Raw genomic sequence first — 60,569 nt, 5'->3', positions numbered from 1 at the left:
CGGCCCCAGGGGACAGCCCTGGGACACGGCTCCAGAGGACAGCCCTGGGACACGGCTCCAGGGGAGAGCCCCGGGACACGGCCCCAGGGGAGAGCCCCGGGACACGGCTCCAGGGGAGAGCCCTGGGACACGGCCCCAGGGGACAGCCCCGGGACACGGCCCCAGGGGAGAGCCCCGGGACACGGCCCCAGGGGAGAGCCCTGGGACACGGCTCCAGGGGACAGCCGGGCATTTGTGTCCTGCCACTTCTGCCCGAGGTGCCAGAGCAGGGACAGGTACTGTGAGTGGTTCCCACTCTGTGCTCGGCAGGAAACCAGAGAGAAGATAATCCCACCCCTGCCCAGCACCAGACACCCCAGCTTGCCCAGTCCCACACATCCCACACACCCTACACCCCTCACAGCAACAAACTGCTCGTGCTTCCAAGCAGAGTGAGACATGGCTGCTTCCAATTCCTGCCCTACCGGCGGTGCTCTGCTGGCTGTTAGTCACACATTAACTCAAGTGTGCACCTCCGCTGCAGAGTGCATCCAGAGTTCACTCTGGGGCAGGAGGAGGAGCGGGCTTGTGCCGGCAGAGCAGAACCCAGCAGCACCAGCCCTGGCAGAATGGGCACTCACCAGCACCAGGGGCAGAGGTTCCTGTGCCCAGGAAGCAGCCTTGGGAGCAAGGTCAGCTCGGGGCAGGTGACACCAGCTGTGAGCTCCCATGGCCACCAGCCCTCCCCAGGCATCACAGTGGCCTGGCAGTGGACAGCAATTCCTGTGGCCCTGATGCTCAGAGAGTGGGGCAGCCCATGGGACCCTTGCCCCCACTGACCCCTCCCTGCATCTGTGGGAACTCAGCCCAGTGCTGCCCACGAGGACCAAGGGGTCTGGGAAGAGGGAGAGGGTTTCATTTTCAGTGTCTCTTCTCAAATCTGAACAAGGAGAGCAGGACCCAGCCATGAGAGTGGCGCACTGACAGGGCAGCACTGTTCCTGTATGGACCTTCCTGGGGTGAGGAGGCCCTGCTGGCACAGGCTGTGCACTTGGCAAAGGCTCCCACCATGAACTGCACACCCCCAGCCCATACAGATCCATGGTGGAGTAGTACATGAATTGTTTCCATTAAAACCAGCTGTCCCAAGCTTTCTCTCAGCAAGGATTTGCTGCTTCTGCTCCAATATCCCTCCCCACCTTCCTTAAAGAAGGTGATGGAGGATGGGGCTCCCCCAGCCATGGCTGCATTGGGGACAGTGCTTCTGTAAAAGCAGCCATGTGCCCCAGAGCAGGACATACCAGCACATGGGGCTCCTCCTGGACTCTGCCCTTGCCATGCTTGGACCTTACCAACTCTGTCAGTGCCAAAAATGCCTTGGTAGGGCTGGAGACCCTCCCAGTGCCATGTCCTGACCTGCCTGAGCAGAGCACTGCCCACAGCTGGGGCCCCCTGACCAGGACCACCCCAAGTGCGGGGGGGGGCAGAGCTCCCAAACCCCAAGAGCCCACGGAGGTGTGGAGTCTCAGCCCCCTGTCCCTGACGGGTGGTCTCTGGTGTGTTGGGTGACCCTTAGGACACACGGGGAGGGCTGGGACATGCCCAGGTGGCACCACTGGCAAGACCCTGAGGCAGGGACCCCCAGGCAGGAGAGGGATGGCCAGTGCATGGGGCAAGGGACTTCCAGGGAATGTGGTGGTCACTGCTGTGTGCACGCTTCCACGTCCCAGAGCCACCAGGGCGATTTCAACACATCTGCTGTGCAGCAGCAAAGTTTTCAGCACATTTTCCCTTCAGACCCCATCTGTCAGGGATGCAGCTTCGGGAAGGGGATGCAATTCCCGGCAAACGCATCCCACCAGGACTGGCCAGGATGGGGACGCTGCCAGAGGAGGGAAAGAACTTTATAAGGAGAAAACGGTCCCGAGTCCTGGCGCTTCGCTGAAAGCCGCGCAGCCCCTCTCCGCCCCCTTGTTCTCCCTCCTCCCGATCGGCAGCGGGGCCATTTCCAACCCGAGGCCTGTGGGGTCCCGGGAGACTCCGCTGCTGCCAACCCGGGGGGCGCCGGGACCTGCTTTGCTTTTTTTTTTTATTTTTTTTTTTTTTCTTTTGGGTGGTTGCTCTCAATAGGTGGGACCTAAAGCCGCCCGTTTCCTGGAAACTTTGTTTTTCCTTTCTTCCCTCCGGCGGCCCGGCCGCGGGGAGAGGCGGGGGGTGCGCGGGGGGCGGGCGGGATAAATGGGGCGGGCGGTGGGGCCGGACAGCGGCTGGTGAGGGGCAGCTCCCCCGGCACCCGGACCGCGGCCAGGACCGACACCGACACCGACAGCGCTGCCCGCGGCACCGGGACAGGCACCGGGACAGGCACCGGGACAGCCGGACAGGCACCGGCAGCGCCCACCCGCACCGCCCGGCACCATGGCCGAAGGTAGGAGCGCGGCGCGAACCCCGCAGGTGCCGGGGCTCGGTCCCGTCCCGGGAAGTCCCGAGCGGCCGCATCCCCGCCCCAGCCCGCGCTCGGTGCCCCCGCAACGCTCCGGGCTCGCTGGGGCTGCAGCCGGTCCCTGACCAGCCAAGGCAAGGCGGTGGGGAGCGGACAGACTGCGGCGGGACGGCGATCACAGCCCAGCAGGGTCCGCGCACTCTGTGCCCTTCCTCCTCCGGCCCGGGCGTCGTTGGGAGCCGTCGGATGAAGTTTGGTGCTATTTAAAGCTTTCCCGGTAGAGCAGGGGGGACAGCTGGGCCGGGAGCGTGTGCCTGACAGGGTGAGGGGATTTCAGGGGGCTCAGGCAGGAACAGAGCTTCTGGGCTTCGGGAATGCTGCACGCTTGGCTCTTCAGGGCAGAGACACCCCCAGCTCCCACAGAGCTGCCCCCAAAGTCCCAGGAATGGGTCTGTGTGATTCCCGCGGGCACGCAGCCCTCTGGGTGAGACGGCATCACTCTGCTCTGCCGTGCCACAGTGCCTCAGGCTGCCCTGGCTCCCAGCTCTGCTGTAGCAATACCAACACAGGTCCCTCGGGTCGGACACTCACTCAGACACATAGCTGAGCAGCTACAGAATCACAGAATTAACTAGGTTGGAAAAGACCTTTAAGAGCCTCAAGTCCAACCTATGCCCTAACAGCACCTTATCAACCAGACCCTGGCACTAAGTGCCACATCCAGTCTTTTTTTAAATACCTCGAGGGACAGAGGCTCCACCATGTCCCAGGACAGCACATTCTAAAGCCCAATCACTCTGTGAAAAATTTTTTCCTAATGTCCAGCCTAAATTTCCCTTGGCACAGCTTAGCACTGTGTCCTCTTGTCCTGAACACACTGGGCAGCTCCTGCTCCTGAGTGCCCAGGGTGCTGCTACCACTTGCAGCACCACAGCCGCCTTCCCACTCATCTCTTGGCACCCATTGGTTTGATTGGAGGCACCTGTGCTTTGAGAAATCTACTTCTTTTGCTAAATCTGCTGAGGATGAAAACCCCAGGATGACTGTGACAAGGAGCCCTGATCCTGTTCTCTGAACACACTTTTTGTTTATTTTATTGTCAGCAAGCTTAACCATGTCAACCAAGCTCCATGTGAGATTCCACTTGTACAGCCCATGTTCCATAGCACAGGGCTGTGCTGCTCACAGAGGGGGAGGCAGGGAGGGAAGGGGCTTGTGTGGGCTCTGTCCCCACTTCACAGTTCCCATGGCCTGGCTGTGGGGACCTTGCCCTTAGTTAGGGACCGTTCAAGCAGCTCTCACATTGTGCTGGGGACAGTGACAAGCCCACTGCCCTCCCCTGGGCCCATACTGCAGAGTCCCCTTGCCCAGAGAGCCAGGAGCGGTGTTTTCATTTAGCTCTGGGGATGGTGAGCTCAGGGGCTGCTGTTTCCATTTGGCACTGTCCAGGGAGGGCTGGGTGACTTCCAGAGCTGGTACTGGGATGGGCATGGCCGAGGGGAGCCATGGCATGGGGCACTGAGCCTCAGCTTGCCCACTGGTTGCCCACTGATCTGCCCAGTCCCTCACTTGCTCTGTGCTCTCTGCACAGAGTGCTTTTGCTTATCCTGGTGATGAATACATCACTGCAGAGCAGTCAGGGGTCAGTGGCCTCAGGGGATGATGGATATCTCATTGCTCCAGCACAGTGCCCAGGATGGCAGGGACGTGGCTGCTGGTGGCTGGCACACAGCCCTGCCTGGGCTGCCAGCAGAGCAGAGCAGCCTGAATATGGCTGGGGCATCAGACACCCTCTGTCACCATATCTACACTTGCTCTCACCAATTTGTCAGCACAGTAAAGCTGCTGGAGGCCTGGCTGAGGCACAGGAACATCCTGGGCATTCCTGGGCTCACTCAGCAGCACATGCTTGGGCTGGGGGCACACAGACAGCAGCCCCAGTGAAGGCCCCCTGAGAGCAGAGCTGAGTGCTGGGCTTTGCCTGGTGCTGGGTGCTGTGAGACACAGGCCAGGCACAGCTCTGGCAGCACAGTGATACCACAGAGGCAGCTCCACGGCACAACACAGCATAGAGCTGGATCAGGAGGGCAAAAACTCGCTGTGAGCTTGGCTGCCAAAGCTGTGCCCCTGTCACAGCACACAACGGGAACCCAGCCCTCAGAGCACTGCTGGAAGGATGCTCAGAGTCTGGCACGGTCACAGCGCCCTCCCGGAAAGATGCTCTGCCCGGCACACCTGGGAGCACAGGGCGCTGCGGGTGGGGGAGGATCTGACCCCTCTCCAAGGTCCCAACGCGGGGCTCGGGATGGGCGCAGCCACCCCCCTTGCCAAGCCTCGGTGCTGTGAGACGTGTCCCAGCTCAGAGCTGTACCTGCCCCTGCCTTCGCAGACCTGGTGCTGGAGACGTGGGACCTGCACTGCGACCGCAACGGGCGGGAGCACCGCACGGCGGACATGGGCTGCAAGCAGCTGGTGCTGCGGCGGGGACAGCCCTTCAGCATCACCCTGCGCTTCTCGGGCCGCGCCTACGACGAGAGCGTGGACAAACTCTCCTTCAACGTCGAGACCGGTGAGTGCCGCCACGTCTGTGTCGCCAGGGAGGGCTGGGTGGGTGTCACCACCTCTGCCCCTGCCCCCAAAGCTCAGCTGTGCTCCCACGGGGGCTGTGCCACGGCACCTGCCCCATGTCACACAGTCCCTGCTCCTCACCTGGTGCTGTGCACAGCTTTTATATCATAACAAGAAAAAAGGTAGAAATTCATCCCCTTACTGAGAGAGGAAGTGATAAATAAAGCAAAGAAAACCCACCAGCATCATCACCTCCTCCTCGTCCTCCTCCTCTCAGCGCTGAGCCAGACTAAGAGCATGACAGGGCTGCCAGCTCACCAGCAAGTACCTTGGCTGAGGCCAGGATCCTGCCCAACCCTCCTGCTCCTCTCAGAAACATCAGCACAGTGAATCTTTTCAGCCAGAGGTACCACAGCATTTCTGCTGATGGGATTTACACCCAGCCCTGCTGTCCTCTCAGACATCCCAGAGCGGGGTTTGCTCAGGAAACACAAACACTGGAGAAAGGAAATGTTCCCACGGAGCCCCCCCAGCGCAGCCCCCCGGGCCGGGGCTGGGCTGGGCTGGGCTCTCACAGCCAGGGCTGGGTGCAGCCACCGGGCAGGGGCTCAGCCCGCCAGCTCAGAGCAAAGGGAGAGGAAACTATTCCTCAGGCAGGAGCTATTTTGGGGCTGAAGCACCATGCTGAGTCAACCCGGCCAGAATTCAAAGTAAAACTGCACCCAAGTTTCCTCGCAGAGTAAAACTCTCCTATTTCCATCCCAAAAGCTCTGGTGACAAAACAAAACCCAGCACGTCCCAGCTTCATCCTACACCTCGGTGCCCCAGCAGCCCCATGGCCATGCTACAGCCGGGCAGACCCGGGCTGGTTTCGCAGGGGGAGAAGCCACAGGCACAGCCCAGAGGAGCCTCCCAGGCCAGGCACAGGCTGGCAGAGGCTCCTCTGGGCTGGATCCCAGCCCCAGAGCTGCAGAAAGAGGGCAAAGGTGCTGTGGTGCTCACAGAGGCACGTGGCAGTGCCACCCCAGCAGCCCCAGCACATTACAAACTGGGGCCGGACCTGTCAAGGCAAGGACTGCCAGAGCTGTCCCTGCATTTGGGACAGCAAAGCCACCGAGGTCATGTCCTGCCTCTCACAAGAAAGAGGGAAGGAAGAGTAGAGTGAAAACAGAGCTGTATTTTTGCAGTAGCCGTGCTGGCAGAGCCCCGTTCGGGTGCCGGAGTCTAGGGGGACGTTGTGGGCTGTGGAGGCAGCAGGAGGAGGAGGAGGAGGAGGAGGAGGAGGAGGAGGAGGCAGGCTCCTGTGTCTGCCCAGCTCACGGCAGCGCTGGCTCTTGCCCAAAGGACGCCGTGAACTCAGCCCAGCCTCCCCGAGAGGAGAAACTGTGTCACTAGCATGAGTTCACGAGTATTTTTGGTGACCGGCCTGTGGGCGAGGGCTGGCAGGGGCCCAGCCGGGGCTGTGCTCCGGCGGGGAGGGGGGACAGCAGTGGCACCGCTGCCTCGGCTGCCGGCCAGGCTGCGCAGGGCCGGGCTGGGCGGCACCGCTCGGAGCGCGGCTCTGGAGCCGGCTCGGGGCAGGTGGCTTGGCCGTGGCTGCAGCTCGGAGGGGCCGGCAGGGATCACCCTGTCCCAGGCTCGGCGCTTTGGCCACTGAGGTCATCCCTAGCGCCGGGATGTTTGCAGCAACGCCTGAGGCTGCACACACCGACCGGGGCAGCCGGGGACGGGGGCCGGGGCTCATGGCCGGGCTCTGCCAGCCCCCGTGCGTGGCTGCAGGGACTCAGCAGCGCTGCTGGGAGCAGACAGGAGCGGGTGCGTCTGAGAACAGAGACCTGGCCCCGGGGTGAGCACCCCTGTGCTCTGCTGGCCCCCCCAGGGCGAGTCTGTCCCTTCCCAAACAGTGAGAGACACGCCTGGGCTACCCTGTGCCCTCAGTAAATATATATTATATTTTATATATATAATAATATATTTAATAATAAATAAACTACATGGGAATATTCCAGACTAGGACAGCCAAGATCCAGGCAGCTGCCACAGGGCAGGGGGCTTGGAGCAGGTGCCCTTGGTGCAGCCTCCACGGGGCTGTTGTGTTGTGAGGTCTCCAGGATGAGGTGAGAGGTGAGAATCTGACTTTAGGCTCTCAGAAGGCTGATTATTATATTATACTATATTATATTATATTATATTATATTATATTATATTATATTATATTATATTATATTATATTATATTATATTATATTATATTATCTCATATCATATCATATCATATCATATCAAAAGAAATTATATACTAAAACTATACTAAAGAAAGAGAAAGGATATAGACAAAAGGCTGGAAAAGAATTAATAATAAAAACCCACGATTGACCAGAGTCCTGACACAGCTGGACTGGGATTGGTCATTAACTAAAAACAATTCACATGGAATCAATCAAAGATGCACCTGTAGGTAAGCAACCTCCAGACTACATTCTAAGCAATCAGATAATTATTGCTTACATTTCTTTTCTGAGGGTTCTCAGGAGAAAATTCCTGGTGAAGGGATTTTTCAGAAAACATCACGGTGACACGGGGCTCCAGGGGCTCTGGAGCACTGGGAGAGCTGACCTACTCTTTCTCAACAGGGCCCTGCCCCAGTGAGACATCAGGAACCCAGTCCCACTTTGCCATGACTGACTGCCCCGAGGAGTCGTGCTGGAGTGCCGTGGTGCAGCAGCAGGACGGGGAGTCCCTGTCCGTGTCGCTCTGCTCCCCACCCGACGCCCGCATCGGCCGCTACAGCCTGACCCTGGAGACCTGCACCGACTACCAGGGCTCCAGCTACCAGATCGGGGACTTCATCCTGCTCTTCAACCCCTGGCACCCAGGTGAGGCTTTCACCTCTCTGAGTCCAGGGATTCCAAGGCTCAGGAAAGCACAAGATGCTCCCCAGGCACCCCTCACAGGTCTCATCCCAGCGCAGTTCCAGGTGTCCCAAGCCCTGGTCTGAAGGCAGGTTTAAGCAGAAAGCCTCATTTTGCTTCTATCTCCACACAATCCCTGCAGTGGGTCAGGGCCAGGAGTACCATCCCCACCCTGCAACACCCAGAGCCATTTGCCACCACCCCAAACACCCAATGGCCTGTCCAGGCTGCCCCCACCATGGTGGGAGCTCACCACTGTGCTGCTGGTGTGAAGCCCTGGGCAGTCCCTGGCAGGGGACAAGGGAAAAGCCTCTAAATGTCCCTAATTGCCCCCAGTTGTCCCTAATTACCCCCACCAGGGCCATTCTCACCCATCCTCACCCAGGCACCCAGCTGTGGACTCAGTGACATGAATATTACTGTCCTGGTGAAATTAGGGCAGCCAGACCCAGAGGAGAGGTTCGGTTCAGTGCTGTAAGGTTCGACAGCCCTGGGATTTTCCCCTCTCCATGTCCTTCCCCTGCCTCTGGACTGGCTGATTTCCTGGATCTCAAGTGTCCCACGCTGGATCTGCAGAGATAAGGGGCCATAGGAAGCTGTGCTCAGCGCAGGGCTGTGCTGAACATGTGGGGTTTCCTTCTGCAAACATTTCCAGTAAATGTTGATTTCCACAGCAGTAGCTGCTGTGAGTGAAATGGCTTTGGCTGTGCTGAACCAGCACACCCACTCCCACTGCTCACTGCACCCCTAGGGAGGTCTCCCCTGCTGAGAAGAGATCCATCTCCATTAAATAAAAGGGAGGAAAGACAGGGACATGAGAAAGAATACAAAGCAAACCACAAACCCGCTGAAATTTTCCCATCACTTTAAATGAACCTGGGCTGAAATTCCCCAGCAGCTGTTTAAGGCATGAGCAGTTCCAGCCCCTGGTGCCTCATTTCCCACTGGATCCATCCACAGGGAGGGGGTCAGGCAGCTGGTTGTGCAGGGCAGAGCCCTGTCCCCATCTCTTGCTGTCCCCGCAGAGGACACGGTTTTCATGCGCGATGAGAACGAGCGCCGTGAGTACGTCCTGTCCCAGGACGGGCTCATCTTCCAGGGCACCTCTGATTACATCTACTCCATCCCCTGGAACTTCGGCCAGGTGAGCAGGCAAGGCCCCCTGGGACCCCTGGGACCTCTGGCCATGCAGCTCTGGCGCTGCAGGACACAGGGACTGGTGCCACGTGTGTGCCCCTCACCAGCCTGCACCCCAAATGCTGTCAGCACCTCGGGGTCCAGCCATGGGTCAAAGAACCCGGAGTCTCATTTCCAAGAGGGAATGTGCTGACTTGAAAGCATGGCAAGGCAAGGGGAGTGTTTCCCCCTGGCTCCTGGGGGCCCCATGGCCATGTGTCCCTAATCTGGGTGGCCCTGCTGTGCTGGGAGCTGGTGCCTGATAATGAATTCCTGGGCACTGTGCCAGGGCTGTCGATAAGGCAGTGCTCACACCCTGAGCTGCACCCCCGGGGCACAGGGCTTGCTCAGCCACCCTCCCTGAGCAAAGGGCTAAGGGCCCACAGCAGTGGGGGTGCCCATGGCCTCCACAGGATCCACACCTCAATTCAAGGAAGGGCTGTGACTCAGCTCTGATGGGAAATAGATTTTCCAGGAGGTCAGGTCCCTGCCCTGACCCCTGTGCAGTCACAGGAAACCAGATCCAGCCCCAGGACGTAGGCAGGAGATCACCTACAGGCTTCACAGGCTGAGTGGGGACAGTGGGGACATCACTCAGGGGATACTGGCCGGGGAGGGGACCCTGAGGAGGTGTGACCCCTGCACCCAGCAGCTCTGCTGGCAGGGGCATCACACTGAGCCAGAGAGGGAGGATAGGTGGCAGAGCCCCTGTGGGGACCTCGCACAACCTTTTCTCCCTGCTCCCCACCAGTTTGAGGATGAAGTCTTGGCCATCTGCCTCAAGATGCTGGACATAAACCCCAAACACCTGAGGGACCAGAACCGGGACTGCTCCCGCCGCAATGACCCCGTGTACATTGGCAGGGTGGTGAGCGCCATGGTGAGTCTGGGGTGCACCCTGTCCCCAGCACCCCTCATTCCCTGGGCTGCAAACACCCCCCAGCTACAGCAGTGGCAGACAGCATTTGCCACCCCCCCACCCCGTTTCACACCGTTTTCCTTCTCTGGGGTGTTTCCTCTCTCTTTTACATCCTTTCTCTGTTACTGCTCCTATATGTGTAAGGGCTTTTTTAGAGGAAACAAAAAGCAGGGATGGGCACAGATCATTTCAGGGATAATCACTCCCAAATTCCCAGGCAGGAGGATGTGTTTCTAAAATTCATCCCTAATTAGCACCCTGTCCACCTGCATCCCAGTGAGCTCTTGCATGGATTATTATGGGTATTAATGTGGGTGCCAGTGCATGTGAATGGGGCAAAGGCTTTTTCCCTCCCTCCTCCCTCCCCAGGCTGTTCCTGCCCCTCCATCGTCCCCCTTTTCTCCTGCCACAGGTGAACTGCAATGACGAGGACCGAGGGGTGCTCTTTGGGCGGTGGGACAACCGCTACGAGGATGGGATGAGCCCCATGGCCTGGATTGGGAGCGTGGACATTCTCAAGAGGTGGAAGAATTTTGGGTGCCAGCCAGTCAAGTATGGCCAGTGCTGGGTCTTTGCTGCTGTGGCTTGCACTGGTGAGAGCAGATTCCTCTGGTGTCTCCTTCTCCACAGGACAGGGTCACCCATCTCCCCACATCTCCCACCCCATCCACTCCTGGTGCTGCATCCTGAGGGAAGAGCTGCAATCAGCCTGCAATGATTCCTTTGCAATTAGCTCTCTATTACTCTAGTTTGTCAGGAAATAGAGGGAAAAAATTATACAAAAGGGCTCTGGTTTTTCAATCAGCACTGCCTCCCAGGCCAGGCAGCGAGGGAGGAACTGAGGCAGGCCAGGGTGAGGGAAGTGGCTTTAAGGCCAAGTTTGCAATAAAGTCACGAATCCACTAAGATCAAAATAATGTCATGGCCACCAGGACAATCAGACTGGGGAAAAACAAGAGAAAAATTCCAAACTTGCTGCCGCTGGGAAACACTCACATATGCTCGTGCAACTTTGCCCCAAGAAAAACGCTGCCTGTGAGAGCACTGATGTGTCACAGACAGACAAGATCCTTTTTAGAGGAGAGAAATAGCAAAAAACTAAAGTGGATTTTCAGTGACTCGCAGAGGTTTATAGCCTTCCTTTGAAGCACTGTAACTGCCTCCCTGCTCCCTGGGGAGCTCCCTGAGCAGTGAAAGACAGCTGGGAGATGAAATCCGGGGTTCAGCACGGCTGCCCACACTCTACCTCCAAAGCTCTCACAGACACTTTTTGTGCCTTTTTTTGCTGCAATGTCAAACCTGTCAGGCAGTCAGAGCAGGTGCCACCCAGCCAGCTTGCCTGTGCACTGTGGCTGTGGGAGCTGGCTTCACCTGGGGATCAGTCCCCAGGCAGCTCTTTCGCAGGCAAAGGGAAGGGCAGGAGTTGTTCAAACCTGGGGCTCCACAGCACATGAGCTGTGCAAACCTGGGGCTCTGTGGGATGGGAGTGGAGCAAACCTGGCCCTGTCTCACCCTGCCCTGCTCCCCACAGTCATGAGGTGCCTGGGGATCCCCAGCCGAGTGGTGACCAACTTCAACTCAGCCCACGACACCAACGCCAACCTGACCATCGACCGCTACATCAACGAGCGGGGGGAGCAGGAGAGGCAATCCTGGGACAAGATCTGGTGAGCAGCACAGCAGGACCTCAGCCTGCCCACCCTGGGCTACTTCTGCCCCTTCCCCAGGGCCTGGCAGGTGCTGGGGGAGGCTGAGACTCCTACACACTGGTTTTCCTCGCAGGAACTTCCACTGCTGGGTGGAGTCGTGGATGACCCGTCCAGACCTGGGAGCTGTCTATGATGGGTGGCAGGTGCTGGACCCGACCCCTCAGGAGAAGAGTGAAGGTACAACGTGCTCCACACAGAAGCTCCATCCTCCTCACACCCCAGCACAGCTGGGTCACCCCACCACAGCCACCCCTTGTGGCTGAGCCCTGGAGTGGTGACAGTGGCTCTGCTCCGTGCAGGAGTTTACTGCTGCGGGCCAGCCCCTGTCAAGGCCATCAAAGAGGGTGACATGCTGCTCAAGTACGACATCCCCTTCATCTTCGCCGAGGTGAACGCTGACGTGGTGTACTGGGTGGTGCAGGGTGATGGGATGCAGAAGCAGAGCATCCGCTCCTCAGACGTGGGCAAGTTCATCAGCACCAAGAGCATCGGCAGGGACAGCCGGGAGGACATCACCCACAACTACAAATACCCAGAGGGTATGGGGGATTTCAGGGGCAGACTCCAGAGAGGGATGTTGCTGCTGGGAAACAACAGGAGCAGGAGGGCTGCAGGGCTCAGGGCAGAGCAGCCCAGGCCAGGCCCTCCCCGTACTCCAGGGAATCACAGGGATTTTGTGCACTGCAGGGTCTGAGGAGGAGCGGGCAGTGTTTGAGAAGGCAGAGCATCAGAAGAAGTCCATCGGCGAGGAGGATGAGGGGCTGCACCTCAGGATCAAGGTGTCAGAGGGTGCAAACAAGGGCAGCGACTTCGATGTCTTTGCTGTGGTCAACAACAACACGGATGAGGAGCGTGTCTGCAGGGTGACACTGTGTGCCCGTGCCAGCAGCCACAACGGCACCCTGGGGCCCCAGTGCGGCCTCACCGACCCGGTGGAGATTGACATTGAGCCCAGGGCAGGTAAGGGACCCACTGATGGTGAAAGAGATGCTTCACCAGGGCTGGAGTCAGCTCAGCCCGTGTTCAGCTGCTCAGTAGGCAATGCCACTTTGGGGCATCCTCCTTAGCTAACTACCACTGTGGGTTTTTAATCTTTGTGAGAGGATTTTTAATCTCTGTGTGAGGAAATTGCTCAGGCAGAGGCTGGAAATGCACTTGGAGCTGGACAAGCCACTGCTGCTGTAGCTGCTATGCCAAGGGAGCAGGCTGGGCACACCCAGCTGCCATCCCTAGGCACTCTGTGGCACTTGTCTGCATCCCTCCTGCTTTCCCCCAGACTTTGGGCTAGGCTGGGCTCTCTGGTGGGACCTTCCCACACCAGTGAGAGAGGAACTCACCCAGCTCAGCCCTGAGTGCGTGGTCCCAGGCTGGAGGAAGTGAGCAGCACTGGGTTTCCTGGCCAGCAGCTGAAGCTCTCGATGTCTCTGTGGGTGGGCGTTGGGCTGCAGAGCTGTCCTGGCACGGCCCCTGACCCTCCCTCGCCCTCGTCACACACGTGAACATCACCATCTGGTCCTTAAACACGAGTTTGGGCTTACGTGAGCTTGCAGAGACCCTTCAGGGCTTGGAAAGGCCACACATCTGCTGTCCTGGAACAGGCAAATGTTTACCCTGCGCCGAGCCCGGCTCCTCACCAGCCCTCTTGCAATCGCAGTGCTCGGCACTCTGCCAGGTGTTGAGCTGCTTTACAGGAATGAGGAATGTGCTGGCCCTTGCCACCATGGAGGGGAGAGGGATGTGCCTCTGCTCATGCTGGCAGAAGCACCAGCTGGTACTTGGAGCCTTTTGCAGGGCTGGATGGGGGAGTGGGGAGATGTGCTGTGGCCTTTGGGGCCCTTAACATTCCTGTGAAAAAGTTAACCCAACACCATTTCTTCTGAAACATTAATTATGAGCTCCTGAAACTTCTACCCTCAGCTCCTGCTTCAGAATACAGACTCTAGGACTTCCCAGGCTGCATTCTTTAGGGCACCCCAGCACTTTGTGCCAGTATAGGAAGCCAGGCTTGTTCCCTTCCCCACAGTCTCAGCTGATGCTATGGCACTTCAAATCTTGCCTCATGAATGTCAGGCTCCATTTCTCATGGTCATAGCCATTCTGGGCTCCTTGTTCCAGGCAGTTCTGCAGCTGGTTGCTTTCAGCCTCCTTCCCTGTCCTTCCCCTGGACAGCCCCATCCCTGAAGGACTTTCAGATGAACAAGGCTGAGGGCTGAGTGAGGGCAGCTGCCCAGGACCAGGCTGCCTCCCAGTGCCCCACTGGCTGCCAAGGGCTGGCACTCTGGACCCCTGGTGCAGGCATCATCCAAACCATGCCAGCAGCAGCTGGGTGCCAGCACAGGACTGTGGGTTCTGGACTGGAAATGCCGTGGGTGCTGACCCCTCTCTGCTGCCCTTCCAGAGAAGAGGGTGCCCCTGCGCATCCTGTACGAAGAGTACAGGGACAAACTGACCCAGGACAACCTCATCAAGGTGGTAGCTCTCCTGAACGATCACCAGACTGGCGACATCCTCGTGGCTGTCAGGGACATTTATGTTGAGAATCCACCAATCAAGATCAGGGTAAGGGTCCAATGTCCCATCCCAGGCGGGTTTGAGGGGAATGAGTTGCTGTGATCTCTGGGGGCTACCCCAGCGCTTGGGCAGCAGGTCCTGCTTCACTGAGCAGGGCTGCATCCCCTGGGACCTGCTTCCCTAAGGTCCTGCCTCAGCCCTGGGGCAAGGGGAGCACCATGGCCCTCATGATCGGTGGTGCTTGGGGTCCAACCTCTCCTACTTGCAGATTTTAGGAGAGCCGATGCAGAATCGGAAGCTGGTGGCCGAGATCAGCCTGGTGAACCCTCTCGCCGTGCCCCTGAACGGCTGCGTGTTCGTGGTGGAGGGCACCGGCCTCACCGAGGGGCAGCTGGTCAAGGAGCTGTAAGAGCTTTTCCCCCTTCACCTGGCTGGGATGTTGGGAGTGGTGTGGGGATGGATTTCTGTGTGTGGAGCCCCCAGGGAGGGCAGCCATGGGGCACAGGAGGAGCCAGGGCTCTGCTGGTCCCCATGGACTCAGAGTATCCCGACCCTACACCTCGCTGGGGAAGGGGTTCGGCCTCCCTAGAGAGGTCATTGCTTGCCAAAGTCCCAGCACTGTCCTGCGGGCCCTGGGAGGGTGACAAGGGGCTCTGAGGGTGACAGGCCACAGTAACTCCCTGCCCTCCCACAGTGAGGAGCCGGTGGAGCCGCAGGCAGAGGCCAAACTCCGAATGGATCTGATGCCGCGGCTGTCGGGGCTGCAGAAGCTGATGGTGGACTTTGAGAGCGACCAACTGACGGGGGTCAAGGGCTACCGCAACGTCATCATCGCCCCCCAGCCCCTGTGAGCTGCTGCCCTGGCCCCCAGCTGCAGGAACCCTGCCTCGCTGGCCCCCACCTGCTTCAGCCCAACATGTCCCAGGAGGGCGACTGCCAGAGCCCAGCCTGACCCCGACACGTGGCACCGACGCCACTCACGCTCCTCCCCAGGAGCACAGGCAGGATAAAGGGCTGGGGAGGTCTGGGGGCTGCTGTGGCAGTCGCTCACTTCACTGCTGTTCTCTCAGTCTGTGGGGTGGGAACATCCCTGTGCTGTCTGTGCCCCAGCACTGGGCACACCCGGACCCCCTGTGCCAGCCCCTCCTCTGTGCAGTGCTGGCAGCCCCAGAGCCATTTCCATAGAGGCAGCAGCAGAACGACCCCTCCAGGCCCTGCCATCATCATCCTCTGACTGCAGCTCCATAGAGAGAGATTTTATACTGTGAGCACAAAGCTGTTTATGCACCATATACCTATAAAACAAATTTATAAATACTTACTGCAAAATAACCTGCTTGGGTACAGCCGGGCATTGGCTTTGATAACCATCCTGCCACTGCAGACACTGCAGGGAGGGATGGGACATTACCTTGATATAAATCAACTATGCAAACACTGAATAAAAATTTTATTTTTCACTTTCAAAGCCAGACCTGGCTCTTCTTGCCCTTCCTCTCCCCACAGCAGGACCCAGCAACTCCTTGCCCACCATCCATGTGGGTAGGGGGGTGAGTTCTCCCAGCCCAGCACTTGGGGTGGTGGGGGGGTCATTGCCATGGCTGGCACTGCAGCCACAATGGCCTCATATTGGCCACCCCCTCTGCCCCAAATCAGCCTGGTCTGGTGTTCTCAGGGTGCTCTACACAGCCCCCAAGACACCTTCCCAGGTAATTTCTCCTCTCTCAGCAATGGTTCCATACTGTGCTCAGAGAACTGGAGAGAGAACACTACAAGTAATCAAACCAACAGCTCTTGCACACTGTGCAGGGCTCTGGGCAGGGCTGTCCACCCGGGCTGGGGCAGGTGAAGGGCAGCTGGATCCTGCACAGGGATTTGGGAGGAGAGTGGGGATTTGTCTCACACCTGGAACCGGGGTCAAGGCCCTGCTGAAGATAAACACTTTCCATGCCAGAATGGCCCACCCACATACTCCCCACAAACAGGGTGGGAGCCTCCCTGCTCCTATAAACAAACACCATGGAAACCATTATAGAGCTGGTGGTGTCTGACTGAGTGTCCCACAGTCACCACAGCCCCAGCAGAGGGGACAGTGTGTGGGACAGGAGACTGGTCCCAGTCACCCTGACATTGTGGGCTCTCCCATCCCAGCTGTGACTCAGGCTGGTTGGACAGCTGGGAGTGTTTCCCATCAAGGATTGCCCATTCTCCAGCTTTCCTTTGTTTATCTTTAGGATGAGATAAAATCTCCATGTGCAGTGCTCCACACACAGCTGCTGCTTCCCCAAGCCAGGGGAAGTGGGGTTCATGGCCAGAACTCCCCAAACCTGGCTCTGCTTCCCGCATGGGAGGCCAAGGACCCATCTCAGCTCCAGCCCCTGCTCCCAGCACAGAACTTGAGTGGGCACAGCAGAGCTCAGTCCCCAGTGCAGCAGCAGATTGTTTGTCAACAAAAAAGCCTTTCAAGAATGCCCCCCAGGAGAAGAACCACACAACCCATCTCCCCTTACTCTGTGGAACTTTAACCACCACACCTCCCTGTCCTGCTTTGCTCAAACACAACCCAAAAAGGCAGCTGGAAGCTGGGACCCCCGTGGGGTAGAGGGGGGACAGAGGTGGGGCCTGGCACAGGGAGGGATAAGGATTTGCACAAGGAGCTTTCCCAAGGGACAGAGCGCCCACTCCATGGCATTGGGGACAGGGCAAGAGCTCCAGGAGGGAGAGGGATGGGGGTTCTCACCCCCTGCATTCAAGGCAGGGTGCCAGGGGCCATGCCAACCCCAGCTCTGCAGCACCAACCCCCCAGACACCACCAGTGCCAAGAGCACATGAAGCCCCAAAGAATCCTGAAGGAGTTAACAGCATGAACGAGCGCTGCCTTCCCTGTCAGGAACATTCCTCAGCCCAGCAATGATGCACGGCCCCTCTTTAGAGCATTTGTTACTGGGCCCTGCTGAGCCAGGCCTCCAGCTGCTCAGAGCCTGGGTTAAAAATAACCAGCAGCTCTGCTGCTTCAGAGCTGGGTCCTGATAAAATAAACATTAGAACAGCTCTTGCTGAAGGTCACTCCCATCCATCTGAGCCTCGCAGAGCAAGGCTGCTCCGAGAAGGGAAGGCTGTTCTGAGAAGGGAGCAGACTCCAAACGCTGCAGGTACGGTTTAGCGGCAGGGGTTGGCTCTCAGGCCTGGATTTTCTTCCATCATCCACAAAGCTGAGGTTGACTTCCCTGCATCCAATACAGATCACCAACATGGTACCAACACTGCATCCATCTCCCTGTGCCCATCCTGGATCACTGGTGTGGTACCACACTGCCTCCATCTCCCTGTGCCCATCCTGGATCACCAGCACAGTTCTGGACTGCATCCATCAGACTCTTGGCACTCTGACCATGCAAGCAATAAATTCTAAATCAAATATTTCCAGTATCCATTGTGTGGGAGGGTTTGTAATTCAGTGCTAGTCCAAGTGCTAAAGCCAGGCAGGAGCATTCTTGGAGAGGTTCTGGATGTATCTCGGCTCGCTGGAGATGCTGACTTGCCAAGAATTGATTGTAAACTCATTTTAGACTTGATGACCTTTAACTTACCTTCATTGATGGATCGAAACTAGAACAAACTCCCATAAATCAGAGCTTTCACAAGAACAAATCTGTAGGATTTCCAAATGGTACTGCCTCTCCAAAGGTGTCCCTCTTCCTCCACAAACATTTTTACTCTCTTTGGTGCAACAAGATAACTGAGGCACCATCAAACAGCAAGAGAGACAAAAAAACCCCAGTGCAGGAGGTCCCTCATGGGAAACCATCCCCTTTTCCACAGCCATAGAAGGTACAGGAGACACTATGGAGGGGTGCCTCTTCCAGCATGGCCAACTCCAACAGCCTCTCTGTGCCTGCCTGATCCCTGATGCAGCTTCCCCTGTCCATGCCCTGTGAAGCCCCTGTCCTGCTCCTCATGGTGGGCTGTGCTGGCACACAAACCACTAAGGACTGGTCAGCTGGGCACTGGAAGCAGAGGGATGTGCTGAGTGTCAGCTCCTTGTCCCTTCCCAGAACAAGATAAGCCTTGTCTTTTCCCAGAAACACAAAGCAAGACTTGTCTTTTCCCAGAAAGACGAAATGAGATTTGTGTCTTCCCAGAAAGAAGTGACAAGACCCTAAATCTGTGAATGATTTACTACTATCAGTTGTCACACAGATTTGCTCCGTCAGCAGCAGTGCAATTCTTGGCCACCATGCCCCAGCCAAGCTGCAAACCATCACATCCTTGTGCCAAGGGAAAACACTGGGACATAGATTTGCAACTCCTGTCCAGAATCCAGCCTTGATGGGCTCTAGAACACTCGTCCCTCAGGCTGCTCTGCATCCAGGGGACATTTCTGTACTCAAAGTGTTCGTTTTCCTTAAACATCCCCTCCCACCCTGGCTGGTCCTGTGGTTTCCTGGGTTTTGCCTCAAAACCTGCACGTGACCAGCATGACCATGATTCCTTCTGCTCCAGCACACATGAACGCCTGTGAGGCCCTTGGCCTTTATTTTAAACTTCTTCCTAAATGTCATTACACGAAACCATTACTGAAAATAAAAATAAAGAACACGTTTTCTACCTACTGTTGCCTTCCAGAAAGTGAGAGGCAAAGGATGCCCGTGGCACATCCCTAAAGCCAGTGACATCACTGCCAAATGTGTGTTCCAGCTCACTCCAACAGACTGGCGCCAAGTCTGCTGTGAAATTTCATCCAAGTGTTTTACCAGGTCATTTTTTTTCAGAGCATTAGGGACAGCTTATACTTTTTCTAACTAATCCTAGAGATAAATATACAGAAAGTTTGGAACTGAACAGGGAACATATCAAAACTTGGTCCAAAAAACCAAAGCCCACAGCAGCCTGCCCTGGGTCAAAACTCTGGCAGCACAACTTCCCACCCTCCCCCCACAGAATGCCTCCACCACTTGAAGGCTCTGCCCTTGGACATCACCATTACAACCTGGGATCCCACAGTTAACCTGTCTGTTAGTCAGGAGTGAGTTCCTCACCTTGTACAGGTGCATAAGCCCCCATTCCTTGGTTACACGGTAGGGAATGCACACCAGTGCACTGAGGTACTGAACTGCACAGGCAGCTGCCTAACAGTCAAGTATTTTTGGAGGCATTTGTTCCAGCTCTTAAAAAAACAACAAAAACCTGATTTGCAAAGGCAAGGAAGGACAGCCAGTACCTTGTCACATTTCTTTCTTTGAAAACCCCACCTTAGTTTCTGCAACACCACACAAAGGTGATTTTCACCAGGAGGACCCACACCAGCTCCCTCCTGCTCCCACAACACCACCCAGCCTCTGCAAGGCTTTGTGAAAGCAGTGCTAAATATAGTCCCTTTAAGGGAAGATTTGTAAATCAGTATAAAACATAATCCGCTTTGCAGATCCTCTCCAGGGCATATGAAACAATCACTGTTTGCCCACAGAGGCTGTTGCAGACTGGTTAATTGAAGAACCCCTAAACCTCCCCAAAATCTCCAGAATTAACTCCCAAGGCAACGTGAAGACCCCAAAGCTGAGAGGCTTCGATCACATTGACCCTCTGGAACAGCAGCTCCTGGTGCTCATGCAGGGAGGCACCTTCCTCCCATTCCAGGTTTGCCTTTTATTTGTATTTTTCCCAGAGTAACAACTGACACGTCCTACAGAAATCCCCCATTTCCACTCTGCACAGAAAACTGACACAAGGATCTCCCCAAGTCACTGCCTGGGCTTTAGAAAGGTAAAAAACCCAAACAAAACCCACAAGGTGCTGGAGCATTGAGGAAAGGACACTACTGTTCAATGACACCCTCTTTATTCAAAAATAGATATCTATGAGACATTTCAGAATATACTGCTGTCAAATGGCAGCCTATATGTCTAAATTAATTCCTAAGTCAATTAATATACAGATTTAAGCTTTTGTTAAAAAAGACACACTGTGGATAAATCTGTTTAACCTTCAGAAAATGTCACCCAGTTCACCAGATGCCCTTTGCCCAAAAAGTAAAACAAATAAAATTAAAAACTACAAGACTTCATTTAAATTAAGCAAAATAAAACACACGCATATATTCAGAAAAAAAATCAAAACATTTCAATTAAAAAATAAAAAAAACAGACAGACAACTCTCTCACAGATCTGCCCAAAACACAAACGTGAGATGCCAACACATTTGTCTACATCAGTTTTTGACAGTTTTTGTCCTATAATGGATACACATTCAATCAATGCTCAAAATAACTTGGTTTAACAGCCTCGGGGTAACTCTGTGAGCTGAATCAGGATGGAAAAGTCTTTTGGTTTGGGTTCTTGAAGTTTGGTGTTGGGTTTTTTTTTTGTTTGTTTTTCATTTTTGGCAAAAGCAGAGAGAATGTACAGTGTTTAATCTAAAGTATGGACCATAAAAGGCTGCACAGTCAAAGCGACTCAGGGAACACAGAGTTCTGCCACTGGAAAAATTCCTGTAAACTAAAGAGAAAAAAACATCTGTAGGCTGGGCAGTGAGGGTGCAAGGAGCATTAAAAAAGGACAAAAGGAAGTGTCAGTAGGAAAAGGACGTGAGCTTCTGAACAACTGAATGATCAAAAGATGCTGTGGTGGTGTTTGCTGTAACTGAATGCTGACCGGGCTACTGAACTGCCTGAAAAATAAATTAATGCGGAGCAGAACGAGCTTTGCATTTCTGCATTTTCTTCTCCTGGCTTTGACACCAGCTCAAAACCACAGGGAGGCAGAGAGAGAGCATCTCAGCTCACTTCATCCTCTGTCTTACAAAACCTGTGTTACCAGATCAAGTGTCTCCAGAAACAGAACCTGCTTTATAGTGAGAGGTGCTAAATTTAAACAGAATTGTATCCAGATTGGAATGGTTCAGTGATCAGAGTCCAGCTTGTCACACCTAACACACAAACTGAAATGTAACTACACCCCTGGCAGCTAAAACACTAGCCAGCAACATAATGGAATTAAGAGCTTTTTAAATTTACCTTTTTTGTTTTTTACACTTTTCCTGATTATAAAAATCAACTTACAATCTGTGACACAAAATTAAGTACATCCTTCTAATATCTACATGCATGGACAGGGTACATGTGCATACAGGATATATGCATATATATGGGTCTATTTTCTATATAAATAAATATTTATACCACATTTAACATCTGTGCATCAGACAACTTCACTAAAGCTATGGAGAGAGTTTATATCATTGGATTTTCAGTGTAACCACCCTGAGAGCAGACCTAGCAGCGCCTGTCACAGGGACACCAGCAGCTGCCACACACCATTCCAGCCTCTCAGGTCATTAAATCAAAGCTTCCATTACCATCTGATTTCATATAATGAAGAGGAAAAATGTGGTATAAATCTAAGGTAGCTAGAACAAAATTTACTTCCACTCCCACTTAGGTAACATCCAGTTCTGCTTTGCTCAGCACAGTGTAACTTATGAGTCTATCTCTAATTTCACAAAGAAAAGCTGCTTATTTTTATTGCCTGTGACTTCAATTTACATCCATGCCAAATGAGAACTACCTTCACATCAGGCCACAGCATTAAGAGGAACTGCAGGTTTAGGAACAAATCTTTCCCTGTACCATTGCTGAGCAGATGCTTCCCCTGACATGGCACAGGACTGGCATGCACACACATCCCTATGAGGCCCATGAGCCATTCCACGGCTCCCAGAGATGGGGCTCAGAAACCCAACTAAAACAGATGAGACTGATTCAGAAATAATACAATATTTGTACAGAGGGAAGATGCTGCACAGTCAACCTTCCTCTGGAAGCTTCCCAGGTATGTGTGTACATGATTCGTGATCTTTGTGGGGGTAACAAGTGCTAAGGGCAAACAGTAACTAAAGAGTACAGGAAAAGATGAGAGAAGTTTGCCTAAACAGACCACCCCCACTCCCTTTAGAGCTCACAAAACTCACTCCTCGTCCTCCCCTCCCGTGAGCCAGTGCACACAGAGAGGGTGAGTATGAGCAGCCAAGAGGTTCAAAGCAGGGTCTGCGAGGTCCTTCCTACTGCAGATCTTGGAAGACTGGACTTCCAGCCAACACCAGTCTTCTTTCTTCTGCTGGTAATAATGAAAACTGGGGCACATGGTTTGTTCTAGTCTGTTGAAAACAGGTCCCCAGCAGATGGCAGAGGTGCCAGACCTCCTGTGACATTGGGCAGCAGTGACAGGTCTGGAAGGCTCTGGATGTGAGATTTCAGCTCCTTGCGCACTTGGGTTACCCGAGCAAGCTTCTGTTTATATTCCTGAGGGAAAGAGACAAGGGAACAAAGATTAAGCACAGGTTAATTAACAGTGCTGTTAGTTAAGCCAGGAGTCTCTTCCAGGTGAGGACTCAAGGAAAGCAGCCAGGCCCTGCTGCTCTGAGCAACTGCTGGCATGACTGCGGACCCTGCCATCTGCCCCAAATTCACAGCCTGCCCACAGGCTCTGGCATCCCTAACTAATAACCCTGCCCTGCCTTACTAATTGTACATGTAAAATGTCCCCAAACCAGCACACACTAGGGCCTGATAGAGCATTTGAGAGAAGTGTCAGTGCAGAGTTGCTTTATCCTTGTGTTCTTCCCCAAATACTGACTCCCATCTGCTGCCAGAATGTTCCTGATACTCTTCCACTGCCAGAAGCCACAGGCTGAGGCACACCACAGGTATGCTGCCAAAATACTCATTGCTTTCAAATGTGATCAATTCTCAACACTTAATTAATCCAATTTCCCCCTTTCAAGCTATTAAATCAAACCCAAGTTTTGGTTGTCAAACAGGGCCTCCTTTATGAGCTCACATTACAACCCTGGCATGGCAGGGACACCATGGAAACTTGTGTAGGACCACGGAATGTAAACCAGGGAAAGGCACATCCACACCAGCTACAGACATTAACATCTTCAGGATTTTATTACAGAGGAAAAAAGAGCAAGCTAAAAATCTCCAAAGAGGGAAACTTGAAAGTGGTTTTTCCACAAATGAGGTCTGGATTCAGTAGTAAAAGTGCAGTAAGGAATCCCTATCCATGTGCAGAAATTCCCCCAGATCTCAGAAACACCAGTGACTTGTGTTCCTAATGAGGAGAGAGAGGAGTTTGGACCCTGAAAATGGAAGAAAGAAAGAACTGTACCTTGGTCTATTCTGGTGAGAAGCCACTTATGAGCAGCCCAGTACACATCCAAATTATCCAATACAGAAGATTTTAATTAAAGAGTGTTTATGCAATTTTCAAAGTTTTGTGATTCTTTATATTCATGTAACAGTCAGAGAAGACAGCAACTGAAGGACTAAAACTCCAATAGCAGATAATTATTTTTAATGTGCCAGTCTTTACTCAACTACATGTGGCCTACTTTTCATGGCACCTCCAGAATGCAGGAAACAATGAGCTTAAGAAAAAAAAAATACACAGAACAGACTGCCACACAGCCAGCTAGAATATCAATTCACTTTTCATTTCTTAATTACTTGGCAAAAGAACAGAAGTTTATATCTCTGAAGATCAAATGAAACTAGGCACATGTTTAATCAAAACATCTTTCTGAAGAGTTTACAACTTTAATCCAGACTTTCTAACCTTCTCAGTGATGGAAATTCTCTTCACCTTCTCCAAACATCAAAGCACAGCAGTTCCTGTGGGGTTACAAGCAAGGAGTTTACACTCTCTGTGTTTCATTATTTTGAATTAGAACAGTGAGAGCAGCCGTCAATCGCAACAACTCCCGATACCCCTGCAATGGCTGTGTAAGTGCATCCCATAAATTTCCTGCCAGCACCAAACAGAAATGCCTTTTAACAGCCTATTTCAAACTTAAATCCTTTATGAGGCTCAGTGAGTTAATATAACCAAACGCTTCTGTGAACATACGCAGGATACACAGTGAAATAATCAAGTCCAAACAAAGCCCTCCCAGCTCCATGAACTGCAAGGTGCTGTTCTCATGCCTAGAGAACAGCAACAAAAAAAACCACCTCAAGGTGCACACATTAATTTTGTGAGGATTTGTCTTGCTTTAATGAAAGAGAATCAGGAAAAAAGAATGTACCCACAGCCCTAATCACACTCTTTTGGGAATTCTTAAAGAGTGAAACAAGTCGAGAAACTCACGAGATGAAGACAGAGAATAAAAACAAACCCCCAGATTCCTTGGCATGAATAGAGAGCAGCAGCAGATAAAGAGGGATGCCATGGAGGCACAGCATTCCAACACTTGGGATTCTCCTCCAAAAGCATGTGAGAGCCAACGCTGGGGATAGGGAGAGAGTGCCCAGAGTGCCCAGCTCAGGGCTGGCACACCCCCAGCGCTGGAGATGGAGACAGCAGCACCCCAGCTCCTGCACACACAGCAGAGACTGCAGGAACATCCACTGAGCTCCAAATGCTGGCACAGAGAAGGTGGAAGAGGCTGGACTTAGAGATCCACAGAAAACCATCTTAAAAATATTTTAAAATCCATAATTCACACCATTGTCAGGGAGCGATGGATATCAAGCCAGGAAAGAATGAGCAGCACTTCCTCCTCAAGAATGCCAAACTGTCAAGAGCAAGTATCAGCAGGTGTTTCTTTCTTCTGTAGTAATTCCCACTAAAGATAGGAACAAAAAAAAAAAAGAAGGGCAAGGCAGTTGGCAAGTCCTCCAGGTCTGATAAATGGGCAGTGAAGATGAAAAGAAGTTGCAAATTCCAGGCATATGCCAAGAAAATACCTCAAATATGGCTTGAATTGCCAAGATCCACACAAAACAATTATGGATTTATGGATCCAATTATAGATCCAGAAAAAACAATTATGTAAAACCAGGTACAACCTCCAAAGAAAGACTAATGTCCTGCCATTTTCAGGCCAAAACTGACCAGGATCCATCACTTCTTATAGACAGTCAGGGCTGGAATGTGATGGCCTTTGAGCTGAAGATGATTTGCATGACCATTAGAGTTACATTAGATGCAAAGAACATTCCTCTCCCAAGAGAGCCACTTAGGGGAGGGAGAATCTTGCCAATGACTTCCTTGCCTGACAGCTCAGTTCCTATAAAACACACTGACAAATTAAGAACCACCAAGATGTGTCCAAACCACACTGCTGCTAGCAAACACACAGACCTAGGAGCAATTCTTCTGCATATTAACAACACCAACCTGCTTCCAAATTCACAGTTAACAGCTTCAAGTGTTTAGGAAAATATTGCTCTTAGCATGTCCTTATTTTCAGGGATACTCTACATTGAGGGCTACATGGAACACTAAGTTTTCAGAAACATCCTCCCAGTTTGAACAGAGACTTTTGTATGCACATGATGACAAAAAATAAACATCAAGTCACCTTGAGAACGACATTCCTTTCAATTCTAAGTAATTCCACCTTACTAATAAGTAAATGTAAGTATTATCTAGTCAACACCAAAGGCCTAAATCCTACTTGCTAAAAACCAAACTGAAAAAATAAGACAGAAAAAATTCTCATAAGGAAGAGGCAGCAACAGCCCCCAAACCAAAACTGGCTCAGAAAAACATCAATAAATTCAGGAATGGAAACTAAGGGAGTAATCCAGAAACCAAGATTTCCTAGAATAGATGAATACTTACTGGGTAGATTGGATACACATCACAGAGCATGGCAGGAAACTGCTCTATGCTTAACCCTCTCCATCCCTCTGGGCCTGAGATGCTGTGCTGATTCCTGGCAGAGCTGTCAAGGAGTGGAGAGACCACGAGCCAGAGCTGGGACAGGGAATGCTGGCTGCTCCCCTCAAGAATACACAGCAGCAGAGCCACTGAACCCCCTTCCAGCTTGAGGGCTTTGCTTTTTCCACAAGTTCTGGACATATTCTGCAACACAGGACTCTGGAAGCAGGTTTTATAGGCAACCATGTTTTTCACATAGCCCATGACATGCCTGGAAACTTCACCTTGCAGATTTTTCTACAAGGTCCTCCCACTCCATGAAACTGAACAACACAAAGTCCAGTTAAGAAGCTGCTGCTTTCCGAGGCCTTCGTTTGTACTCTGTGTTGAGCTGATTGTCTCACTGCTCAGTAGGTTTATATTAAGATTAATAGTATTTGGATGCTATTTGCTTTTTTTAGACAAAATAATGAGACCTCTGCTGGAAGCAGGAGTTTCAGGATGATAGAGGAAGAAACTGGCTCTGTGCCACACGGATGCTTTTGCTAATCAACATTTCCTTTCAGTGCATGGCGTTCTACATCCTCAGTGGCCAAGAGAATTAGATACTCAGTCCTTGAAACAAATGCAAAATCAGAATTAGCCACTGCTGAATGAAGCTGACACAGTGTTTCATTCCAAAGCAGCCATGCTTGAACATTATAGAACTGGCTGTAATCAACATGACAGGAAATTCATCCTGAGCACTGCTGCGTGGCCTGGTTCACCTTGTCACGTTCCACAGCAGAGATTTCAGCTTATTTTGGCTCAGAGTGTGTACTGGACACGTCCTCTCCTGCGCAGGGTCGAGCAGGAACATGCTGTAAGTCATCACAGCAATTGCATCTGCTGAAAAAACATCTAGCTAAGCATTAATGAGAATTTGGAAAGTGAATAAGAAGAGCAGCCGGTCAGGCGCAGTTTTGATATGATGCAGCTTGAGCCAGCTGTAGGAAAGCAGAAGACCACAAACAAGCCAGGGGAAAAATGCATCAGAGGTTCAGCAGGAATTTGGAGAGTATGTAGTGAAGTGAGAAGTCTGACAGCCATGTGATTGTATGTCCAAGTAAAACCTCTCTTTAAAAACATTAAATATACCACAGTACTGCAGCAGGCTGATTAGGTATTCCTTACCTTCTGCTCCTTGCCACTTAACCTCTGCACAGTACTTTTAAAACATATTCACTAGAAAAAGAACAGAAAGGAAAACTTCTGCCATTCCACAAGCTCATTGGAGCAGAACCCTCCTCAAAAGCAAAGTGAAACCAAATGCCAGGGTGAAACCAGGTTTCCTCATTCTGCAGCAGCACTAAACCAGAAAATCTGAGGTTTTATCTGAAAGATGCAGTCCAGGAATCAGAGCTTGAATGATGTATTTCCTTACAGAGTCTTCAGTTCATTTTCAACCTTAAATTTGTTCAGTCTTGCTCTTTTAAATTTGACAAGGCTTTTTTCTTCATCATTCATCACACTTCAGCAGAGATGGTGTTTTTGCTTGTGGCAGAATTACGTGCTCTCAAACCAGAACTCGTTTCCTTGCTCTCCTCTTTGTTTAGGACAACAGAAGAGGCAGCAGTAGAGGAGCAGCATTTCTCCAGCTGCTGGGAATGCCTCAACCTCTGCAATGCTCAAAAGCTCTCAGAAAAAGCCCAGCCTGCTGCCACTGTATGATGGACAAAGTCACCATTGCATTTGCCAAATAACCTTCCAGAAATAAACATTGAGAGGGGTACAATTGATGTTCACCATAAAAATCAACATCCAGGGCACAAGCCAACAGCTACATTCACCTCTCCAAGCATCTTAATGCTTTTCTAGCTAAGCAAGAGAGTGGTCAACACTCATTCACTTCACTAAAATGCATAAAAACATGGTATGTTAATATTGTATTATTTTTATTATATGTAATACTTTTATTGTTTAGTATTATTCTATTTGCAGCACAACTGTAATTATAAATATCTACAAGCACCTACAAAATGAAGGAACTGTATCTTTCCATTGTGCAAAGAAACACAGCTGTTGCCTCGAGCCATACATGGCCCAACAAACCCACATTCCCTGCAGTTGTGAGCTCACATCCCTACAGAGCAGCCTGAGCTCTTGCCCCACATGCAGAGGCACCAGTGGCTCACAGCTGGCAGGACTGGTGCACAGCCCAGCATTTCTTGCCCCATTAGTCACCAGTTCGGTCCTACAGACCCAGGTCTGGCACTGTCTGGGTGCTCCAAGCTCACGATCTCCCTGCCAGGGTGGCAGAGCTGACCCCACTCTGCTGCTGACCCACAGCCACTCCTGCTACTTCACACGTGTGAAATAATGACAATTTTGTTTCCTGGCAGGAGCCCTAAAATTTCATCTCCTATTTCACTGTCTAAACCACTGAAACGAATATACCACAGAACCCAAGAATTCCTGTCTGAAGGAAGGCAGCCACAAAGCCGTGCCAACAGGGACACACTACAGAGACCAAGGCAGTGGAAGCAGCACAGCAATAAACTGCCTATTAACCCACTGAACTAAATTGTATTTCAAGAAAATGTATAGTGCTGGGCAGTCCAGAAAACCTCAAGTGAGAATGCACTTCATCCCTCAGAGATGCATTATCAAAGAGGGTTTGCAAATTTGTGTGGGCACGGCATTAACACCTTATTAAAGGTGCCTTGAAGCCATGAATATTAAAACTCACGAACACCTAAAAAACCCCAGAGCCCTCAGCAGGACTCTAAGTGACAATTTTTCAGCTGCAGCCAAGAATCAGAATATTTCCCCTAAGCTGGATCTTAAATACAGTATGTTCTTTAGATTTATAGCTGCAGACATGTAAGCACACTTCTTTGAGTACATACACTGCTCCACCCACGCTGCCTGTGTTACACTGTTCCTCATGTCACCTTCCACCAACACAGATACAGAAGGTATGTGGAAGAATTACCCTCACTGACTGCACATCAAACCAAAAATTCTGACTGCACAATCTTCTATTTTTTCTGCCTCTTCTCCCCATCAGATCAAAAAAACCCTCCCTCCACTCACTCTAGGTTTCCTACTGACAGTAGTTATTTCAGGTTCCTATGAAGCTTCTACACAATTTGCCATTTCCTGGGTTCTTCCAGTCTCCTCTGTTTACCTGACTTTACTTTACACCTGCCTGGTACACCAACAGGGGATGTTCTCTCCCCACTGCATTTCCATTTTACACAAACTAATTCCCTGAATTTTTTCTCCTTGCCTGCCATGCATTCCAGAAGAGTGCTCTGACTTCAAAAGACAATTCTCCTTGAAGTTCTGCAGGCTCAGGTGCTTGAGGACAAAAAACCTCCCCAGCTGATTGTGCTCAGTAATTGTAATGGTGCAGCAATGGCCAAAAATAACACAAATCAGGAAACTTCCATTGGAAGTTCAATACTACTGTGAGATACAAGGACACATCTCATTCTTATAGAAACAACAGCTCCTGCTTCTACGCCCATCTGAAAGTGGATTTTATTTCCTGTCATCTGCTATTGTGAATGTCCAGGCCACCTCTGATCTATCCCTGGCAAGGAAGCTCAAACTGCAGCTGCAGTATCGAGCCCACAACTGCTGAGCAAGATGAAGCACTATTTTAAAAGAAATTCAGTGTTCAGCGGTTGAATGACAGTATCCCCCACACCCTTCAGGAAGTTAACATGAGGAATACTTACCTTTGAAGATATATGCCTTGTTATAGGCTCTTTAGTATCAATTTGGGGCCAGCTGATTTTAGTGACTGATAGAATTAAAGAAAATCTACCTTCTTAAGTGCTCTTAGACTGCAGTCAAAATATCACAATACCACTCCCAGGATAAGGGAATCCTAATTATTACACTTTGATTTATTCCATTGCTACCCTAAAACCAGAGTTTGTCCATATGTTATGATCTTCAGGCTCTGTTACAGCTTTCTCCCTTCAAATCACCAGTGCTGCTTTGCCTCTCACTGTTTCAATCCCTACTCATGCCAGCTGTGTCCATGCTGATGTGTAATTCCTTTCCAAAGCCTCAGCATGCTCCTCAGCAGTGTCCCTCAGTTAAACAGCCTTACTGCAACTGATGGCAAGAGCTGTGTCACAGGGGTTTGACATGCAGAGTATTCTGAGTATTAGCCCACAAGACACAAACATACTGAGTTTATGTATGTTTTGACAATTAGCTGTTTCATGAGGGACAGGATTAACAGGATTAGTAAACAACTGCAGCTCTTTAGACCATAAAAGCTGCTTTTCAAAAAGACACAGATTAGCTGCTTTCATTGCTATCTCAGTGAAAGACTTTGCAAGTAAATAAAATACAAAAACATCCAGAGTAATTTCCAAATTAGGTATTTCCATCTCTTAAAATATATCCCTGACTTTTATTTGTCAGAAGCCCCTCTACCCAACCAACAGCCTTGGCTGGATGAGGATGGTGAAGTAAACAATCCATCTTCCATCCAAACACATCCTCTCATCTAAGTCAGGAAACTTAGAGGAAACTTCCTTAGCACAAGAGGAAAATCTCAAAGTACCAAAGATTCTGGAAAAGATACTTCAAGAGAGCAAAGCCTACAATTAGTAGATATTTAAAATTAGATTGTTTTAAGTTATTTTCTCATTTCAGACCTTGCCTGAGTAAATGTTTTGGTTTTTAATACATTTTTAATTGTTACAAGTTTCAGATCCTTCTAGTAAAATGCTTATTAGCACTACAAAGAAAAATACAGGCTTATCAATACTGTGAGAACATCAAAGACTCAAATAAAACTGATAAGCAGATCTGGCCTGCCTTATCTGTAACCAGCATCTTCCACTGTTTATTAACCCTCTACAAGGGCAGAACAATGGAATGCTGTAATCAGGCAAGATCCCTCACTGAGGTTTGAGAGCTGACAGGAATATCAATCGTGCCTCATGTTCACTGCTGGAGAGGCATTTCCTGCAACTCTGTTTACACTGCTACAGCACTGAGGCCCTCTTGTCTGGCAGAATGACAAAGATGCCAACCTAAACTGATACTTAATAAAATCCTAATATTTAAATAGGATCATTCTTTATTTTCTAATGTAGTGAAGAATGGCGTTTACACCTAATAGTGTGCAAGCAGCCCGTCCCATTGCCATCAGCAGGATTACAAGCATTAACAAAGCAACTCAACCAGCAAAACACTTAATTTTCAGGGTTACATTTCTGCCTCTGCCAGAGTTACAATTTTCAAGTAACATTCTTTAGCAAAAGGATATTTTCCAAACAAAAAACCTCCACGATTGTCACAACATTTCAGCTAATGCATTAGAAATTTTAATTTCATGTTGTCATTATCGATTTCTCTGTTTCAAAGTCTCAAGCTGACTCAAAATTATTAATTGTTCTGGGCCTTTTAAAATATTGTTGTGCAGCATTTTGCTACCTATAGCAGTATGTATCATTTAGGTATTTTTTTTTACATACACAAAGGTGTCCTTAAAGCAAGAAAAAAACCTCAAAATCTGACCCAAGACTTCCACAGAAAATAAATCAGTTACCAAAAGACATTTGGTTTCATGGCATCATCTGTATCCACATCTAAAAGTGTTTTTCTGACTCAGTCATAAGACTGATGCTATGCTTGAAGAAATTCAGTCACAAGGCATTGAGAAACTCCAATATAAACACAGGCAGAGAAAACACTCAAAATGAATTTTATCTGGGAACAATGTTGCCGAGCTGTCAGAGGAGGAGGTTTGCCATGAGAGTAAACAGAGACTGCAATTGCTGCAGCTCAGTCTCCTTCCAGGAGATTTTGTCCTCCACATCCCCTCCCATCCCACCCCGCAGCAGCTGCTCATCACCAGCACGGCGGTGCAGAGAAGCCCTTAATGTGCCGCCAAGGGGCAGTTTAGCAGATGGCAGAGTGACATACAACCACAGCCATTAATTAAACTCCTCGCTAGTCCCACAACGTGCTGCTGAAAGAACTTCCACGGAGAAGGCACATTTCGGATAAACAGTTGTAAACAGCTGGCTGCACAGCCTGAGCAAGGGGGCTCAGCTCAGCCCCAGGCTGTTTTAGGGTCCTGCCCTCCCTGTTCAAAGGAGCTGTACAGGAAACACAAGTCATTGTCTTTCACTACCAGCCCCATTTACACTGCACCACAGAAGCTGTGGGTAAGTGGCTGTTAAAGGATGCAGAGCAGAAGATCTGGCTTGAACTGCTTCCCCTAAACAAGCAGGGGTTCAAGAAGCAGATGAAGGATACCTAATCATCAGGAAAATAACAAAAAACCCAAGCAGTATAAAAAAAAACTCAACTAATTATGGCAAAGGGAGGTTAATTTTTTGAAAAAGGTTAATTTTTTGAAATTTTGTCATAACAAAATAAGCTATGTGTTAGGCAAGTCTATTTTTCTTTAAGAAGTAGAGAACTCTGGGCTTTCCAGGTGCATTTAGACATCTAGACTAAACATCAGGACAGATTTGCACTCTGCAGATCTGACACCACTTTCTTACCCGTTTTTCTCCAAGTGTAAAGACAACTAGAACCTAGAGAACCTAGAACCAAAAGTAAAGGCAGGACCTGGAATCGAATGTGAAGGCAGGACCTGGAACTACGTAAAGGTAACACCCGGAATCATCTCCCCTCTGGAGAAACCCATAGATTAGGAGTCCAGGGCGAGCGTTTGGTGAGCCAATTGTTCTGCCAGCTCCAGTAACAAGCACTCACCTCCAGTTTCTTCTCCTTCTCCGTGAGCACATCCTTCTGGTTCTGGGTGTACTCGATGAGCATCCGTGCCAGCTGGCGCCGGTCCTCCAGCTCGGCCGCCAGCCGCCCGTTGTACTCGGCCAGCAGCAGGCACGCCTCGTCCACCGTCTTCGAGAGCCGCTCCGCAGCCTCTTTGTCTGCGTGCAAAAGTGTTGGGTGATTTAGAGGACAAAGTTTAAAACTTCCAATCGTTGACAGAAGGGCTGCGATTCACGAGCCGCAGGCACAATAACATCTTGTTCGTAAATATACTTCTGGCTTGACAGGAAAATAAGGGCTGTTATCACAGGGGTAACAGGAAATAGGATGTACACCCTTTGTGGGCTGTATTTTAGACACTGACATAACTGACTGCATTTAATCTTTGCAGAGATGTCAGTGAAAGCAGGGAGATAAATCTATGAATAGTAAGCCTCTATGAACAGGTTAATTAAAATGTTAGAAGTACCTTCAGGTAAACAAATCAGGTGGTTTCTACATTTAAACACTGTGTGCACTTGGTAATTCCTCTTATATAGGAGCAATTTCAAATGTATTGACAAAATCTAAGAATTTAACACAGTCCAGTTGGACACTGTAAGAATATATTATGAACGGCCAAATAAGTGATAATTCATAATGAGTTCTAAATTAAAACTACCTCCAGGAACAAGAGTCAAATCAGTTCAACCTCTAAATGCTTCTATTAAAATTACTTTTCAAATGCAATTGCAGAAGTTAATTTAAACAAAGACTGACAGATTAACGGGGGTAGAAATTTGCCTTTTCTATAGCAATCAAGGACTATGTGTGTACTCAGCAGTCTGGTAAAACTTGAAAATATATCAATCAAGGACTATGTGTGTGCTCAGCACAGTCTGATAAAACTTCAAGATATCTTAACAGCTGAGGTGTTTAAGAGCAAACACATCCACTTGAGAACTCTGGCTCGATTTCCTTTATATTCTTGTAAAATGCTGATGATTCTCTCAAAGTACAAAAGCCTCAGTCCAAGCCAAAAAAAGGAAGCAACTATGTAAGTTTTATCTTCAGTGTTAGTCACAGGATTGCTATCTGTTAATTACCCCAGAACTACAAAGCAAGGACACAAAAGCAGGAATTCACTCCACCATACATTGTGATTATTAGAAATCAAAGCGTGGGTTTTTTTTTTTAAGTTATTCTTTGGACCCATGTTCATTCATCTTCCAGTCTCATACCTGTAATTTTCTCCAGTAATGAAACATCTTGAACTTCCTGAGGCAGGGAAGCAATTTTTTGCCGCACTGTTGCATCTCCTGATGCTGCATTTTCCAGGTCTTGTAGGGCTTTGATCAAATCCTCAGTCTACAAGTGAACCAACAGTAAAACCAGGTAACCTTAACCACATCCACTTCCCAGGGATGTGGTCACTGCAGAGGAGCTCACCCACCTCTGAAAGGCACCATTTGAGGAATATTTTCTTCAAGTAATTTTTAAACCTCACACAAGGAGTATTCATTGAGTTTACACTATCCCAGTGTTTAGCTCCTCCTGCATAATTACAGCAGGGCCATCCTTTTCAAGGCTCTGCAGTGGGAAACTTCTCAGTCCAATTAAGAAAAGTGATCATTTAAGACATAGCTGAGAAGGACCTGACCACACCAGTCTGAGAGAACCACCAGCCCTGTGTGCTGCCCCAAGCTGGGACTGAATCTTCCACCCAAGCATCCCTGACAGTCTCTGCCTCTCTGGAGTGTACAGGCACCATTTTGTTCTGTTCTAAAGCTGCATTCTGACAGAGCAAAAACACCTAACACCAAATTTCCATCAGCCCAAACAAAACTATACTAAATTTCCATCATGACAAGGTTTAGAATTCTGTAACTTGCTACTGACTATAAACTCCAATGATGACAAAAGCTTCTCCCACAAATCAAACTTTGTAATCTCCTGATTTTGCAAAGCCATGGCTGTCCTCACCCAGCTTCCTGCAAGCACACAGCTTTCTGCAACTCAAATGGGCCTCTTGATGTGCCCTCAGCTCATCTCTCAGCTGGCTTTAGTGCACTGAGGAAAAACGTGTCAGTTTGAATTAATTCACTCAAAATGCAGCCAAACTTTAAAAGGACGTGGATGAGGAGAGCTCTAGGAGGACCATCCCTGACACATTGTATTTCCTCCTTGCTCAAAAAAAATTTAAACAGAGAAACTGCCTGAACAGGAAGAACAAAGTGTTGCTTTTTTGTTTAAAAAATTCTGAAGTAGGGGAGGTTTTTGAAACAGAACACTAGGACTATAAACACAAGCACTGATTTTTAAACTACAGTTCAATAGTTTGTAAGCTATTGAAAACACTAACAGATTTTAAATAAATATTTTCTTAATCTGAAAAACAAAGAGGTCCATTACCTAATATTTACTACTTCCTTGCAAACTGCAAATGATTTCCAGCAGTGACAATGTTTATAATCAAGAGAAACCATAAACTGCAAGGCATCTGGAGGTAAAACAACAACAAAATTTTCGCTTATTTCCTTGACAACTGTTATTTATTTTTATTTTTCAATGTTTACAGTTTACCAGATGGATGGTGTAATTTTTTATCCCCTTCAAATAGGCTCTGGGTTAACATATGTTCATTCTGTAGCCTCAAATGGCTGCAATGATTTTCTATTTCATTCCAAATATTTCCACACCAGTAACACGGAGCCTCTAAAGTCTTCAGTGCTGGTTTTCCTACCAGTTCCATACAAATATAACAAATGTTATGCTGTATAATAACTTACAGAAAGATATGGCCTATGAAAGAAAATTGTGTATTAACTGTTCACAGCTTTAGGTTTTAGAAGCTACACATTGATTTTGAGAAGAATTTAAAATATGGCCTGTTCTTCTAGCAGTCCTTTGGGATTCTCTCCTGGCAGCACTACTCAGACCTTGGGTTAGATTACTGGGAATTGCTCAGAAGTGACACACTATTGCAGTAGGGAAAAGGAATCTCTTGCATTTCACATGGACTTCTCAACCCCAAACTGCATCTCGCCACTAAACCCATTTCACTTGTTGTCAGCTCCACCTTGTGGCTGTGACACAGGGGAGGTGGCTGTGACACATGGGTGGTGGCCCTATGGCTTCCAGAGCTCCTCCCAGGCTCAACCCATCCCACATACCAGCAGTGGCCCAGCACTGGGGTCTGGGGGTGAGTAGCTCCCAGGGTAATCATCATCTTCCTCCTCTTGTATTTGCTGGAAAGTTCGCTTTAAAGATTTCTTCTCCTCTGCAACTGAAGACATAGAAACAACTCATTTGGATGCCAGATCTGCCCACATTAGCTATCTCTACTTCAAAGAATTACACCAGATGGATGCTCTGATGATTAAGCCCTCTAGGGGATGACCACAGCTGGACTTTAATGTTGGAATCATATTCCAAACACTCAAATGCAAAACAGTAATAAAAGATTGATTTCTTCCTCCCGTGTATCTCTGTACATGCCAGCCTGAGGAAACACGAGCAGTGTGCTCTTCATGTGTTTGTGCCTCTCACAATGAAAGTAGGAAAGACAAATAAATGTGCTATTTGTCAATAAATTACAGACTTCAACCCTCAGATGCTCTGGCTAACACTGAGTGTACAGGTGAGGATTTCTACCAGTAGAAATGAAGCACTGAGGTGTACACAAGGTACTGAAGGTACACAAGGACAGAAGAATTTCAAGTTATCTTTCTGCATTAATTATATGCTCCCTGTGGTCCCACAATCAACACAGCAATTGCTCATTATTCAACCTTCCACTCTTTCATCAAAATGAGGGCTTCAGGACAGTTCTGTGAAACTACAACTCCAAGATGTGACAGCAGCAACACCAAAGCATGAACTAATCTCCAAGCAGGTAACCTGCAACACTTCAGAAACAGGGATGTCATAAAGCAAGACAGCATTAGTTAAATGAACCTCAGCATGGCAAACATTAGCTTGAAAGGGAAGAGACAGTTTATTTAAATGAGTCAGAAGTCTTAATGAAGCTTTTGATCCAGTCACAGAACCTTCAAAAGAAGGTAGATAATTTTTCAGACTTGCCACCAAAGATAATAAGATATGGGGTAATTTGTAAGAAATCTTTGGACAGTCTTAAGAACATCCATTCAATGAAATCCAGTCTTGCCAAAATAATCTGTATATACTTTGATACACAGGAAGAACCAAGATCACTCCATTTAAAACAAAACCAGACTGTCCCATTCTAATGGGGAACCAAACAGAAAGGTCTGTCCTTAAATGCAGAGTTCTGCCTGCCTTGTCAGGTAGGACATATGAATAAACATCATTCTAATGGAGAGAAATGAGAGGAGCTGTTACATCCTGCTCATTGGGGAAAGAGCTGAACAACCTTCCCAAGGCAGACACAAACACATCTGTCAGAGGACAGACTCACTCAATGGAAGGCAAAGCAGCACTCAGAAGTTACCCCAAACCAAAGGAATTGTTAATGTTTGATAGAACAAAGCTACCTAGGCTAGGAAAAGGACAGCCAATTATTGCATGTATCCAACTGATGTATGAGTGCTTGACAATCTGACTGACAACCAGTGATGCACCAGACCAAGGAAAACAGCTGCTGCCCACTGAGGTCTGTGAGAAACACGAGTTGGGTTGAACAGGAGATGAGCAGATGAGAAAGTGGGCAAAGAGAGCATTTAAAACTACCCAGCCCAACACAAGAGGTCATCAGTATTTATCACTTGTGTGTACTTATCATAAAATAATTAACCAACAGAGGATAAACCTGAGCCAACAACAGAAGAATGCATGACCACAGCGATCACACAAGTGAAATTAAATTGAGAGCTGGGATTCAAATTGCTGAAGAGTTATTCCTGCTGTGTTGCCAACTGGTCTATCACAAGACACAGCATTACACTTGCTCACCACTCTGACACAGAGGATTCAGAATTCATTGAGTATTCCATCTGAACAAGGCCACATGAGTCTGACTGCAAGCACTCTGAAATCAGTGATGCTGAGCACCTGCAAACCTAGACAAAAGTCACTGGAGAATTCTAGAAACTCTTTCTCAATTTCATCAAACTAGAAAAAAACCCCTTTGCTTATTTGCAAACCCAGGAGCATATGGAGCAAAAAGATCTCTGAAAGAGAACAGAAGCACAGCACAGATACACCCTGCCTGGGTAACTTAACAAAACCTGCCAGCCAGGGGTAATTTAACCACCACAGTCTACACTAGCAGAAAAATGTGTCAAATCCAGCCAGAGAAGGGGAAAACAAGCACTGAGAACATGCAGAACTGATCAGAATGTAATACATAACCAAAACAATCAAGATATCCTTGTAGAATACAGACTGCTTCTTCCATGAAAATCAAGAGCCCACCTCAACATGGACATAAAGAAGCCAGAGAAACCCCAATGAAGTCAGCTCTCCCCCTCTGCTGTGCTCTTCACGGAAATTGAACTCCTCCCAAAAATCCTCCAAAGGGCAAAGCACTCTCCATTTCTCCAAAACAACAGACAAGTGCTCTCCTCACAGCTGTGAAGTGACACTTCAGGCTGCTGTTACCTTGCTGTTGCAGAGTCCACAGACACCAGCAAAAACATCTCTGCACCAACTTTTATGCTGCAAACCATCTCAGCTGGCTTGAGGAAGGTTACAGTGTCCAAGGCCTTGCTGACAACTATGAGCTTTTCCTGTCAGCTAGACACCTGAGGCATCTTCCCAGCTCAGGTGCTCACTTTCCTGTTCTCAGTTCTTGATGCCTGTTCAGAGGCAAACAGGCTTATAATGAGCCAGCAACCCCTGCAACCACTCCAAACCCTTCTCTCTTTGGGGTAGATTATTTATGGTTGCTGAAGCTCTCATTACAATATATATTTGTTGGCAGCCTCTCCTAGGGTAAGCCCAACTGGAGCTGAGCTGCTCCAAAACCATACCCAGCCCTGTGTCCAGGTGCCTTCATTTCAGCTACCCTCAGAAGCCTCCCTGCCTGCTCTCCTCTCTGTTCTTCTCCATATTTTAAAACAAGTCTGACTTTCTGCACCAGAATTTGCAACATAAACACAATGAAAGCAGTTGGGGAGCATCTCAGTTCTGTGTTAAGAGTGACACACTCCTACATCACAGCACATTCAAGGACCTTCTTCAACTGCTTGTTACAAAGACAACAAAAAGAAAACACATCAGCTATATCGGTTGTATTGCCTGAAGGGTTTCACATCAAACCTTTAAGACCTACTTTTTCCAATCTTTGAGAGAAATGGGGGCTTTTCTCTTCCCTATTGCTTGTGAAAATAAACATTCTAATAAAAATGAGATTAATGAGAAAGCAAATACAAGTTTAATGAATACATTTAGAGATAAAACAATGTATCAATATTCAAAAGCTCATTTCCATGCATATGCATATCTCCTTAAGGAACCCAAAAGACTAAAATCTGGTAGTCAGCTGCACCACTGAGCAGTCAAACCAGGGAATACAGTGCTTAGAAAGGGTTGGTTGTCTTACCCCTCTGTCTCTCTGAAGGGAAATCAGCTCTGCTCCACAGCAGGAGCTCAGCATGTGCAGACAACTGAATTGCTGTGCATTACCCAAGGCCTTGCTACTGACAAAACAAGAAACAAACTGTACCACTGAAACACTGACTGATGAGCATTAAGAATGTATTTCCTCACTGATACAGGACTCCACTGCACTTTGGCAAGTCACACAACTCTAAGTGATGCTCTCAAGACAAGCAGAGTTATCCTTCTCAGAGAGAAGCACCCATCAGCCCAGGAATTTAAGACACTGCAGTATGAAAAATAACAGAGAACTACCTGCACTGACCTGTTGCCGTACCTCAGGCTGAAGAAAAGAATAGTTGTTATCACAGCACCAGGTGTTATCAACAGCACCAGATGCCCTTAAGGACCTCCAACATTCTAACAGCACAGCTTGTACCAATCTACAGACACTAACATTGCCTATTTCTCAGCTGTGTCTACCTTGGGAGTCCACAAACCCAGCAAGCCAGAAAGGCTTTGGAGGAGCACTGGACTATGATTTTCCACATTTACAACGATTGTTCTATCTGTAAACCAGGACACCTTAATCTACATCTTGCCTCTGTTCACCTGTTTGAAAATGGAATACAGTAACCACAAAAAAAGCCTTCTGCAACTCACCAGAAACTCAAGCACCAATTTATGTCAGAAATCCATAAAGCCCCCAAGTGAATCTAGCTCTTACCATCAAGAGCTAATTTGCACACATGCCAGTCAAAGCAAGGAAAAAACCCACAGGATAATTCTGCTGAATCCTTCAAATTTCTTTTTGACCATGAATTGACAGGGCAGTAACATTCACACTCATGCAAAAGCCTGAACCTTCCTTCAAATAAAAGATACTACATTAATATCTCTAATTACCCAGGCAAATCTAAGTTTCTTGCCAAGTGAAGCTGTGCACACAGCAGCTCTTCAAGGGTTTGTATTACTCCACTCTGCTTCCCACAGACAAAGATCTGTTACTCTTAGGAAGTTTAATTCTGTACAAATGTTTTTAAGTTGAGAAGACAACAGCAGCAGAAGTGGTGGACACCATCAGCCAAAGGGAAAGGACAGTGAGGGACAGCTGGTTGCCAAATGACCAGGAACTAACACATGGTATCAATTATCAATGCCTTTAGATTCAAAGTTAAACACTTGTGAAACACCTACCCAGGCACACTAAATTAAAGTTTCAAATCCTCAGTTAATCAGGTCAGGGTTATCAGGAGTGTAAATTCTGGCTTTTGATAACACACAGGTGCCTCATTCACTGCACCCAGACAAGAGGAACCCCAACATGAGCCAGTTAATGCAGAGACTGTTCACCTTCACCCCCCAGAGCAGACTCCCTCTGGCTCCATAGAGATGGGATAACCCCTTTAGTCAGGGCAGTTGGCTCACAATATTTGGGGGAAAAACTGCAAAACTCATCTTCCAAAGGGGATACCTCAATCAGGGGCAGGTGGAAGGGCACTGGTGTGAGCTGCTAAAGCATCCATCCAGCAGTTCTGCACAAAGCACGTGTGACAAAGCACAAAGCTATAGCCAGAGATGTCTTCACATGCAGATCTCATCTATGCTCATATCTTATAAATTCTACATTAAATACCAACTCAATCAGGCCTTGTTTTCAGCACCTAAGAATGGCATAAGAGCTTTTTACTAATGACCAAGCCAACTCTCTCACATCATCAGAACTCTGTGGGCAATAGAAAAAATATGACTAGAGCAGCAATGTCATTCCAGCTCATTTGAAGAGACTGACACTTCATAGAATCATAGAATGGCTTAAGGGAAGGGACCTTAAAGGCCACCTCATTCCAACTCCCCTGCCATGGGCAGGAACGCCTGCTACAAGCTTGCTCAGGGCCCCATCCAACCTGGACTTGAGCACTTCCAGGAATGGAGCATCCACCTCCTTCAGCAGTAAGGTGGACAAATATTCCTTTAACCAGAACACTCTTGATTTTTAATGACCCTCACCTTCCATAGTTGAGGCATCCCACTGCTCCCCTCTATCCACTGGAGCACTACCAGTGAAACACCTCCAAGTGCTACAGAAGAGGCAAGATCTGCCAAAGCAGTAAATCAAAGCACAGTAAACACAAGCTTATGCTCAGTTTCTCACAGGTTTCATGCAGTAATAAGGTTATACCTGTGATGTCCTAATGATATTAAATTATGCAAAGTTAGAGTTTTCTCCAAATGACATCAGCTGGTGGAAGAAAATAAGAGACCAGACAAGCTTCTGGGGCATATATTCCAGACTTCAATTATTCAAAACTCCTTTCTGCATCATAGTAAAATAGAGTAACTATGGAAAACAAAACAATTAATATGAGAATGAAAGCACTAACAGTATTGAATAAGACACTCTAATAACCCAGCTGAGCAGTCTCAGAGATGCAGAGTAGGACACTTGATTTGAGGTGGACACACCAGTTCCCTGCATCACTGACTTGCTTTCACCCCAAAAGGCAGCCCTGGAGCACTGAACCTGCACAAGCAGCCCCAGACATCACACCCAGTTAAGCTCACTGCCAGCCCCAAGACAGCACACCTGCAAACCAGAACTGAGGGTTTAATGAAAATCACACTTCTCAACACAGTCCTGAAGAATCTCCTCAACCAGCTCTGGCAACAGCTCAACTCCTCACAGTAATTGCAGTGAAACATGCACCAATTTAAGAACAAAACACACATGAGAAGCAATATGCATTTACCTTTTGTTTGGGGGCTGTTGGAGTCTTCCATAGACAGTTTGAGCTGCTGGATGAACTCACTGCCATACACACTCCTCTCCTGCCAGATGTTCAGCAATCGTTCCAAGGGCTTCTTGCAGCCCTCGTCTGCCTCTCTGTTCAAAGATTGGGAAATCATTACACTTCAGCTGATCAACACTCCTTATGTTTTCAGAGAGCATCTTCCAAACTGGCAGCTGCACCCATTGCAATATGTGAACATTTGGAGAGAATCTTGTTCATGTTGTCTGAAACAAACTGTGCAAAACATACTTGTGGCCAATTTTCCCCTTTATTTGACCTAAAGATTGCCTGGAAGTCTCCCACCATTCCCACCTCAAAGTAAGGGCAGGAAAGCTGTGAAAGAAGAAATCTGCTATCATTCAGAATTTGCAACAAGAGTTTATAAAAAACCCTGAGGCTGACAAGTTTACAACTCTGAGTATTAACTTTAAACAGCTGTTTCAGCCAATAACACCCCAATTAAAATCAGGTTGATTGGATCATTAGGCACTTAAATGCACTCAGAGCATGCTCTGACAGTCAGACAGCCCTCCAGAACAAATATCCAGAGCATTAATGTTGTTTAGCTGAGGTAACAGGATTTATTAAGCCATTTAGACACAATCTTAAATAAACAGCAGTGCATTTTTTGTAAGGTGGTGCCTGCATCACTTCTCCCCTTTTAACTATGAAATTCTTCGTTCCTCCAGCAAGGATATTACTGATCAGGTATGCACAAAGAAACTGCTCAAACCAGGAGGCTGGTGAGAGCCCAGTGACCCAAAACATCAGCTCTTTTAAAGTCTTTTGACAATGGGGCAGAGCCATTCATTATGTGGCTTTAACAAACACACCCAACTGCTCAATTCCACTGCTCATAAACAGATCTGCCAGATCTTTAGGTAACAATTGAAATAAAGTCTGTAGGAGCTTCACAAACATGTAAAGCTGAGAAGGACTGGGTCGCACACACAGTTACCCATTTACACTAAACAGTCCCCAACCACAAAGCAGTCAGGATCCAATCTCTACTACAGAGACAATACAAGCATGCCCTAGACTTAAAAAAAAAACAATAAAATCCTATTGAATTAAGCTTTGAATTACAAGAATGCAAATTCCTAGAGAGGAAAGCTGAAGAAATACAGCAACATACCTGGCAACGTGAGAAAATGCATCCACGAGAACAGATTCAAATTCCCTGGTAAATTCAGGGCCTTTCCTCTTACTGTTCTGGATGACATCGTTTGCTAAATATAGGAAAGTAAGTTTCCTACTTGATTTTGCTGAGAAAGGAAAAAAAAAGAAAAAAGGAAAAAACAAAAGGAGAGTTTGTATTTATTTCTTGTTTCTTTCACCTGGAATCATTAACAGGGCTTTCAAAGTTGTTGATAGTTGTTTAGCTTTGCAGTCTAAAAGCAAAGTTCAAAACATTTCCATTTTACCAAAGGAAATCAGGGGCTTTCAAGTAGTTCTCAATATCCTCACTTCTGCTCTTTTCTAATTAATTCATAAAACAAACATGAGTTTAATGCTTTTTGTGCACAGTGACACCTCAACTCTGAAAAACCAATAAATTTTAAACATAATTTTAAAAAGCTGTTCTAACCCGTCAGCAAATTAATAAACCAATTAGTTTATTTTTTATTAATTAACTTCAGGAAAAATACTCGAATAAAACAGTGTAACTCAGAATGAGTAAAACTGTAGGAGAAAGCTATTATGGAGACTCAAAAATTTTCCAAACAATGCTCCTAACATCAAATTTCTTCAATACACCTTAAATTTTCCTATTTTGACACCACCAGTTTCTGTATCAATATAGCCAGAATTAGTCGGTTTCACTGTTCCCCCAACAAAAAACAACACATCGAAGGCAGAAAACAAAGGTGCTCATTTCCACAACAGGGCAAAGGCAGATCTTCAAAAACTCATGAATAAACTACAAATGGCAAAAAGCAGCAATCACATAGAAGACAGCCCAGCTGCACCAAGGGGCTCGCAGTGCTGGTGTCCGCAGGGGAATGGTGACACTGGCTGTAGCTGGGGACAGGGCATCCAATCCCAGAATGGTCTGGGTTGGAAGGGACCTTAGAGATCATCTCGTTCCTACCCCCTGCCACTGGCAGGACACCTTCCACTAGGCACTGGCAGTCTGCCTTGACTTCAGGATGAAGCCATCTGGGAAATCACCTTTTGTTAATCTGCAAGGAAAACGCGCACAAAATGTTTCTGGCTGATAGCACCAAAGAGTTTTATAGACTTCTGCAACTACTTTTTCTTTGCTTATCTCCTCTCACTAATTCTGTAACGGGCGAGCTGTATGAATTCAAACCCAAAATTTAAAAACGGAGCCAAACAGCCACAGCACTTCCAAGTCTGCCTCAGCACAGTCAGGGGAACGTAATTCGTACATCTCTTGTTTTACACCCGCCCAGAGCTGAGCATCCCCTCCCTCTCAACTCACGCTTGGCTGTGCCTCCGTCCTCTGCCTTCCCCAAACCGCCGCCGGTATCAGCGGATACTCCCCTCACACGTGGCGTTCCCCCCAAAGTTTAGTAAACAACAACACAGCGGCCAAACAGCGCCCAGGCTCCCACGAACTCCCGGGACACCAACTTCTCCCGGGGCCGGCCCGCGGAGCTCCGCCAGGAGGAACCGGCCGCGCTCACCGGCAGCTCCGTTACCTCAGGGCAGGGGCTGCCAGAGCGGCCCCCGCCGGACAAACCCCCCGCGCACCTTTGCGGAGCTCCCGGTGCCACACGGCGACGATGGGCCCCGCGTGCTTGCGGTGGTGGATGAGCCACAGCGAGAGCGTCTGCACGCTCTGCTGCGAGTTGCTTAGCTCCGACAGCTTCTTCTCCAGCGCCGACTCCGAGAAGGAGGACATGGGGCCGGGGCTGCTCCGCCCGCGGGGGGGGCGCGGCGCGGCCTCACCGACAACAACCCGCCGGGGCCGCCGCCACAAGATGGCCGCCCGCGCCCTGACCCCGCCGCGGGGCGAGGGGCGGCATCGTACGGAGCGCCGGAGGGAGCCGGGCCGCACGGCAGGCGGGCTCCGCGCATGCGCAACCATCCTCGGCGCCTGCGCACTGTGAGCACTCGCGATTTTTCTCACAGCGCCTGCCCAACCCCGCGGGAGTTTTGTGGCGCTGATAGCCCCGTTAGTTCAGTGTCACGTGTCTACCGCATGCGCCTTGCGGGCACCCGACACTTTTCTCACAGTGCCTGTCCCGCTTCGCGGGAGCTTTGTGGTGCTGGTACTGCGGCGTCACTTCCGGCACCCTCAGGGCTGCCCGGCCTGGCCCCAGCACAGCCCCGGCCTCGGGCCCGGGTGGGACCCCCCGGCACCGGGCAGGGCCCGCGGCCCCCGGTCCCCGGGCATGGCCGTTTTCGACACCCCGCAGGCGGCGTTCGGGGCGCTGCGCCCCGTCTGCGTGCAGCTGACGCGGGCGCAGACGGTGGAGAACGTGCGGCTGCTGCAGGCGCACCTGGCCGGGGTGAGCGGCGCGGCCCTGCAGGAGCTGCAGGAGTACGTGCTGTTCCCGCTGCGCTTCGCGCTGCGGCTGCCGGGGCCCAAGCAGGAGCGGCTGGTGCAGAGCCTGGTGCAGTGCATCTCCTCCGTGCTTGCCGCTACGTGCGTGAAGAAGCAGGAGCTGCTGCAGGAGCTCTTCTCTGAGCTCTGTACCTGCCTCGCTCCCCCTCCCAGCTCGGGCAAAGCCGCCCCGCTGTCCGAGGAGCTGAAGCTGGCTGTGATCCAGGCACTCCACACCCTGATGCATTCGGCTTATGGGGATGTTATCTTGTCTCTGTACCAACCTTCCACCCTTCCGCTCTTAGGATTTGCTGTGTCTTTGCTTCTGACCCTTGCAGAGCAAGAAAAAGCAAAGCAAATCAAGATCTCTGCTTTGGAGTGCTTGCAGGTCCTGGTTCTGCAGTGTGACTGCCAGGAGCACCGACATCTGGATGAAGATGAGGCACAGCAATGTGGGGATTTGTTTGCTTCTTTTCTGCCTGGGATTTCTATTACTCTGTCTCGAGTTATTGCTGGAGACATCAAACAAGGTCACAAAACCACCGTTTCTGCCATTAGACTCTTTTATCTGATTGTTGGCTTGGTCATGGCTGACAAACAGCTAGCCAGAATCCCAAAGAGTAAGGAAAAACTGCTAGTGGAACACAGCAGAATATCAGAACTAATGATTCACAGAGGACCTGACTGGACTAAAAGTACTGCTGAAAAACTCTCTCTTCTCTTGTGTAAGGTGGTTGAATCTTCTTCAGTTCACCCCCACTGGAAGGTGAGATTGGAGCTGGTGGAGCTGGTGCACCACTTACTGAGGAACTGCAGTCAGTCACTGGTGGACTCATTCAGTCACCTCTTAAAGGCCTTGGTTGGGCTAGTTAATGATGAAAACAGTGAAGTCCAGAGCAGGTGTAACAAAGTTCTGCAAGGGATTGCAGAGCAGAGGATTGTGGCACAGAGCAGGGCTCTTGCTGATGTCCTCTCTGAGAACCTCCATTCCCTTGCCACAGCCCTTCCCCGCCTGATGAACTCTCAGGATGATATGGGCAAGGTTTCCACACTGAGCTTATTGCTGGGCTACCTGAAGCTGCTGGGCCCCAAGATTAACATTGTCCTCAACTCCGTGTCCCACCTGCAGCGCCTGTCCAAGGCACTGGTGCAGGTTCTGGAGCTGGATGTGACAGATGTGAAGATAGTGGAGGCCCGGCGCTCTGGGCCACCGGGCCCCTTGCAGCAGGGTGTGCAGAAGGGCAGGTGCCAGAAGAAATATTTCCGCTTCTTCACGGAGGAGAAGGTTTTCCAGCTCCTTCAGCAAGTGTGTCGTGTTCTTGGCTACTATGGGAACCTCTACCTGCTTGTGGATCACTTCATGGGGCTGTACAGTGAGTCTGGCCTGTACCGAAAGCAGGCAGCCATGATCCTCAATGAGCTGCTCACAGGAGCTGCCGGGGTGGGAGTGGATTTCCTGCAGGAGAGGGAAGTTCCACTGAGTGTGGATGATCTCAAAAGGTCCATAACGTGCATTCTGGATGAGTACATGGACCAGGCAAACTGGTATTTGGTCACTAGCATTGACACAGAGGAAAGCAGCCCTGAGCAGTCAGTGCAGCACCTGGGACTCGCTGTCCGTGCAGGAGGGACATCCAGCAGCGTTCTCCATCTGTCCCCAGAGCCCCCAGTCACAACCCGCACCATGAACAGCAACATCTGGCAGATCTGCATCCAGCTGGAGGGCGTTGGCTGCTTTGCTGCTGTCCTCGGGAAGGAGTTCCGGCTGCTGCTGCTGTCAGCTCTCTACCCTGTGCTGGAGAAGGCTGGTGACAGGACTCTGCTCATCAGTGAGACAGCACTGGGGACCCTGGCAGACATATGTGAGGCCTGTGGTTACGACTCAGTGCGGTGTTTGATCAATGAGAACTCTGACTATCTGGTGAACGGGATTTCCCTGAATCTGCGCCAGCTGGCCTGTCAGCCACGTGCATCCCAGGTCCTGGACACGATGCTGAGGCATTCAGATGCCAGCTTGCTGCCACTGATAGAAGATGTTATCCAAGATGTCCTGTCTGCACTAGATCAGACTTACAATAGCCAGGCTTCCACCTTCCTCAGGGTCCTCCACTCAGTCATGACTGCTCTAGGTACCAAAATGATATTTACTTTGTGTAATTCAGCCTTGCTGTCACTAAGGGTACTAAAGGTCTTGGACCTTTCCACTTGCTATGGGAGGTTCCAGGTAGCCAAGGCGCTGCAGTGTGATGGCAACTGTGCTTTGCTTGCTGGGGCAGCACTCAAGCAAAGATCACCAGTAGCTTTCCTTCTCCAGTTTGCCTGGCCTGCAGCCTTTCACAGGAACACAGCCTTTAGTGGCTGAGAAAGGATGGGTTCACTGCTCCCATGAACATTCTGTAGGACCACATGGCATGTATTTCTTTTTATTTTTACCATGTATTCCTTTTTAACTTTCCTGTACTATCAAGGAGGTGACTGGGATGTGACAGCAGGTGCCTGAGTCAGGTGCAATCCCATGAGGTGTGAGAACCATCTCATCTCTCATGGAATCCATGGCACCTTGCTGACTTGCAGGAGGGGATCGTGGTTGCCCAGTGACATGTCAGTTCCTTTTTTGCAGTGCAGTGGTTTGGAATGCCCAGCGCTCAGGAGCACCAGCAGAGGCAGACTGACAAGGGCCAGAGCAGGGCTCGGTCCCAGGGACAGCAGGAGGTGGCATTGACAAGTCAAGAAGTGGAACGATTCTTCCTTGACTACATCAGCCAGAAGAAGATTGCAGAGGGGGATCTTCCTGACCTGGAGGAGGAAGAGGAGGCAGGTCAGTGCTGTGTGTGGCTGGAGATGAGTATGGTCAGCTTGCAGAGAGACTCTGACCTCTGAGGTGTCCTTTTGTCACATGGGGGCCTTGGGACCAGGCTGACAGTGTCAGGTCGTCTTTGGGCTGTCCTTGCTTCATGTAAAGTGCTGTTGGGTGTTCTCACTTTGTTCTCTTTGAGTGGGGGAGCCAAATGTTTACAGATCAAGACTTCTCTAGCTCTGAGACACAAGCACACTCTTTTTTTTCTTCCCTTGTAACAGTTCATTTTGGTTCAGGACCTGAAGTTTCCTTTTTCCAGGATCCTATGTGGTTTCCTTGTGTTCCCTTGGGAACCTCTGTACTGTTTTCTCCTGGCTAATGATGCCACTGCTCCCTTCTCACTTGGCCATGGCAGGCACTGCAGACATTCATGTAGGAAACTTTTTAGTCTTCACTGGACTGTGCTGCAATCCTGACCTTTAAATACTTCATCTTTAAATACCCAGGCTTTTCATTTTTAATAAAAATCAATGGGAAATAAGTCCACGGTGAGAAGAGACTGCAAATGTCAGACCAGCTGCATTGTCCCGTAAAGAAAGCGAATGTTCCCTGGCCCCACACTCGCAACTGCACCTGACACTAACTCACAGAACTCATAGGCTTAACTATATTTAAGCACATTAAAAAATGCCAAAGGCCTTACTCAGGAATTTGCAGTCGTTGTGGGTGGGTGATCTGTGATCTCCCAGAGCTCCCAAGTCTTTTTCATGGCTTCAGTAATGGTTTTGTCTTCCAGATGAGGTTCCCCTCGCTAAGCCAGAGCCCAACTCTGACACAGAAGGAGAGGCTCCAATGCCAAGCCACGCTCAGCTGGCCAAGGATGTGATGGAGAGGTGCATCCACTTGCTGTCTGACGGGAGCCTCCGAGTGCGGCTGAAGGTCGGTAATCGCCGGCTCCGAGGGGACAGATGGTGCCCACGAAGGGGCTGGTAGCTCGTCAGCGTGTGTGCCATGCACGTTGGGCTCCCTGCCATCCCCAGGTTTGTGCTGCCATATGCTCCAGCAGGACAGATCCTCCAAACCTGGCAAGAGAAAGGGAGATAGTTTTTTGGGAGTGCTCTGGATTAGGAATGGCAGCCAGGCGGAACAGAATCTTAAGAGTGGCTTTGTATTGGACACTTTCCCTTGATGCTCATGACAGTTAAGTCTTGTGCTTTGTCCTTTGGAGGAGGGAGCAGAAGCATCTTTCTCCCATCTGTGCCTCCCATCCCCCTTCCTCAGGCTGCAGTGCACAGGCTGATGAATGTTTTTGAAGTAGCTGGGGTGATGATAAGCAGGGCTAAAAGCCTGGCTTTTTTCTAATTATGAAAACCCTTTGAAGGTGGCCTCCTTTTAAAGTGCAAAGTGAGACAGAAAAATGAGGCATAACCTAGATTCTCATCCCAGCAGCCCCAGCTCTGCCAGGTGATCCTGCTGCCACAGCCGCAGTGGGGTCTGAGTGGGATCGGGGCAGGAATCCTGCCCTGCTCCCAGCCCAACTCTGTGCCCAGCACAGGTTGTGTCACTGCAGTGCTTGTCCCTTTCCAAGCAGGCCTGATTTCTAGCACTGTTCACTTGTCCCCGTTCCTGCTGCGGTAAAACCGCACCCTTTGCTGTTCAACCCCTCCTCCCAGCTTGCTGCTGTGATGCTGGGATCCACCTGAATGCCTGGCACTGCAGCACTCAGAGTCTGTTCCCTCCCCTCCTGCCCAGGTCCTGGACGTGCTGGAGCTCTGTGTAACCATGCTGCATCCTCATGGAAACCATCTGCTTCCCATGGCTCACCGTGTCTGGCCAGCTCTCGTCACCCGGCTGATTAACGACGACCCTCTGGCAGTGCTCAGAGCCTTCAAGGTATGGCAGTGACTGCCAGCAGCATTTCCAGCTGGGGCTTGGGCTCAGGAAGTGGCTCAGGCAGTGCTGCAGCTCAGGAGAGAGCACCAAGCTCCTGCAGTGATGTTTAAATGTGGTTTGGAGCATAGGGTCACCGTGCTCTGCTGTGGGTGGGTTTGTGCCACTCTCACTGCAGCTTGTCCACAGATAAAGCCTTGATGCTGTTCCTGGGGGAAGCAGAAATGTTGGTGGTTATTGCAGGGATGAGAAAAACAGCTCTACAGCCTCAGCAGATGTTAGGGGCACCATACAGTGCAGCTTGGCCTTGCTGGAGACCCAGTCCCAGCATCCTCTTTGGAAGTCTCGGATTGAAGATAGAGGAACATTTCATGATTGAAGCATTGGCAAGATAGAAGAGAGGTAGACCCTATAATGATATTATTAAAGAGCTCCTGACCTTGTCAGCTGGCTCCTTTCTCCTCCTGACTCACAGGCTGGCCAGTAAAGCATGTTTCCAGAGGTTGCCAGCCCCAGCATTGCAGAGGAATTTGTCTGCTGGGCAGAGTGAGATTCATTTTAGAATCCTTCAGTGTGAATAAAGAAAGTTTTGATTCCTGAAATTCCAGAAGCCATGCACTACAGTCTCAGAATAGCCATACCTGTCATGTGCCTGCCCTAAAAGGAGGTAGAGATTGCTGTACAAAAACTAAATAAACTCCTGAAAAGTTCAAGTTATCATTACCATTTGCACCCAGCTTGGGTTTTGCTGTATGAATTCCCCCCAAAGTGTCTTCCTGCCTTAATTCCAGAACCAGAAGTGTCATATAAGTGTAAAGCAAACACAACATAACCAGCATCTCATAACCACACAGAGAGCATGAGCTCAGTGAAGCTCCAGAAGAGAGATCAGTGTTCTGGACACATGGATCCCCCTTTGTTTTTAATGCATTTAGGGCCATTCTCTGCCCACTTTGAGTTTGATCTGTGCAGACACCAGTAGTGCTGGGTGCCCTTTTCTGTGGCCACTTGGCCTTTCTGCTTGCTGACGTGTTTGGAAGGATGGGTTGTCTGCACCACAGAAGAGATTTAAGGATATAATCATATTTAATGGCATTTTCCATCAGAGAATCCTCCACTAATTCTGAGTAAGAATGCAGAGCTGCTCTTACCTTTGCTGTGCTAATGAGGGAAGGGCAGCCCAGGAGGCCAGCCAGGTGACACTGCAGAGCTCAATCAGCCTCTCAAACATTCACCTTCTGCTCATTATGGGGAAACTGGGGCAGGTGTGGTCACAGTGCTCTTCCCTGCAAAAACAATTCTCCAGGAGAGTGAATGTCTGAATCCCCCAGGCTGGTGTGGATCACTGAGCTCCTCCCAGGCCTGTGTGTGCACCATCTCCTGTAACTGATGTCTCTCTTAGGTGCTGTGTACCCTGGGTCAAACGTGTGGGGACTTCCTGAGGCAGAGGTTCTCCAAAGATGTCCTGCCCAAGCTGACCAGCTCCCTCCTCAGCCAGGCCCCAGTGAGTGCCAGAGCTGGGCCTGTGTACAGCCACACCCTGGCCTTCAAGCTGCAGCTGGCTGTGCTGCAGGGCCTGGGCTCTCTCTGTGAGAAGCTGGACATGGGTGAGTACCAGAGGAAGCACAGGCTGTATGGATCTCTGCTAGACTGTGTCTCCTCTCAGTTTGCTACTTCTCCTCCTGCTGCCCAGAATTGATTTCCTGATCTTCTCTAGCCTGAATCTGTTCTCTTTGGGAGCTCTGTAAAGAGGTGCTGGGCAGCTTTCTCCCCAGGAGACAAATGGGAGAGAAGGTTCCCACCACATGCAAAATGTGACTGCTCATCCCACTTGTGGGTGAGGAGAGGGTACAGAACGGAGACCCTGCATTGCTGTTGGGCCACACTTTGTTCTTACTGGACAAACTGGAACCCAGATAAGGCTTCTGGCAGGCTTCACTGGTTCTATTGTGGGCTTATCTCTGGGGGACCCTTTAAATCCAGCACATCACAGTCTTCTGTTGAATGAAACTCTGAAATTCTCCCCAAGTGAAATTTCTGGAACTGGCTTTGATGAGGGAGAAGGTTTGCTGGCTAGTTGCTCTTTTCCTCTCAGTGCCCTTGATTGCTTTCCTGGCTTTGCAGCAAGATGCTTAAAAGGCAAGGTCAGAAGAGCTCTGGGTCAGACAGCTCAAAGGCTCTGAAGCCTCTGTTGCCAATTTGGAGCTGATTCCATTAGGCAGCAGCTGCTGAGGAGGTCACCTCCTACCCTTCTTTCCTGTTCCATTTCTGCAGGCGAGAGTGACCTGAATAAAGTGGCAGATGCCTGCCTGATTTACCTCAGTGCCAAGCAACCTGTGAAACTGCAAGAAGCTGCCCAGAGGTAATGTCTCTTAAATGCAGGTGTGTTGGGTGTACAAACAGTGGGGGACAGAGGGAGCATGGTGATCCCAGTCCTTTTGCACCTTTCCTGTTCCACCTTCCAGCACGGTCACATTACAGGTGACCTTGCAGTGCATTTGGGGGTAGAGGGGAAGATGTGCTTCTTGCTTTTTCCTAACCAAATACTTGAGGCTTTTAGCCCACTGGTGGCATCAAAGTGCAGAGGTAAGACAGCTATGGAAGAGGATGTGCCAGGCATTCCCTTGTATTTTATCACTTAATACCTTCTGCAGGCTGGGGGATCTACTTCTGTTATCCTTCCATTTTCCCTGGGCTCCAACCCAGGCTCTGCCAGGTGGACCAGAGTTTGTTTGGGAAGCTGTCAGTCTTGGCACCAGCGTTGCTCTTGAGGGGGCTGGGAGAGTCTAAAAGAGCAAAGACAGTGTAGGTGAACACACTCCAGCTCTAGGAAGTGTTGACAGACATACTTTGCTGCTTGGTGTACAAAATCCAGCTCAGCATGTTCTGCTGTCAGGATAAGAAATCACTGTTGTCATATGTTGTCACCTGGAACCAAAGCTGGGAATTTCAGGAGACGAAACGAGTCCAGGTACAGAACACGGGACATAAATCAGCAAGCCCCTCTGCTGAAGGACGGGGGTGAAAACCAGCCAGCCCCCTTCCTGTGTGGCCAGCCCTGCCCTCCCCCGAGGGGAGGGGAAAGCAGCAGGCTCTGCGGTTTCGGATTTCCAGGGCAGGCTGCTGGAAAGGGAAGCAAGGGAAGTGCAGCCCATCCGTTCCCTTTGACAAAGCCCAGGCTCCCGGGGGTGCAGGGTGTGAAGGGCTTTGTGCGGCTGGGCAGCAGTTCAGAGGCTCAGCTCTCCCGAGCTGGAGCATTCCTTTGTTTGTATCTCTGCACGGAAGGGGAGCAGGTTTATTTTTACCTTGGAGGCTTTCACAGCAGCACAGCAGGCTCCAGCAGCATTTGTTCTGCAGAGGGGCTCTATGCTGTGGGAGTGCATCCCCTTACTGCAATAATGCCTCAGTCTGTGCAAGCAATGCTGGATGAAAAGCAGAACACCAGGGTTTATCTAGATATTTGGAATCTGAAGCTTTTAAATCATTAACCAAGCAGCTTGAGAAGCTGTGCAATTTCCCCCCAACAGCAGGGGTGGGGGAATATGAAATGAGCCCTGTTGGAAGCTGTATGCTGAAGTGAGCTCACTTGTTAGAGCAAAAGGGCAGCAAAGTTCAGGGCAAGTAACATTTTTCTCTTGTGTGTTACTTTTATTAGATTTTAAGGGGAAAATGCCATATGTTTTGCTCCTCCCCCCATGCTTTTGACGCACCGTACATCACATATGTGAACCAAGCTGCTCATAAAAGCCCTTGCTGTCTCCTGTTTAACTCCATTGACCAGACACATGTATGCACTGAGGCATGCATCATGCCTGGCCTGACACTACAGACATGGCAGCATTCGGAGGTTTCTTTTGGGTTTAATTTTTTCAGTTTAGCCCTGTGTGATCCCTGGTCTTGAAGCCTGAATGTACCAGAGTTCATTGTATCACACTCACTTTAACTGTATTTCCCTGATATGAGGTTTCAGCCTGGAAAAGTCAAAATTAGTTTGGACCATAATAATCAGCTCCTCTATCAGGATAAGAATCACTTCTCAGCCATTCTTCCATTTCTGTTCTCCAGCTGCTGAACCACCACATTCCTCCAAGTTCTGGCTCTTCTTGCTCTCCGTGTGCCTGAAAGTAATCCTGCAAACTGACACAGGCTGTCACACATAAGGGCCTTTCCATCTAAGCAAGGGCAGTGTTATCAGCCTGATACATGAGAAATTCTGCATTTTAAATGCTTCTAAAAACAGATAGACCAGAACTAATCTTAGCCCCAGTCTGAGCGCCAGCGTACGTCACATAACTCAGCTTTATCACTGCAGAAATCATAGGAGGTAAAAGGATGTTTGGAATCAGCTTGCCATGGTGATTTATACTAACTGGCCTTTGCTCAGCTCTTAGGGTTCTTATTCAACTGATGGGTTGTGACCTGTCAAGAGCAAGGTCAGGACTTGCAAAGTCAGCTGTAGCTCCAAAAATCATACACTGACTGTGTGAGGATTCTGTAGGCATGCAGAGGGCTGAGCAGGAAGTTTTGGCCAAGGTGCTTGAGCCACACAAAAAAAAAAAAAAAAAGGAAAAAGGGAGTTTGGCTATCATCCAGGGATGTTATCATGCCCCAAGGAGTCTGATTAATCCCATTTATGGGACCCTGTAGCTTTATTAGATGAAGCAGTGGGAGTAAGTGATTTTTGTAACTGCAGTTTCATGCAATACTCAACAGGCAAAAATAGATGCTGGGAAAAAAAGAACTCCATCACCTCTGAGGAAGAGAAAATGGGACAATAACAATAGGTTTTACTAGAAGATGACTGCTGAGAGTATTCCAGGAGAGTATTATCCAAAGCTTTTTAAAAAACCAAACAACAAAAAAAAAAACCCAAATGCAAAATCACCAAAGGGACCAAACCTACTGAAGAAGAGTTTGGGAATGGCAAGGAGCACTAGAAATGTCTTTGCCATCATTGAAGAAGATGAGCCTGTGCAAGGGTGGGGAAGTGCCCAGAAAGACTTGAGCAAGGAGGGGCGTGTGGGGCCCCACCTCTGGGAACAAGGCCAGGGGAGATGGTGGAAACTGAAAGTCACTGTATGTAAATACGAGCTTCTCGTCAATTTGTGAAGTTGCATCATCCCTGACAAGCTTTTCACTTCAGAGAATAAAACCTTGAAGGAAAAGAGATTAGGAAATTGTCACTGGCCCTTGTCAAAACTGACAAGTAGTTTTCTGTTCTTTCAGTTTGAAGTGACTGTTTTGAAATTTACTTAATTCCTACTAAATGTTTGCAGCCCATGACCTTTCAGTCAGCAGTCTGGATAGGAATGACTTTCTTTTTTTTCCCCTAAGATGCTGAAATAATTTCCTCAGTTCTTACCAAGGCCTGTGGTGGGCTGTATCCAGTTAAACAGCCAGCAGGGATGGAAAGCCAGGAAGCCTTGTCCTTCTGCCAGTCTGCTCACTGTGCCATGGCTTTGCTTGGAGTTTGGGCAAAGACAAGGCAATAGAATAGCCAAATTGCTCTATGCTAGTAGAAGAAATTTAGCACACTTGGGACAAATATGAGCTATTTGGGGAGCTTTTTTCATACCAAAGTTGATTATGGAGCTTACCTCTTCTGGTTTGCTTGTGGGGTTTGTTGGGTATTCATTGTCAGCTGTCACTCCCAGGCTGGATCGAAGCATGCCAGAACAGCCACCTGCTCAAGGCAAAATTCAATAAAGTGGTATTTAAGAAAAAATAAAAAAAAGAAAAAGGCAACAACAGAAAACAAACTTGGATTAACCCCAGGATTCTTTGCTATGGAAACAGGTTGCTTGGAAACTACCCCAGAGTTAGTTTGAAAATGTAAAAGTCAAGTTGTTCTTTAGGCTGCAGAGCACTCCAGGCTATCAGGGATAATAACAGCCCCAAACCATTATGGGCACCAGAGGCAGTGAGTGCTCCAGGGTCTGGATAATCTCTGAGGGTCGCTCTCCCTGGAGCAGCTGATTGGGAAGAGGTTGGAGAGCAGAGTGTCTGTGGCTGTGAGTGTAAGAGCTACAGCTGTGTGTGTGCTGGGGATCAGCAGCCTGCTGCACAATATCCCCTCTTCCCATGTTCACTTCACAGCAACTCATTGCCCTTGCCTGCTCCCATCCCAGCCATAAGGAGCAAGGATTATCTCTGCAGCTGCCCATTGAAAACTGGGTGGAAGCACTGGGAGTTGGTGTTTGCTGGCACACAGAGCTGAGGGCTCCTGCTGTCACAGCCAGGCTGAGGGCACGGGCAGGGCAGTGTCTGCAGAGCTGGAGCCAGGATGGCAGCAGGGAGAGCTCCATACCCTGCCCCTGCCAGCCCCTGCTTGGGCTGGCACTGAGTGGGCCAGTCCTCCCCTTCCAGTCAGCAGAGGTGCAGGAACAAAGCCAGGGGAGTGAGGAGTCCTGTGAGCTCACCTGCATCTGGCCAATCCACAGAAAAAGGTCGTGTTGCTGAGGCAGCTGTTGCCAAGCCCAGCTATCACTGTGGAGCACATTCCCACTGGTTCCTCTGGAGCAGGCAGATAGGCACTGCCAGCACCTTTGGGAGGGGACACTGCCAACAGCTTCAGTGGTGACTTCTCCCCTCTTGCTGTTCAGAGACCTGCACTGAGGGACAGGTGAGGTGTTCATGGCAGAGAGGCAAAAGCAACAGCTTTGGCTGTGCATGAGTAACGAGTCACATCCACAGGGTTATTGTGAAAAGGAGAGGGAGCTCTCTCCTACCTTCATCTCATTTCTGTGCTCTTTCACTTTACCCATGGCACTGCACTCCCTTTTCAGAGAGCTTCTCAAAGGGATTTCTCCTGCTTTACATTGGAAGCAACCTCACTTTAGGGATGAAAGCTCTTCCAAGAGAAATTTGGACAGCAATCAGATCTGGATTTTGTGTGGCTTTTTTAGCAAGTGATCTTTGCTTTTAGAGAGAGAGTTCAGTCCTGTTCTTCTTGGGGGAGCAGAGACAGACTTACTTGATTTCTCTTCCCATTACCTGAGCTGGCAGCTGTTCTCCTCACAGCTCCATGATTTCACTGAAAACTAGAGACCTGAAGATGCATGGCTGGGCTTTACTGGGGTCTTGGAAAACTGTACCATAGGTATGGTGAATGATGAGTGCCTTTGGTACTCACAGAGCACTCAGCACCATTCAGGAAGAGGCCTTGCAAATTCCAGTCTAATTTTGTTCATGGCACAGCCAGAGAGTTTAATACCAGTTAAGCCTTGTACACCTTCTGTGCTTTAAACCCTGACACAGACCTAGCTAAGCCCAAAGGCTGCTGCAGGGAGAACTGGCAGGAGGGGGTGCGTAAGTGTAGGTCACGCAAATCAGCATTTGCTCTTTCACTCCTTGAGCTTCCTGCTCTTCAGCAGCAGCTGTGTCCCAGCAGCTCACAGCTGGAGCCCTGTGTGAAGGGCATGCTGGAAAGGCAAATCCCATCTTACTGAGGTATGGAAATGCAAAGTGAAAACCATCAACACAGCAGTAAATCTGCAGAGGAAGTTGCGATTCCTCTTTTCCTTCATTGTGTTGTTAATGAAGATTGTGTTTGGTTTTCGTTTTAAATCCTGCTTTGTGAAAGGTGACAAAAATTTGGAGGCAGCTCATAAGGACTTGGGATGGTGGGAGATCTCACTCAAGCAAAAAGCCCTCAAATACAACATTTTGCTTCCCTTGGGGGAGCCTGGGCAGGTATCCCCAAATACTCTTGGGTTTGCCACCTCTGGAAAGGTAGAGAAGCCCAGATGGGTTAACTCCTTCACTCCTGAAAACCAGAGACGGTGGTGAATAACACAGACAGCTTCTCCCAAGGTCTCTGCAGGAGCTGTTGTCCAAAAGATCCCAGATATGCACAGCACATGCAGTCACCCACAGTCACCTCCCCAGCACGTGGGACAGGCAGGTTTGTGCTTGTGCCAGCAGCAGCTCCCACAGTGCCAGCACCAAGCCTGGGTCAGTCCTGCACCAGCTGCTTGTTTGATATCCATAAGTGACTGTGTGGTATCATAAATATTTTTCTCCCACGTGCCAGTAGCTGTGAGACACAGAGCTGCTTTTTTGGGCACAGGGGCCACTGCACTGCCCTCTGTAAAGAGCAGAATTTGTGCAGCTGCCAGAGGTTGCCAACAGCATCAAAGCTTTCCTTAGCTCTTAATAACCCCGTTGGGTGCCAACCACAAGGCTTTGTCCTTATTCTTCTTTCTTCTCTTCCTACTGTTCTCCATAGTGTTTTCCTGCACTTGATGCACGTGGACCCTGACAGCACCTGGCTGCTCCTGAGCGAGGAGTGCTGCCCCCCCTGCGAGCCTCCCCACGCCAGCCTGCAGCCCCTGAAGCTCGGCGGGATGGGGCGGCCGCGCAACGAGCTCACGGACAACGTGCTGCTCCTGCTCCAGAGGCTGCAGCAGCAGGAGGGCACAGCTCCCAGCACCTGCACACAGGAGGCGGCTCCTTCCTGACAGACCTGCACAGCAGCTGGCATGGGAAAGAGGAACCACCAGGATGGAGCTCACCTGGGAGAACACCATCGCTGAGGACCCAAATGGTTCAGGGGCAAAGGACGGGCTGCCCACTCTGGGGCACTGGCTGAGACACTGTCCCTGTGGCAGAGAGTTTATTTTTTGAAGGGTTGTTTGAGGATGAGGTCGGTACATGACCCCAGCTCCTCCTGACTTGTGCCTGGCCAGCACCATATGCAGAGAAAATGGCACATCTATTCCAAATTCTTCAGTATGAAGAGTGAGTTATCATCCAGAAATGACTTCCTAACCCTTCATCCTTGGGGGTGCCCCTTTAGCACCCCCCACCCCTCTCTGATCTCTTCACAGCTGTGATGATCCCTCCCCCCATTCTCAGCTGGACAGTGACTGACAACTCAAAGCAAAGCTTTTTCTGGCCTTTACCCTTCCCAGGAAGAGAATCTTGTTTGGGGTGCACTATAAACCTGTTCTCTTTAAAAGCAGTTAATCTCAGAAGTTAAAGTGCATTTCCAATAAATTCCTCACCTGTGTTACTATCAAGAACAGTGTGTCCTCTCAGAGGCAGCAGGGCTCCTCACAGCTGCAGTTTGCTGAGACCAGATGGAGGTGGCCAAACATGCTCTGTTCTCTTTCTCACTCTCTGTGAGGTTTTGTAGAGAATCAGCCAGCCCTGATTTACACCTGGGAGGGATTTACAACTTCTCCCATGCCCAGATCACGGTTCTCAGGCCATTTCTAACCCTCACCCCAAGGAGAAGTGGATGAAGTACCTGCCTGTGCCCCAGTACAGCCTCTGTGTCTGTCCGTGGTCAGGCAGTGCCAGTGGTGACAGGGCCTGTGAGCACTGTGGCACCCCAGCAGTGCCATGGTTTGTCAGGGTAGGGACAGCATGGTCCAGTGGGCAGAGGATGACTTGTCTTTGGGGTCAGCTCACTCCCCCTGCTGAGGGGCCTCTCCCCTGATCTCCAGCTCCCACATCCCCAGGCTCTTGCTGCAGAGATTGTCCCAGGCACAGCTTTGCTCAGCTGCTCCCGGATCCCTGAGCAGCTCCTGGGAGCAGGCTGCCTCCTGACACTGGGGGAACATCTATGCAAGTGAAGCAAAAGGGCAGATCCTGACTAAATTTGGAAGCAAGCTCAGAAATACAAAAACCAAAGCAATAAATAGATTGTGACATGGAGCAGGCTTTGTGCATCACTGTTGAGATCCTGGGTGAACATCCACAACAAGTCTCTGTTGATGGGCCCAAGGGCACTGCTTCTGCTGCCACATCCCTCAGCTGAAGTTACCTCCCCTTGTGTCCCTGGTTTTATTCAGGCTTTCCTCCTCTTTGCTTCTCCAGGGAAAACACAAGTCAGTGGCTTTTTATCCAGTAGGACAGGGCTGCAGGTCAGCTTTACTCTTTTTTTAATATCTGTTCAGTGCTTAACGCTGGTTGGGTTCTATACAAAGGAGCCTTCAGAGCTGCTCTGACAGGGCAGGCAGGGAGGTGAAATACTGTCTTTGGTTTCCAAGTGCCCTTGGGGCTGGTGCAGCTTCCTGGGTTGTTGTAGCACTTGACAAAACTCATCCATTAGGTGCAGATGCTGCATCCAGCCTCGCTCTGCTCCACTGTGCTGTGGTGGGGACTCCAAGGATCCACCCTGTCCGTGCCAAGGCTTGCCATCCTGCAGGCCAGGCATGGGATTCAAGGGCAGCATCGTCCCATCAGTGCCCAAGCACATCACCCAGGCAGGGCTCTGGCACAGCTGGCTGCACTGAGACACCCTCACCCAGAGCCTGTGATTCACAGTGCTGTCCAGAGACTTTCCCCACAGCCCCAGGCAGCAGGTGGGTGCTGGTGGCAGGAGAGGCTGTCCTGCCTGTCGGTCAGCTCCTCTCAGCTTCGTTATCGCCCTTGCTTTATTGGAGGCTGAGTAAATTGCTTTTGTCTGAGGCAGGATAATGGCTGGGAGAGGGACT

General features: G+C 49.6%; 3 protein-coding genes across 3 annotated transcripts; 2 read left to right on the top strand and 1 right to left on the bottom strand.

Annotated features, from left to right (window-relative positions):
• Positions 1-2,340: 2,340 nt before the first annotated feature.
• On the top strand, positions 2,341-15,684 carry TGM2 (transglutaminase 2). Its single transcript, XM_036396046.2, has 13 exons — positions 2,341-2,407; positions 4,812-4,991; positions 7,623-7,865; positions 8,927-9,045; positions 9,829-9,957; positions 10,409-10,589; positions 11,528-11,663; positions 11,779-11,882; positions 12,005-12,244; positions 12,393-12,665; positions 14,104-14,264; positions 14,485-14,621; positions 14,911-15,684. The coding sequence occupies exons 1-13, from the start codon at positions 2,398-2,400 to the stop codon at positions 15,065-15,067; spliced, it is 2,070 nt and encodes a 689-aa protein (XP_036251939.1). The 5' UTR covers positions 2,341-2,397; the 3' UTR covers positions 15,068-15,684.
• Positions 15,685-20,037: 4,353 nt separating this feature from the next.
• Positions 20,038-44,893, bottom strand: RPRD1B (regulation of nuclear pre-mRNA domain containing 1B). The gene is made up of 7 exons (XM_036395508.1): positions 44,645-44,893; positions 43,062-43,191; positions 41,885-42,018; positions 35,789-35,901; positions 33,857-33,983; positions 32,619-32,794; positions 20,038-22,513 (listed from the first exon to the last, which is right to left on the bottom strand). The coding sequence occupies exons 1-7, from the start codon at positions 44,793-44,795 to the stop codon at positions 22,364-22,366; spliced, it is 981 nt and encodes a 326-aa protein (XP_036251401.1). The 5' UTR covers positions 44,796-44,893; the 3' UTR covers positions 20,038-22,363.
• Positions 44,894-45,207: 314 nt separating this feature from the next.
• Positions 45,208-59,787, top strand: TTI1 (TELO2 interacting protein 1). Its single transcript, XM_036395507.2, has 7 exons — positions 45,208-47,569; positions 48,061-48,258; positions 49,034-49,176; positions 49,990-50,130; positions 51,530-51,734; positions 52,402-52,489; positions 58,355-59,787. The coding sequence occupies exons 1-7, from the start codon at positions 45,289-45,291 to the stop codon at positions 58,584-58,586; spliced, it is 3,288 nt and encodes a 1,095-aa protein (XP_036251400.1). The 5' UTR covers positions 45,208-45,288; the 3' UTR covers positions 58,587-59,787.
• Positions 59,788-60,569: the final 782 nt, after the last annotated feature.

This window comes from Molothrus ater, chromosome 17, assembly GCF_012460135.2.
Source record: "Molothrus ater isolate BHLD 08-10-18 breed brown headed cowbird chromosome 17, BPBGC_Mater_1.1, whole genome shotgun sequence".
Taxonomy (NCBI): Eukaryota; Metazoa; Chordata; class Aves; order Passeriformes; family Icteridae; genus Molothrus; species Molothrus ater.
Note: the sequence above shows the minus strand (reverse complement) of the source record. Positions and strands in the feature narration are given on the sequence as shown.

What these genes read in the sequence shown, in the direction of transcription:
- TTI1 (XM_036395507.2), top strand. Translation starts at nt 45,289, where the DNA reads ATGGCCGTTTTCGACACCCCGCAGGCGGCGTTCGGGGCGCTGCGCCCC. An exon ending in GCCTCCGAGTGCGGCTGAAG is followed by an intron (nt 49,177 to 49,989) that starts GTCGGTAATCGC and finishes CCTCCTGCCCAG; the next exon opens with GTCCTGGACGTGCTGGAGCT. An exon ending in CTGCAAGAAGCTGCCCAGAG is followed by an intron (nt 52,490 to 58,354) that starts GTAATGTCTCTT and finishes TGTTCTCCATAG; the next exon opens with TGTTTTCCTGCACTTGATGC.
- TGM2 (XM_036396046.2), top strand. An exon ending in TCCCCTGGAACTTCGGCCAG is followed by an intron (nt 9,046 to 9,828) that starts GTGAGCAGGCAA and finishes GCTCCCCACCAG; the next exon opens with TTTGAGGATGAAGTCTTGGC. An exon ending in TGACATTGAGCCCAGGGCAG is followed by an intron (nt 12,666 to 14,103) that starts GTAAGGGACCCA and finishes CTGCCCTTCCAG; the next exon opens with AGAAGAGGGTGCCCCTGCGC.
- RPRD1B (XM_036395508.1), bottom strand. Translation starts at nt 44,795, where the DNA reads ATGTCCTCCTTCTCGGAGTCGGCGCTGGAGAAGAAGCTGTCGGAGCTA. An exon ending in GCACCGGGAGCTCCGCAAAG is followed by an intron (nt 43,192 to 44,644) that starts GTGCGCGGGGGG and finishes TTCCTTTCTCAG; the next exon opens with CAAAATCAAGTAGGAAACTT. An exon ending in GCATTTTCTCACGTTGCCAG is followed by an intron (nt 42,019 to 43,061) that starts GTATGTTGCTGT and finishes ATCTTTGAACAG; the next exon opens with AGAGGCAGACGAGGGCTGCA.